Here is a 60,948-nt window from a genome sequence, read left to right as displayed (position 1 = left end):
ATGGGGTTTGATTTCCTACTCTTTAGATTTTGGTTAGTGATCCCTGGTGGTTGATACCCACTATAAGGGGTGATCCTGGACAAATGCCTGCTACTTCCTGTCATGGTTAGGTTACTACAAAGTATACCACTTGGGGTAAACAACTGTACTATCGGTGCTAGGTAATCGGGGCTGTAGTGGCCTTTGAGTGAGACTTAGTACCTAAAATGGTAGTATGAAAGGGTACTAGATGGTTGATGTTACCTGTCGAAAGTCCTCCATGAAAGTAGATGCTCTCTAAAGGTCGTAAAATAAATTGAGTATCAGTATCATGCAATGGGTATAGGATGAGTAGGCGGCGTGTACCTAGCTTCAGATCAGCCTAAAGTGGCCCGATGGGAGATGTCTTCTATAGTGGTGCTGTTACCTGAGGAATTAAGTACTCGATATAATGGTTGCCCATTGAAGATGATAGGACACAGACCCGAGATTAGTCTCAAAAAGAGGCAATGGGTGGTCTGGCCGTAAACATAGTAAAGTAAAAGGATAAAACTACCACCATTCAATTCGTTTCAGTGAGACGATTCTAACAAGCTATGGTACATCTTTGTACGATTATTAGATGCCAAGTTATTTAATATATTCTTTATATAACTGTAATTATAAATGGTTCTTTTTAATATAAGATTTTTGAGGATAGGTGTGATAGTGACTATAGATAAATTGTGACTATATAGGATAGATTTTAATAATAAAGTGTTTTGAACATTTAACTGGTGTGACTATATAGTAGAATGTGACTATAACGGGAGTGACTATAGAATGAGTTGACTGTATTATTAACGATTACTAATAACCATTCTTTTCTTTATTTTTTAGGTTCGGGTGGGCTTCTGAAGAACAAAAACCTAAAGATAAAGATTCGTAAATATAAATCTTTATCAATTTTTTTTTTGTTTTTTAATATTATTAACGGTTACTAATAACCGTTCTTTTCTTTATTTTTTAGGTTCGGGTGGGTTTCCAAGAAACGAAAATCCAAAGATAAAGATTCGTAAGTGTGAATCTTTATCAATTTTTTTTTATTTTTTTTATTACAAATAGTTACTAATAACCGTTCTTTCTTTTTTGTAGGATCAGCACTAGTCAAAAACCAGGCAAACGTGGCATAGTAGCCTTTATCTTTATTAAATTTATTCAAAATTTACAATTTACAAAAAATAAAAGGAAAAATAAAAAATAAAACTAACTAAAAACAAAGCTATATAGTCTCCTAAGAAAAAATAAAGTAAAAAAAATTAATCTAAAAAAAAGAAAAATCGCATTACACTAAATTTCCCCAGATCTTCCCCCTTGATATATTCCAACCAAAGTAAAAGCAACTATGCTAACGAAATAATGAATAGCGCGCCCACTATAAAAATCGACACTCCATCCTGCAAAAGCTGTTATTAAGTAGCACAGGACCCCGAAAAATACATAAAAAGGTCACATTTGAGTTTGCTTAAAAAGAACCTAAATTTTCATGAAAATCTTGCCTTTTTTGGATAGTGCCGGCCTAAATTTTATTGTCCGTTTTGATACTGGCTAGCATTATTATAATTCCGGTCCTGAAAAGTTGCTTATTTTAGGCCAAAATCTTGCCGATCATTTATGACCTCCATATGTATTTTTCGGGGTCCTAGTAGCACCGTTAGACGACCCATAAAACCCGAAAAGTGATTAAACCAAGGCAATCCATATTTCATTGAGTTCTTCAACCAATCAGTTCTGGAGTCACGTGAATCGTGTAGGGTCGGAGGTAGTAAAGATGAGTAAGGTATGTACGTTGACAATGGCAAATTAGATGGCTTCAGAGTAGTTTTCAATTTATAAGTAATATTCATCGCGTTTTCCCATCTACTTTTTTCATAAGAACGCAGATTCCAAATTCGTCTACTGAATTTCTGAACAAAATTATTATGAATAGCAGCGATAACCTTTATCGCAGAAGTTCTTGGAATGGATAGGTCGACAAATAAGTTGATAAAAAGTTTGGGTAAACAATCACGGACAAGAGCGTATGAGGACCAATTTGTAGAAGAAAAGGACTAGCATGAAAGAGAAGTGAGTTTAGCAATAAATGGAGTAGGATCAATATCAGCCAATTTACCGGCTTCCAAAATTTTGGAAATCAAATGTTTTTGATAAGATTGTAAAATTTGTGGCATAGGCAGATGACGATGTTTGCACATAAAAAGGTGCATCAAGTCTTCCATACGGTCGATACAATAACGGCAAGTTAATTCGTCCATGTATAAGTCAGGTCAAGTCCGTTTAAGCTTTTCTAATGTAGGTAAATCATCCAAGAAAAGTTTGAACTTAAAGGTTAGGTACCTTGAAGCATGTTCATGAGTGAAGGATGCGTCGTGAGAAGGCTTGAAATTTAAAGTGAACCAAGTAAGTTCCCAGTCAACAATATAATCTATATTAGATGATAATAGAGAAGTAAAGTGAAATCGCGTTAAATTTAACAAATCACGCATTAACTGCGTTTGATAATATTGTTTGAGAAGGTGTTACGGATTAGATTCACAAACGACATCATTGTCATAAATTAAGACAAGATCATGGGCAGAAGCAAGGTCCATGCCAGAAATCAAAATACTGGATAACGCAGTGTGAGCGGTATTGGCCAAGGAATCGGCAAAATCGTTTAAATAGTTGCCAGAGTGAGCTTTAACTTTGACAGGAAGGACTGTCAAATTCTTGGAAAGGATGGTTCATTCAATAATGGCCCAAAGCTCAAAATTTGTTATTTTGTAGTAAAGACGGCTATTTGAGTATACATAGGAAGAACAACTTCGAAGGCCGTCAATGGCACTTTGCGAGTCAGTATATATAGTAACTTCTGAGTCGTGAGAAGAAACGGTTAAAACTGCGTAAATAGCGGCAGCTTCAGCTCGAGAAGAAGAAGGATTATCTCGAATAAGGCTGTGAGCATAAGTGGCAATAGAGTTAGGAAAACCTGCATCAGGAACAATTTGCATCCAGGACTAGCCCATAGAAACATCAGGAGCGTTTAAATTAATAAGAGACCCATCAGTGAAAAAAATGTAACGTGAGTCTGAAGACATGACCAACGGGGAATTTGCAAAAACAGCAGCAGCTGAGGATTCAATAGTAAAAGGAGCTACATCAGTATCAGCAGGAGGAGAATCAAAATTAAAATCCAATCTACTATAATAAAGACGGACACCATCTTCTATATCAGTCCAAGTAAAAGAGGAAGTCACTTCAGAAGTATTACGTCTAATCCGCTCATTAGTAGTGAGCAGAATAAACGAATGTTGGAGAGAGACCGTAGATGTACAAATGGTTAAATCAGCATTCCGTTTTTTGGAAGGAGGCAAAGGAATGTGAGCAGCGCAGCCAAGGCAGGGAGCAAGTCTGATAAGATCACCAGGCGAAGATTCACAATCAGGAGAAATCCAATGGACAATAGAACAAGTACCACGACTTGCTTGGACCAAAAGTTGTTTGCCAAAAATGGGAGAACCATAATCGTCCAATGTGACAATCCAATTTTTTGTAGTGGGAGGAGAAGATAGGCAAGAAGCCAAATCATAAGATGAAGAGTCATTCATATACGTAACAATAAAACGATCCAGCAGGCGGTTATTGGAGTCAGGAACAGTAGTAACTTGTTGGATATCTTTGTACCAAAAAGGAATACGGCCAGGGCCACGTCGTCCAACCAAATTGTTATAGTAAGCCTTCCAGGAAATTAAATGAGATCCTTGGGGAGTAACGAGCTGAGATAAGTACAACAGTTGTCACTTTCGCAAAATAGGAAAATAGGCTTTAAAGGCCTTAGGTGTCATGCATTAAAATAAAGGAACGTGTTCATCTAACAAGGATAAGTTCAGAAGTTTCGAAAATTGAGTATGAAGCAAACGAAAAGGAGTAGAAGTTAAGAGAGCAATAGTGCAAGCGATATAATCTTTCTTAAAAAGAAGTAAAGAAGACCATATAGACCAATCCTTAATTAAAAGAGGAGAAATAGAAATCAAAAAATTATATTGAATTAAACACAATCGGTAAATAAAAAGGGATTGAATAAAAAAAGAAGAAGAATTAGCCATTAAAAATAAATTAGTAATATGATATTGGCGTTGATGAGCAAACAAATTAATCAAGCCCAAGGCTTGAGACAAAAACAAAATGGGATTGGGTAAAGAACGAGAAAAATTTGCTTTATGCTTCACAACAGATCGTATACTTCTTGTTATTAGGTGGCAGTCAGATTCAGACAAGTGAGTAACTTGCATCCGATATTCAAGTTTTGGTATAAGGACAGTATTATGGAGATACATAACTTGTTTAGAAGAGAGCTTTGCGGGGCGGATGGTTGCAGCAAAAAAGCAGCATTCGCGTTTGAGTTGCTTTTTGACAAAATCCTGGGAGCTCTTAATGTTAAACCAAACACCTAGAAAATGAAAAGAAGTTGTCATGGAAATTGGGGTAATAGTAATGGAAGGAATACTATTTAAAGAGGATAAATCCAAATTAAAAGTAATAGGAGATAAAGTAGAATTCATAGTCAAGGGCAATGAATTAGTAATTAACACATATTTGTTATGATTGGCAGAAGTGTTATTGATCTGATAAAATTCTTCAGTAATGGATAACATAAATTCCATGCCAGCTTTTGACGAGGAAATAAGAGTAGAGTCATCCATAAATACTAAATTATTAATCTTCAAATCAAGAGAAGGATTTGGAGAATCAATTAAAGACGGTGTAGAAAGAACATAAGGGTCTATCATTTCATTCTTCAAAACAGTGAGTAAGGGATCAATATAAATAATCCATAAAAGAGGAGAAATAACTTCGCCTTGGTCAATACCAATGCGAACCCTATAAGCAGGTGTAGATCCATGAGCAGTGAAAATGCGATTAATGCGTTTTGTGAAGAGCGAAAGGATAAACTTGACAGCGGAAGCTGAAAGATGTATACGTTCAAGAGCAAAACGTAACATTGTTAAATCGACCGAGTCAAAAGCTTTAGAAATATCTTGGGAGAGAATCCAGAGTGGGTTTTTATTGATATCAGCATCATGGATAATAGATTCTAGAGTAATAATAGGGTCGCGACAAGAACCACTTGGAAGACCAGCGAAGTTACCACCTTTAAGGACATCATGTGAAGCCATAATAGTAGAAAGGCGATTATAAAAAAGTTTGACAAGAGATTTTCTGATCACTTCAAGTAGAGTAATAGGGCGAGTGTTTTTTAGTTGACATTTCCATTCGTGAGGCTTAGGGATGGGAAAAACCATTGCTTGTCGCCATAAATCAGGAATATCAGCTTTGGAGAGGCATGTTTGAATTAAAATAAGTAGCAGAGCCGAGGTGCGAGTTTCAAGATGTTTGAGCATTTCATAAGTAATCATAGAAGGACCAGAGGCTTTACTATTAGGAGTGGAAGAAACGGTGGATAACCATTCGTCAAGGGTAGGGGGATTCATTAAAGAATCATAGATGGAGGAAGACACATCATCTATAGGTTGGTAGGCAGCAGACCATCTATCAGGTAATGTATCAATAGACACCGGTGGAGTGGACTTGATAGGTACAAAGTTTTGGAAATGGTTAATAACCGCAACATCTATGTCCTTAGGATCAGTTAACAACTGAGGGTGAATGGGATGGTTAATAAAAATACGATCCAGAGTGATATAGCGACGGGTGCGAGAAAGCGCTGAATCAATAAAGGAGGAAAGGTCAGTTTCAAAATTATTATTTCTATCATTCAAATGAGCACGAATGGAGGAATCTTGAAATTCTTTTTCTTGAAGCAACTGAAATCCTCGTAAGGATTTTGAAATAGTAGATAAATCATCAAGGAGTAATTTGAAATTATCTTGTCGACATGATAAAAGGGAGGAGGGCAAAATAGGAGTGAAAGTAAATACTTTCTTATACAATTGTAAAATGTTTTGAAGTCTAATTAAATGAGTAGACCACTTATGTTCATGGGCAGCAGAATAAGTTGAAGGATGTTTGCGCAATATACGTATCGAATGCAGCAGGCAATTTAAAAAACAATAATGTTGAGTTAAAATTTCCAGATCTTTAGGGACCTTAGGAGTATAATTGTTGCCAACAATAGAAGAAAGTAAAGTAGCATTGGCAGCTTTGAGGATTCGTGATTGAAGATATTCGCACATTTGATTGATATGCCAGGAGAAAAAGATTAAAGGTGAAACGTCACATAAAGCATCAGCTTTGTCAGTGAATTCCGTCCATTGAATATCAGTTACAGAATCAAATTTGAAGACGCGACGGGTTTGGCGCTTAAGTTGTCAAGCGCAAGCCAATTTAGTAGAGGCAAAAAGTAAAGACATATCATAGTATGTGATAACAGAGTTATGATCAGATGTGCAAATGTCTTGAGCATCAAAGATGCAAGCAGTAAGAGCAAATCCTTTGAGAAGAGGGCAGGACCATACATAATCAACACGAGTAACTAGGTCATTGCGATGAAAGGTACCTAAGGAATCAGAAAGATTAACAGGAGTACAGTCTTCATATCCATGAGAGAGGAGATGAAAAAAAAGGCGGTGAATATGTTTTGAAGCAATTTGGGGTTGATTAAAATAAATAGAATAATATTTATCTAAATGCATATTAAAATTGCCACAAACAGCATGGTAAAAACCAGCTTGTTTAGTAGAGGAAAGTTGCTGAATTAGCAATTCAATAGTGTCAGAGCACAAAACACTTTCAGCAGGAGGAGGAATATAAATAACAAATATGCGCAATTTAACATTGCCTTTGAAATATAAATTAACGGAAAGTAAACGTGAAGAATGAGATTTAAAATCTTGTATATGTGAAGCATGGGAGTTTTCAATAAAAAGAGAAACACCACCAGAAGAAAGAATTTGTTTAGAAGTATCCAAATCAGAAGAGAATACAGTATAATTAGAATGCGCTTGGATAAAAACTTCATTTGTTTAGGATGAAGATGAGTATCAACGATACCACTAAAAGAAATATGTTTTAAGGAAAAAAAAGTTGAAATTTCTTCTAGTTTAGTTTGACCATACATTTTGAGGCCATTAACATTAAAGGAGGAAATATTAAATGAATTGGGGATAGGAGAGGTGTTACTAAAGGAAGAGAATAACGATTCATGTGAAAAAATTTTAGTAGCTTCGTCAAGGTTGGGAGGGTTTTGTACAAAGGTGTCATAATTAAAATTATTGTCCGACATTAAAACACAATGATAAGAACAGTCAAGGAGTTGAAAGTTGAAGAAGAAAGTTAATTAGAAGAAGCTGAATCAGCTTGTTCCAGGGGAGCACCACCAATGGAGCTAATGAATTGTTTGATATGACCAGTGAGTTGGTCCAATTTACTTTCAATAACGACTCTACTATTTTTGAGATCGTTAATTTCTTCTTGCGTGGAGGAGATAGGGGTAAAAGAAGAAGCATTTGGGAAAAGGTGAGAAGGAGGAAGCGACGTGTTAGAAGCAATAGTGAATGTAGGCGAAGGTCACGTTAAAATACTTTTGGACGGTGAAGAAGATTGAGCAGATGACTGAATATTAAGCAGAACATGAGTTATAGGGGCATCTTCTTGCATGAAATCCAGTTCAGGCTCATTAGGCGAAGGAAGTGGATCAAGGCCAAGGTGTGATTCAATACGAGTCATCCGTTGGTCAGCGAGTTTAAGGGCGGATATGCGTTTGTGAAATTTGGCTACTTCACATTGTAATTCACGCAAAAGGTTTAAAATGTTATCAGCATCATCAGGAAATAATGCGGAGTTAGGAGTTTGTCAGGGCAAGGGACGTGCTGTAGAATGAGAGGACGAAGAAAAGGAGACTGATCGTTCTTTGCTATTATATCGGGCATGTTGGGAGATATTGGGAGCAGATTTGTTATGATTTTTATCATTATTAGTGCGGTCGTGGGAAATGTTATTATCACGTCCAGAATTGGGAGCAGATCGATCTTTAGATTTGGAGCGAGATCGGGAGCAAGAACGTGCATTGGCAGTCTTTGAATTAGAGCGGTGAGGTTGATTGACATTAAAACGTAATTTAAGTTTTGCAACAGGGTCGCGAGTGCGACTTCTACCTCTGGTTTGTTTAAGTGGGCAGAAATTCGGAGCACAGCCTAATTTGCCACATCTGTGACAAAGTTTATTAGTATTATCTGGGGAGGACTAGAAAAGTACATGGCCTTGGAAGCTGATAGTTTGTTCCATAGCAGCATCCATGGTTTCTTGGGAGTTGAAGGTGACGTAAGCCCATCTTTTGGGTTTGTAAGAATTTAGAGAAAGTAACATATTAACAGCTTTAGCGCTAAGGTTACGAGTAAGAGGAGCCAAGTTGATGTCTTTAATATTAGGGGAAGCTGAGTGAGAGTGGTGACGTATTGCCGGCGCGCAGCCTTTTGATCTACAGTGTAAAAGCATGGAGTGATTCTGAGGCAGGTGGAGAAACAGTATACAGCCCATTGATCGGTAAAATGAGCAATTGAATCGGCGTGATCATATACAATACGGGCTTGCTGGACTTTGGCATTAGGGCTGGAGAAGAGGCGACAAGAGGTGATGTTACCAAATTTTCTAAAATAAGCCATCAGGTTGTCTTTTTTGATGAAGAAAGGGATATCAGTAACTTGGATAGCCCGGAGATCTTCATTGGATCAGAGTTGGCGAGGGTCATGGGCATGAAAGATCAAGTCAGGGAACTCAAGATGAGTGGAACCAACGCACAAATCGCATGCTTCAGCGGTATGGAAGTGGATAACGAGGCGTTTGGCCTCGCCAGAACCAGTCATACGAGCCTTTCCAGTGAATGACTCGTATGTTTCTAAAAAAAGGTTATTGACAGCCTCAATAAGGGCTTTATTGGTAGGGAATTTTTTGAGAGATTTAGGGGCTGCATTCGGCGTAGCTGCAGCTTGAAAATCATCTCTAGTTATGGCAAGGGTCACCACTAGATCGGGAGTATAATCGCCATCTGGAGCATTATTGGTATCTAAATTGGGCGACGCGTTAGGGGTTGTTGCAAGTCTTTGTTAGAAGGTGCATGCATGGATGCGTCCACATTTCCAGAAGACGCGACGTGACTGGGCGCAGTTGGCGCAGCAGATTTGTTCAGGAAGGAGGTCAAAGTATTTTCACCAGAGATATTTTGTTGAGGAGAAAAGGAAGGTCCATCTACTCCAACGTCAGCCGTCTGGTTATCGGCAACGTAGTCTTCATCCATAGAATTTTCAGTAATCGTATGATTACGTTTTTGCTGGATAGTGTTTTCACCATCAGAGCTTAAATTATCAGAGTTATTATTATTTTTTCGTTCTTGACGGGAAGCTTTCCTACTGTTAGGGTTATGACTTCTACGGCCTCTCTTGGCATAGTTACCAGACATAATAGAAGGCTTTGAGTTGGGAATATATAAAATATAAAATTTTATTAGTAGCTTGTATTATTTTTTTAAAAATAATAAAAATTATTTCGTCAGAAATTTTCATTTTTGAAAAATTCAGGAGAGAGTTACTACTACTACTACTAGTCAAAAACCAGGCAAACGTGGCATAGTAGCCTTTATCTTTATTAATATTTATTCAAACTTTTACAATTTACAAACATAAAAAGAAAAATATAAAAATAAAACTAACTAAAAACAAAACTATATAGTCTCCTAAGAAAAAATTAAGTAAAAAATTAATCTAAAAAAAGAAAAATCGCATTACACTAAATTTCCCTAGATCTTCCTCCTTGATATATTCCAACCAAAGTAGAAGCAACTATGCTAACAAAATAACGAATAGCGCGCCCACTATAAAAATCGACACTCCATCCTGCAAAAGCTGTTATCAAGTAGCACCGTTAGACGACCCATAAAACCCGAAAAGTGATTAAACCAAGGCAAACCACACAGGTTGAAATGCTAAAAATCGGCAAAAAAAATGGCGCGAAAAGCAGTGGCTATTCTTGGCTATTCTTGGCTGTTTTTGGCTATTTACGAATTAACCTATACTATTTGTAAATAGTTTATACAAATTTGCGAATAGTTTATGCGATTTGCGCCATTTTTTTTGCCTATTTTTGATCATTTGACATGTGCCATATTTCATCGAGTTTTTCAACCAATCTGTATCGGAATCACGTGAATCATGTAGGGTCAGAGGTGGTAAAGATGAGTAGGGTATGTATTTGGACAATGGCAAATTAGAAGGCTTCAGAGTAGTTTTCGACTTATAGGTAATGTTCATCGCGTTTTCCCATCTATATTTTTCATAAGAACGCGGATTCCAAATTCGTCTTCTGAATTTTTGGACAAAATTATTATGAATGGCAGCGATAACCTTTATCGCAGAAATCTTCAGAATGGATAAATCGACAAATAAGTCAAGAAAGATTTTGGGTAAGCAACCATGGACCAGGGCATAGGAGGACCAATTTGTAGAAGAAAAGGACCAGCATGAAAGAGAAGTGAGTTTAGCAATAAATGGAGTAGGATCAATGTCAGCCAATATACCGGCTTCCAAAATTTTGGAAATCAAATGTTTTTGATAAGACTGTAAAATTCGTTGCATAGGCAGTCGACGATTTTTGCACATAAAAAGGTGCATCAAGTCTTCCATGCGGTCAATACAAGAACGGCAAGTCAATTCGTCCATGTATAAATCTGGTCGAGTCCGTTTAAGCTTTTCTAACGTAGGTAAGTCATCCAAAAAAAGTTTGAATTTAAAGGTTTGGTGCCTTGAAGCATGTTCATAAGTGAAGGATGCATCGTGAGAAGGCTTGAAATTTAAAGCGAACCAAGTAAGTTTCCAGTCAACCACATAATCTATATTAGGTGATAGTAAAGAAATAAAATGAAACCGCGTTAAACTTAATAAATCACACATTAACTGCGTTTAATAATATTGTTTGAGGAGATGTCGTGGATTGAATTCACAAACAACATCATTGTCATAAATTAAAACAAAATCAGGCAAGGTTCATTCCAGAAATCAAAATACTGGATGACGCGGTATGAGCAGTATTGGCCAAGAAGTCAGCAAAATCGTTTAAATAATTGCCAGAGTGAGCTTTAACTTTAATAGGAGAGACCGTCAAATTTTTGGAGAGGATGGTTTGCTCGATGATAGCCCAAAGCTCAAAATTTGTAGTTTTGTAGTACAAACGACTATTTGAGTAAACAGAGGAAGAGCAGCTTTGAAGACCATTAATAGCGGTTTGCGAGTCAGTATAAATAATGACTTCTGAGTCGCGGGGAAAAATAGTTAAAACTGCATAAATAGCAGCAACTTCAGCTCGAGAAGAAGAAGGATTATCTCAAATGAGACCATGAGCATAAGTGGCAATTGAATTAGGAAAGCCTGCATCAGGAACGATTTGCATCCAGGACCAGCCCATAGAAACATCAGGAGTGCCTAAATTAATAAGAGATCCATCAGTGAAGAAGATATAACGCGAGTCTGGAGAAACAACCAACGGGGAGTTTGCAAAAACAGCAGCAGCCGAGGATTCAATAGTGACAGGAGTAGCAGGAGCTACAACGGTATCGACAGAAGTGGAATCAAAATCAAAATCCAAGCTACTGTAATAAAGACGGACACCGTCTTCTATATCAGCCCAAGTAAAAGGGGAAGTTACTTCAGAAGTATTACATCTGATCCGCTTATTGGTAGTGAGCAGAATAAGTGAATGTTGTAATGAGACCGTAAATGTACAAAGGGTTAAATCAGCATTCCGTTTTTTGGAAGGAGGTAAAGGAATATGAGCAGCGCAGCCAGGGCAAGGAGAAAGTCTAATGAGATTACCAGGCAAAGATTCACAATCAGGAGAAACCCAATGGACGATAGAACAAGTACCACGACTTGCTTGGACCAAAAGTTGTTTGCCAAAGATGGGAGAACCAAGATCATCCAATGTGACAATCCAATTTTTAGTAGTGGGCGGAGAGGAAAGACAAGGTTCTAATTCATAAAAGGAAGAATCAAGCATAGGCATAGTAATAAATTTCTCTAGCAAACGATTATTGGAGTCAGGAACAGTGGTAGCTTGTTGGATATCTTTGTACTAATAAGGGGTACGGCCAGGGCCACGTCGTCTAACCAAATTGTCATAGTAAGCCTTCCAGGCAATTAAATGAGTTCCTTGAGGAGTAATAAGCTGAGATAAATAAAACAGCTTTTGTTTACGCAGGATGGGAAAATAGGCTTTGAAGGCTTTAGGCGTCATGCATTTAAATAAAGGAACGCGTCTATCTATCAAGGATAAGTTCGGAAGCTTCAAAAGTTCAGTATGAAGCAAATGAAAGGGAGTATAAGCTAAGAGAGCAATAGTGCATGCAATATAATCTTTCTTAAAAGAAAAAAGAGAAGACCATATAGACCAATCCTTAATTAAAAGAGGAGAAATAGGAATCAAAAAATTATATTGAATCGAACATAATCTATAAATAAAAAGAGATTGAATAAATGTAGAAGAAGAATTAGCCATTAAAAATAAATTAGTAATATGACATTGTCGTTGATGAGCAAACAAATTAATTAAGCCCAAGGCTTGAGACAAAAATAAAATGGAATTGGGTAAAGAACGAGAAAAATTTGCTTTATGCTTCACGACAGATCAAATACTTCTCGTTATTAGGTGGCAGTCAGATTCAGACAAGTGAGTAACTTCATCAGGAATTTAAACACGGCATAATGTTCCGTAAGTTTACGGATTTTCGTAAAATTACGTACATTTACGGCATAATGTTTCGTAGATTTACGGATTTCCGTAAATCTACGTAATTTTACAATCGAAATATTCCAAAATAATACGGGATCGTAAATGTTTCGAAGCATTACGGTCAAAATATTCTGTAATAATATGATATCGTAAATGTTCCGAAACATTACGATTGAAATATTCCGAAATAATACATAATCGTAAATGTTCCGAAACATTACGATCGAAATATTCCGTAATAATACGTGATCGTAAATGTTTCGAAACATTACGGTCAAAATATTCTGTAGAATTATGATATCGCAATTGTTCCGAAGCATTACGATCGAAATATTCCGTAATAATACGTGATCGTAAATGTTCCGAAGCATTACGATCAAAATATTCCGAAATAATACGGGATCGTAAATGTTTTAAAGCATTACGGTCAAAATATTCTGTAATAATATGATATCGTAAATGTTCCGAAGCATTATGATCGAAATATTCCAAAATAATACATGATCGTAAATGTTCCGAAACATTACGATCGAAATATTCCGTAATAATACGTGATCGCAAATGTTTCAAAACATTACGGTCAAAATATTCCGTAATAATACGTGATCGTAAATATTCCGAAGCATTATGATCGAAATATTCTGAAATAATACGTGATCGTAAATGTTCCGAAATATTACGATCGAAATATTCTGTAATAATACGTGATCGCAAATATTTCGAAACATTACGGTCAAAATATTCTGTAATAATACGTGATCGAAAATGTTCTGAAGCATTACGGTCGAAATATTCCATAATAATACGTGATCGTAAATGTTTTGAAGCATTACGGTCAAAATATTCCGTAATAATACGTGATCGTAAATGTTTCGAAGCATTACGGTCAAAATATTCCGTAATAATACGTGATCGCAAATGTTTTGAAACATTACGGTCAAAATATTCCATAATAATACGTGATCGTAAATGTTTCGAAACATTACGGTCAAAATATTCCGTAGAATTATGATATCGCAATTGTTCCGAAGCATTATGATTGAAATATTCCGTAATAATACGTGATCGTAAATGTTCCAAAGTATTACGATCAAAATATTCCAAAATAATACGTGATCGTAAATGTTCCGAAACATTACGATCGAAATATTCCGTAATAATACGTGATCGTAAATGTTTCGAAGCATTACGGTCAAAATATTCCGTAATAATACGTGATCGCAAATGTTTCGAAATATTACAGTCAAAATATTCCGTAATAATACGTGATCGCAAATGTTTTGAAACATTATGGTCAAAATATTCCGTAATAATACGTGATCGTAAATGTTTCGAAACATTACGATCGAAATATTCCGTAGAATTACGATATCGTAAATATTCCGAAGTATTACGATCAAAATATTCTGTAGAATTATGATATCGTAAATGTTCTGAAGCATTATGATCGAAATATTCCGTAATAATATGATATCGCAATTGTTCTGAAGCATTACGATCGAAATATTCCGTAGAATTACGATATTGTAAATATTCTGAAGCATTACGATCAAAATATTCGTGATCGTAAATGTTTCGAAATATTACGATCGAAATATTCCGTAGAATTATGATATCGCAATTGTTCCAAAGCATTACGATCGAAATATTCCGTAATAATACGTGATCGTAAATGTTTCGAAATATTACGATCGAAATATTCCGTAATAATACGTGATCGAAAATGTTTTGAAGCATTATGATCGAAATATTCCGTAATAATACGTGATTGAAAATGTTCCGAAGCATTATGATCAAAATATTCCGTAATAATACGTGATCAAAAATGTTCTGAAGCATTACGGTCGAAATATTCCATAATAATACGATATCGTAAATGTTCCGAAGTATTACGGTCAAAATATTCCGTAATAATACGTGATCGTAAATATTAGCCCTGTTCATTTCCGGTCGGGTACATTTTTCGGTCGGATTTTGTTGTACAAAAATTATCCAATAAAATTTTTTTATTTTCGAATTTCCTGTAACTGATTTTGTTAGGATTAAAAAGGAAATTATAACTTATGTCTTTTTCTTAAATATCACGTAAACAGAAATTATCTAATTTTGGTTGGTTGTTTTTGGTATTCAAAACGGGCTAAAAGTTCAGAAAATGGTTGCGTTCAGTTGTGTAATAAATTCAATAACTTATATTACGCTACGTAACTTATCTCATCTGGTAATTCAAGTTTCTAAAATAATCATTCTTATTTAATATTTCACATTTACACAAAATAAAGTGGCCAACTATATAATGATCAAATATATTTTACCCGAACATGTATTTATTTATTGACTTGAAAATTATCTCCTTTATTAAAATAAATGGGATATTAAAATATATGGGGGGATATTAAAATATAAAAAATATATGCGTAGTCAATTATTATTTTATTTTTTATATTGTTTTTTTAATCGCTTCATTCTTTCTTTTGTCTCTTCATCTGTACTACTTATATAAATTCTTCCACCTTCCTCCTCATCTTCTTCTCTTATCTCGTTTTCTTCCTCTTCTTGTACTTCTTCTGCTTCGTCAGCTACTTCTTCTGCTTCATCAACTTCTGCTGCTTCATCAACTCCTGTTTGTCTCTTCAGCTTCTTGGGAAGCTTCTATTTCGTCATTATCGGAATATGAATAATTATCCTTACTTGTAATTTTTTTCTAAGAAGTAAAACAAAATTAGTTTTTAAATATTACTATTTATTCAAATTTCTAATGCTTACCAAATTCTTCGTTAAAACGGGTTTTATGACAGATTCTGTAACCTGAATATGTAAATTTTTCAGATTTAAAATAATTTCACAAATACTTATTGCATATGCAATTTGCATATTAGATAATTGATTTTTGCCTTTAAGTATTTGGAGGATTCTCGACATATATGTCTCTGGATCCAGATTCTTGATTTTTTTAAATAAATTACCGTAACAATTTTTTACGGCTGGGGTCCCTTTCCATTTTCTTATTTCACTTTCTTTTAATGCCGTGTTTACGGCAGGGATTGTGGGAAGGTTAAATTCTTTAAAAACGACATACATTATGTCTTTCACTTTAGAAGCTAAAGAACCCCAGGCACTACGATGTTTAGCTAGAAGCTAAAGAAAAGATCTTAAATTTAAATTTCAATAAATTAATGTAAAATCGTAATTTCTCAAAACTTACGGAAGAAGCAATGTTTTTTTCATAAAATATAATCCATTTATCATATCTTTTAAACCGTTTAATAAAATCGTCGTAGTTTTCATTCATATAATTATTAGTGAACTCTTGAAGTTCATCGGGGTAGGATATATTGAAACTTCAAGTAACTTTTTGGCAACTTCTTTGATTATTTTCTATAATCAAGAATATAATGATTTAATGAGGAATTACTACTAAATGTTCAACCATGATTTACGTAAATATTTGTATTTTTGGGTCTTACCTTTATATATTCTTCATCCCCTTGATTATTATCATTATTTTTGTCGACCGATTCTTCTACTTTCGATACTCTGTTTTCTAAAGCCTTTTGGTTGGAAATAATTATATCCAGTTTGGATAAAATTTTTGTATTCTGGCGCAATATTTTTGTTAAAGCTTCTTTATAACAGTAGAATATAAATAATATAAATAATAATATATTAGTAATAATTATTTTTATTTTTCAAAAATATATAATTTAACCAACCATTAATTGATTCATCGGAAGATTCGTCGGTTTTTCTCCGTTTGTCTACATGCTCGACTGTTTCAGTGTTTTTTTTTTTTATTATTATTATTTTTGTCCATGATTGAAAAAATGAAAGAGAAATTTAACGGATAGAAGAGAAGAAAGGAGTTTAACGGATGAATTGAGAGAGAAAAGAAAGGGGTTGGTTAATGGATAAAGGAGAGTTTGAAGGATCCCTGTGAAACAATAGCATGAGTTTTTTTTCTGTTAGTGGACTTGCATTGCGTTGCAAAATTTTTTTTTTTTTTTTTGAAAGGATTTGTTAAGGGGTGTGAAAAAGAAATAGAAAAGACATGAACTTGCATATATTTCTAAAAAAAAAAAAAATCTGGGAACATTTGCAAATCCAGTAGAAGAAAAAAGGCATGAAATGAAAAATGAGCAAGACGCTCGAGAGACTAAATCTGCAGACAAAAAAGATGAGGACCAAGCCTAAACGGATAGATTGAAAGGGGTTGGTTAATGGATAAAGGAGAGTTTAAAGGATGCCTGTGAAACAATAGCATAAGTTTTTTTCTGTTAGTGGACTTGCATTGCGTTGCAAATTTTTTTTTTTGAAAAGGATTTTGTTAAGGGGTGTGAAAAAGAAAATAGAAAAGACATGAACTTGCATATATTTCTAAAAAAAAAAAAAAAAAAAAATCTGGGAACATTTGCAAATCCAGTAGAAGAAAAAAGGCATGAAATGAAAAATGAGCAAGACGCTCGAGAGACTAAATCTGCAGACAAAAAAGATGAGGACCAAGCCTACAGAAGATGAACAGAAACAATGCATATTTATATATTTTATTGTTTGTAAATCTTTCTATATACTGTTGTTTGTTAAAAAAAATTATTTGATCATTATGCGTAATGATCGATTACACAACAAGTTTAATTTCATGCAAAGCCTATATATTTCTAGATCGAAATATTTTGCAATAAATATAAGGTTTTCATTATATTTACAACAAAGTTAATAGATAAATGACAATCTTTCATGCAAAGCCCTACAATATTTCTAGATCCGAATAAACATTCAAATTTTATAAGGTTTTCGTTTACATTAAAGTTAATAGATAAATAACAATCTTTCGTGTAAAGCCCTACAATATTTCTAGATCCGAAATATTTCGCAATAAATATTCAAATTTTATAAGGTTTTTGTTTACATTAAAGTTAATAGATAAATGACAATCTTTCATGCAAAGCCTACAATATTTCTAGATCTGAAATATTTCGCAATAAATATTCAAATTTTATAAGGTTTTCGTTTACATTTACAACAAAGTAATAGATAAATGATAATCTTTCATGCAAAGCCCTACTATATTTCTAGATCCGAAATATTTCGCAATAAATATTCAAATTTTATAAGGTTTCGTTTACATTTACAACAAAGTTAATAAATAAATGACAATCTTTTATGCAAAGCCCTACTATATTTCTAGATCCGAAATATCTCGCAATAAATATTCAGATTTTATAAGGTTTCGTTTACATTTACAACAAAGTTAATAAATAAATGACAATCTTTTATGCAAAGCCCTACTATATTTCTAGATCCGAAATATCTCGCAATAAATATTCAGATTTTATAAAATAATAAGCTGTGCATGATTATAACGAAATTGTTCTAAGCTTATTAATTGATAAATATATAGAAAAATGCTTGTGGTCTTTTAATGCACAACTATTGACCGAAAAAATGTATAACCAACCAGATCACAGTTACAATTGAGCACAATTTTTGATTGATCGGGTTGGTTATATATCCATAATAGCTTATGTTTATTATATTTATTATAAAATTAAAATCGATCAGGGGAAAAACCAATTTTTGTAGATCTGATTAACCGGCTTATGTTTCCATTAACATGATCTGATCTATAGAGTTTCAAAAATAGGATTTTAGAGATTTTAGCTTATATTAGGCGAGGCTTGTTTCAAATTTGAAATATAGCTTCGCCCAAAACTCACTTTATGATTATCGAAATACGCCACTTTTCGTAGAAAAATTTAAAAAAAGGTAAACTTTTCACAATGATCTACGCCTGAGCCGGATCATGTTGTGGCTAATTATTTTTCGGCTAACTACACCATTATGCAAACGTTTATAAATTGACATAAATGAGCAAATAATTTTTTAATTAATTTGTAAAGTTTAAATTCAAGTAAATAAAATACTCTTAAAAATGTCATATAAATGCCCTTTTTGTCCAAGGTACTTCAGACAAGGTCTGCATACACTCAACATAAGAATTTTTGTACTCCGCCTAATAACGATAGTAGCGATAGTGAAGAATTAGAAGAATTTGAACATAAAACTAATAATCATGATATTGAGGTAAAGAAAATAGGAAATTATAAAATTTTTTGAATTTCTTTTTTAACATAATTAATTTTATAGATGGTCCGTGAAGATTCATGCGAAGATCTTTCTGATAATAAAAGTACAGACTCGGAAATAAATAATCAGAGTTTTCAAAGTATGATGTCAATTTCAGAGGTTGGTGAAATTGATCAAAATATAGAAGAAATAGACCACGATGAAAATGAAAATGTCTTTGAAAATATCTTGGAAGATTCTGATTCAGAATTGAATGAAGAAAAATCCAAACCAGAAATTAATGTTAATTACCCAAGTGAAGCATATGGTGATTTAATGGCATTAGTTACGAAACATAAACTTAACAATGCAACAGGAAATGCTATAATTAAATTCTTTAATAAACATGCAAATTTAGATAAATCACCTCTTCCAAGATCTATCGAACAAGGCCGCAAATATATGGATAATATGAAACTACCAAATTTAAATTATACTAAAACTAGTATAATGAATTATAATAATAATGAGTATTTTCTTTATCATCAGTCTTTAATAAACTGTATAAAAAATATTTTGTCAATTTCGGACATATCACAAAATTTTGCGTTAACTTTTGAGAAAGTTGAGGTAATTATTTATACTTTCGTATGAAATATACAACTTAATATCATAGGATATTTACTAATCTTCATATAAACTTAAAGCATAACGGTGAAAGGGAGTTTAGCGAACAAAATACTGGGATATGGTGGGAAAATGCGGAAAAATTCCTGCCACCTGGTGCCAGGCTTTTATCTTTAATATTATATTCTGACGCTACAAATGTTGACACACTAGGAAAAAGTCAACTCCATCCCATTTACTTGTCTATTGGTAATATTAAAAATTGGAGGCGTAATAACACAGGTCGAAAAGTGAAAAATCAGGCACCAATCAGTCACCAATCAGGTAGCTGATTGGTGACTGATTGGTGACTGATTGGTGACTGATTGGCATTTTCGCCAAATACCGTCACCAATCAGGCAGTTTACTAACTTTTGATCCAGTGATCAGAAAAAGATGAAATATAGCTCATTGGAATCGTCTCAACAAGACGAATCTAATGGTAGTAAAATCGCATCTCTAGGATTAATAGTTAATAAAAAATTAAATAAAATATAAATAATACATTTTCATTTTTATATTTTACTTAATTTCTCATCAAATATTAATCCTAGAGATGCGATTTTACTACCATTAGATTCGTCTTGTTGAGACGATTCCAATGAGCTATATTTCATCCTTTTCTGATCACTGGATCAAAAGTTAGCAAACTGCCTGATTGGTGACGGTATTTGGCGAAAATGCCAATCAGGCACCAATCAGTCACCAATCAGGTACCTGATTGGTGACCGATTGGTGACTGATTGATGCCTGATTTTTCACTTTTCGACCTGTGTAAGAAAGATGCAAAGCAATTATTAGCGTATCTGCCGATCTTAAAATCTAATAATATTACTGAAAGGAAGTCTGAAACATTTAAGATTGCTGTTCGCGAATGCTTCCATAAATCTTTGGAATTGTTACTAGACCCTTTATTAAAATTAAATAAAAATGGCATTAATCTATTTTTAAATAACGAAATGATTTGGTTTTATCCTAGAGTTTCAGCTATAATATCTGACTGGCCGGAAGCTGCAACGTACTGTCTTACATACAAATCACCAATGTCGAAACATCCTTGTCATTTTTGTCTAGTCACAAGAGACAATCTTGCTGATCTTAATTTACAAATTGATGATATAACACCACGAACTCATGTTAATATGCAGCAGTATTTTAATCAAAACTCAGGAAATTCCGTTTGCATTGAAAATATATCTAATTTTTTTTGGAATTTGCCATAAGTTTACATAATATTTGTTAGGCATCCAGCCATTTCACCAAATCACGTAAGCATTACAAGCATTACACTAACATGAGTTTATTTTTATTAATTTATATTAAGTAATATAAATATCTATCAAGCCACAGTGCCTGATAGAATGCATCATCTCGATTTAGGCCTCTTTCATTATCAAATCGATTATACGAAAAAACTTTTAGGGGCGCAATGTGGCAAAACTTTAGTTGATGAAGTAGATCATCAATTAGCCACAATACCAAGATTTCCCGGTTTGAAGATCTTTACAAATGGCATACAATCAATAGCCAGATTAACAGCTAATGAGTATCGCAATCTGATGAAAGTAATGGTTTTTGTAGTGGACAATTTGTTTGTAAATAATGAGGATGATGAAAATTTTGTAAAGAATGAAGATCTGGCAAAACTTTACGAAGCTTGGAATGAAATGTATGCAATTAGTCGATATGAAAATTTCAAAGAAAGTGATTTGGCCAAATTTAGGGTATGTACTACATAATTATTATAAAACAACGCCTGTCCACTAATACTTAAAATTATAATTTCAGGAATCTATAAACAATTGGTCTCAAATGTTCATCAAAATTCTCCAATGTATGTCCCCCTCAGAGTTAAAATTACCAAAACTGCATTCATGGGCATATCATATAATTGATTCGATTCGATCATTTGGTGCAGTTAATGGATATACTACGGAGACTTACGAAAGTCTTCACAAAGAATACGTTAAGAATCCCTACCGATTAAGTAATAAAAAAAATATTGAAGTTCAAATAATGAAAATAGCAAATATTATTTATATAAAATACACAATACTATGTTAAATTTCTAAAAAAAATTAATTTTTATAGATTCGGCGACAATCAATAACAAATATAACCCATCGATTACCAAATTCAGCTACTATCCCTCGTATATTTAAATTTACAGCAATACTTTTCAAATTTCTATTAAAAGATGCCCATGATTTTTTTGTAGAACAGGCTAATATAGACCACAAAATGAGATCTGGATTTGACAATTTTTTGGAATGTTTAAATCTGTATATGGATCACGAAAGTATTGCAAATGAAAGCCAAGTGACAATATACAGATCAGTTATAATAGAAAATGGTGCAATAATGCGTGCTACTAACAGTTATTATGGCAGACCTTGGTATAGTAATGTGTCTGTTCGTATGAATTCTGATGAATTATTTGATTACGCTTCTGATCAAGGCATTTGTTACGGGCAGGTAATTTTTTAATTGATTTGATACTACATATTTATATAATATTGCTAATTTAAAAATGATTTTTTAAATTAAGGTTTTATTAATAGCGAAAATAGAACTTAAGAATCAAAATATTCCATTAAATCTCGCATTAATTCAGTGGTATGACTTCAAATTTCAAAATCAACCACATCTTTATGGGTGTCCCTTACTAGAAATTACTGAAATCTATAACTTTATTGATATAGAAGCAATACAAGATATCGTACATATAGTACCCCAGTTTAATAAAACAAATGAATATTTTGTAAATAAATACATATTTTAATAAAGTTTATTATATTTAACGACAGCGATACTAATATCTTGTATAACGTTACAAATCTAAAATATGACTATTACTTTTCCTTTTTTGATAAGGTAAGTTTTATGGATTTCCGTAAAGTTACGGTTGAATGCGTAAATTGTTCTATTTTTATTGGTTAGACTGTTCATGTCTGATCGGTTATACCAACTAATAAATTCGTGATCAAAAAATGCTGATCAAACAACCCTGACTAATATATAATGAGTTGGAATTTTATTTCACTCAGAAGTGGTATCATTAGATTTTTTATTTTGTGTATGCATGCTTATGTTTTCGAAATTATACAAATTTTTTATCGTACAAAGAAAAACTTTAATGTTTATTGTTTCCATGCAAGATACGACTGACATAATTATTACTACTAAGTATGCGAAGGTTTCTGCAGTTCCTGCAAATTCTACTTTAATTACTTGTACGAAAAATTGCTTAGTTTAGTATAATGAGTAAGTATTGAAATCATGCGAATTTCTATCCATAATAATAAAACTCATGTTCACGTGTTTATGTTTTATTTCCATATATGATATAACAATGATATAATTATTAAATATTCGAAGGTTCAAGGTTCCTGCGAATTCTACTTTAATGACTTGTACGAAAAATTGCTAAGTTTTTTTAGTACTATAATGAGTAAGTATCGAAATCATGCGAATTTCTATCCATAATAATAAAACTCATGTTCACGTATTTATGTTTTATTTCCATATATGATATAACAATGATATAATTATTAAATATTCGAAGGTTCAAGGTTCCTGCGGATTCTACTTTAATGACTTGTCGAAAAATTGCTTGGTTTAGTATAATGTGTAAGTATCGAAATCATGTGGTTCTATCCATAATAATAAAACTCATGTTCACGTGTTTATGTTTTATTTCCATATATGATATAACAATGATATAATTATTAAATATTCGAAGGTTAAGGTTCCTGCGGATTCTACTTTAATGACTTGTCGAAAAATTGCTTGGTTTAGTATAATGAGTAAGTATCGAAATCATGCGATTCTATCCATAATAATAACAAGGAAAAACTCATGTTCACGCGTAATTATTTATTTCCATATAAAGTGATATAATTATTGAATATTCGAAGGTTTCTGCGGTTACTGCTTTAATGACTGGTACGCCTGGTTTAGAATAATGAGTAAGTAATCGAAATTATCCTTATGTTCACGTGCGTGTTTTTATTTCCTCAACTGACATAATTATTACTAAGAAAGTTTCTGCAGTTCTACTTTAATGACTGGTACGAAAAAATTACCTGGTTTAGAATAATGAGTAAGTAATCGAAATTATGTGAATTTATCCTTATGTTCACGTGCATTTGTTTTTATTTCCTCAACTGACATAATTATTACTAAGAAAGTTTCTTTGCTTGGTTTAGAATAATGAGTAATTATGCGAATTGTACGAAAAAATTTCCTGGTTTAGAATAATGAGTAATTATGCGATTTATCCTTATGTTCACGTGCATTTGTTTTTATTTCCTCGTCTGACATAATTATTACTAAGAAAGTTTCTTTTCCTGGTTTAGAATAATGAGTAATTATGCGAATTTATCCTTATGTTCATGTGTATATGTTTTTATTTCCTCAACTGACATAAATATTACTAAGAGAGTTTCTGCGGTTCTGCTTAATGACTGGTACGAAAATTTGCATGATGTAATTATTGAGTATTCGAAAGTTTCTGTTAATGACTGGTACGAAAAATTGCTTGATTTGGGTTTAAAGAGTTTTTTTTTTCATAAATAATGGTCAATTTTTTTCCTTCAGAAATATTTTTTTTTCTTAAATTGTAAGAAATCCCACTTTTTCAAAAGTATCATTATGGAATCAGGAAATAAATTGAGAGAATCTTCTCGTAAGAAAATTGAGGAATTGCTAATCGAAGGGAATCATAAGTGCAGTGATAGAAGCCAAAGCCGAAGCAGAAACAACAGCAGTAAAACTAACATCAACACCAGCGAAACCATCAATGACGAAATTAACGTTCTTCAAACTAAGAGATGGCTTCCTGCAAATTCAAAAATTGAAGGTATTCGCAAATATTTAAGGAATTAATAAAATTATCTTGTAATTAATATTTATTGTAATTATGGTAGATCGATTAACAAAGATTGAAAATAAAATCGATACTTTAAGTGAAGAAATACAAGAGTTTAAATCCGAGTTAAAAACTTTACTTTCTGATAAAATAAATTTGTCATCAAGTGTTAAAGAATCATTCATAGCGGTAAAAATATCTTTAAAATATTTAATTTTATTATTTATTTACATTCTAATTATTTTGAATTTCGACTAATTTTAGGATGTTGTGAAAAATGTTTCGAAATTATTAATAAAAGTATCGATTTACCCAACAAAAGATGAATGTTGTGGAGCGGTTGAAGGATATTTATCACTGAACCATGCGAGTTTTTTCTCTAATTTTACTGAAGACGATTGGATCTCGTTTTACAACGAGAATATACATAAACAAGTAAGTCCTTATTTGATAACAAAATGTTTAATAAAATAAAATAAAATATTAAGTATTAACTTTCTTCGTAGTTAACAAAACAAGTACGGTCCGTAAGAGGAACATTGTCCTCGAAATCAAGGGAGGCTATTTTTTCTATATTCAGATCCCGTTTACCACCTATAAACACAAATGCCGGGCCATCTGAAATTGCAAAATGGAAAAAAAAACCCGAGGTTAAAAGTTGTTTTGAAGGCTTGTTCAAAAAAATGAATCCCAAAAACAAAAATTCTTCGATTGTTTTAACAAGCGTTATTGACAAAGTCCTCCAAAATGGCCATTCTAATGCAGAACTTGCATATATTCTTGCGATCTGCTCAACAATTTTGAACTCAAATCATAACGAAATAATGTTGAAAAAGAATATCATGAAACAAAAAGTTAAAAAATTTTTAGTAAGTTTGTAATTTTATAGTAGTATTTAATAAAATAAGATTTCATGGCTAATCATATTATCTTTAAAGAAAAAAATCAATAGTCAAACGGTCATAATTTATTCCGATTTTGAAGATAATAACTATGAGGAAGAAGAAAGTGGAAATGAAACTGAAGATGATGAAGAAGATGATGTATAATAAGGTAAATTTTATTATATGCATAAGATAATTATATATATGTTTATTTGTTTTAATAAATTTATTATTTTTTTTTATTGGTTTGGCAGGACTGGTGAATTCATATTAATAATATAATATTACGAATTAGTAATTGATATGTCATTTAAAAGAGCATCTCCTTCAAAAAACAAATCAATAAATTTTACGTTTTTGTGATTAATTTGTATATAAAATTTTATTAATTTGAGTTTTTCTCATTTGGCTGATAACTGTTAAACAATAAAGAATTTTTATATATGAAACACAAAAAATTATTTTGAATTTGATCGCAATTTTGTTAAAATTCATAGTTACAATTGAATGTGTAAAATTGTTCTATTTTTTATTGGTTAGACTGGAGTTCATTGTCTGATCGGTCACACCAACTAATAAATTCGTGATCAAAAAATGCTGATCAAACAACCCTGACTAATATATAATGAGTTGGAATTTTATTTCACTCAGGAGTGTATCATTAGATTTTTTATAATGTGTATGCATGCTTATGTTTTCGAAATTATATAAATTTTTTATCGTACAAAGAAAAACTTTAATGTTTATTGTTTCCATGTAAGATACGACTGACATAATTATTACTACTAAGTATGCGAAGGTTTCTGCAGTTTCTGCGAATTCTACTTTAATGACTTGTACGAAAAATTGCTTGGTTTAGTATAATAAGTAAGTATCGAAATCATGCGAATTTCTATCCATAATAATAAAACTCATGTTCACGTGTTTATGTTTTATTTCCATATATGATATAACAATGATATAATTATTAAATATTCGAAGGTTTAAGGTTCCTGCGGATTCTACTTTAATGACTTGTCGAAAAATTGCTTGGTTTAGTATAATGAGTAAGTATCGAAATCATGCGGTTCTATCCATAATAATAACAAGGAAAAAACTCATGTTCACGCGTAATTATTTATTTCCATATAAAGTGATATAATTATTGAATATTCGAAGGTTTCTGCGGTTACTGCTTTAATGACTGGTACGCCTGGTTTAGAATAATGAGTAAGTAATCGAAATTATCCTTATGTTCACGTGCGTGTTTTTATTTTTTCAACTGACATAATTATTACTAAAAAAGTTTCTGCGGTTCTACTTTAATGACTGGTACGAAAAAATTACCTGGTTTAGAATAATGAGTAAGTAATCGAAATTATGTGAATTTATCCTTATGTTCACGTGCATTTGTTTTTATTTCCTCAACTGACATAATTATTACTAAGAAAGTTTCTTTTCCTGGTTTAGAATAATGAGTAATTATGCGAATTTATCCTTATGTTCATATGTATATGTTTTTATTTCCTCAACTGACATAATTATTACTAAGAGAGTTTCTGCGGTTCTGCTTAATGACTGGTACGAAAATTTGCATGATGTAATTATTGAGTATTCGAAAGTTTCTGTTAATGACTGGTACGAAAAATTGCTTGATTTGGGTTTAAAGAGTTTTTTTTTTCATAAATAATGGTCAATTTTTTTCCTTCAGAAATATTTTTTTTTCTTAAATTGTAAGAAATCCCACTTTTTCAAAAGTATCATTATGGAATCAGGAAATAAATTGAGAGAGTCCTCTCGTAAGAAAATTGAGGAATTGCTAATCGAAGGGAATCATAAGCGCAGTGATAGAAGCCAAAGCCGAAGCAGAAACAAACCAACATCAACACCAACGAAACCATTAATGACGAAGTTAGCATTCTTCAAACTAAGAGATGGCTTCCTGCAAATTCAAAAATTGAAGGTATTCGCAAATATTTAAGAAATTAATAAAATTATCTTATAATTAATATTTATTATAATTATGGTAGATCGATTAACAAAGATTGAAAATAAAATTGATACTTTAAGTAAAAAAATACACGAGTTTAAATCCGAGTTAAAAACTTTACTTTCTGATAAAATAAATTTGTCATCAAGCGTTAAAGAATCATTCATAGTGGTAGGAATATCTTTGAAATATTTAGTTTTATTATTTATTTACATTCTAATTATTTTGAATTTCGACTAATTTTAGGATGTTGTGAAAAATGTTTTGAAATTATTAATAAAAGTATCAATTTACCCAACAAAAGATGAATGTTATGGAGCGGTTGAAGGATATTTAATACTGAACCATGCGAGTTTTTTCTCTAATTTTACTGAAGACGATTGGATCGCGTATTATAACGAGAATATACATAAACAAGTAAGTCCTTATTCGATAACAAAATGTTTAATAAAATAAATAAAATATTAAGTATTAACTTTAACTTTCTTCGTAAAGTTAATAAAACAAGTACGGTCCATAAGAAGAACATTGTCCTTGAAATCAATGGAGGCTATTTTTTCTATATTCGGATCCCGTTTACCACCTATAAACACAAATGCCGGGCCGTCTGAAGTAGCAAAATGGAAAAGAAAATCTGAAGTTAAAGATTGTTTTGAAGGCCTGTTCAAAAAAATGAATCCCAAGGACAAAAATTCTTCAATTGTTTTAGCAAGCGTTATTGACAGAGTTCTCCAAGGTGGCAATTCTAATGCAGAACTCGCATATGTTCTTGCGACCTGCTCAACAATTTTGAACCCACATCATGACGAAATAATGTTGAAAAAGAATATCATGAAACAAAAGGTTAAAAAATTTTTAGCAAGTTTGTAATTTTGTAGTAGTATTTAATAAAATATCATTTCATGGCTAATCAATCATATTATTCTTTAAAGGAAAAAATCAATAATCAAACGGCCATAAAATATTCCGATTTTGAAGATAATAACTATGAGGAAGAAGAAGGTGGAAATGAAACTGAAGATGATGAAGAAGATGATGTATAATAAGGTGAATTTTATATGCATAAGATAATTATATATATGTTTATTTTTTTTAATAAATTTATTATTTTTTTTATTGGTTTGGTAGGACTGGTGAATATATTAATAATATAACAAATATTACGAATTAGTAATTGATATGTATAATTTCAAAAAAAAAAATGCCCCCACTCTTCTAAATTTTATAAATTACATTTATTTGATAATCATTTAAAAGAGCATCTCCTTCAAAAAACAAATCAATAAAATTTTACGTTTTTGCGATTAATTTGTATATAAAATTTTATTAATTTGAGTTTTCTCATTTGGCTGATAACTGTTAAACAAATAAAAGAATTTTTATACATGAAACACAAAAAATTATTTTGAATTTGATCGTAATTTTGTTAAAATTCATAGTTACAATTGATTCGTAAATTGTTCTATTTTTTATTGGTTAGACTGGAGTTCATTGTCTGATCGATCACACCAACTAATATCAAAAATGCTGATCAAACAACCCTGACTAATATATATCGAGTTGGAATTTTATTTCACTCAGGAGTGGTATCATTAGATTTTTTTATTCTGTGTATGCATGCTTATGTTCGAAATTATACAAATTTTTTATCGTGCAAAGAAAAACTTTAATGTTTATTTGTTTCCATGTAAGATACGACTGACATAATTATTACTACAAAGTATGCGAAGGTTTCTGCAGTTCCTGCAAATTCTACTTTAATGACTTGTACGAAAAATTGCTTAGTTTAGTATAATGAGTAAGTATCGAAATCATGCGAATTTCTATCCATAATAATAAAACTCATGTTCACGTGTTTATGTTTTATTTCCATATATGATATAACAATGATATAATTATTAAATATTCGAAGGTTCAAGGTTCCTGCGGATTCTACTTTAATGACTTGTCGAAAAATTGCTTGGTTTAGTATAATGAGTAAGTATCGAAATCATGCGGTTCTATCCATAATAATAACAAGGAAAAAACTCATGTTCACGCGTAATTATTTATTTCCATATAAAGTGATATAATTATTGAATATTCGAAGGTTTCTGCGGTTACTGCTTTAATGACTGGTACGCCTAGTTTAGAATAATGAGTAAGTAATCGAAATTATCCTTATGTTCACGTGCGTGTTTTTATTTCCTCAACTGACATAATTATTACTAAGAAAGTTTCTGCGGTTCTACTTTAATGACTGGTACGAAAAAATTACCTGGTTTAGAATAATGAGTAAGTAATCGAAATTATGTGAATTTATCCTTATGTTCACGTGCATTTGTTTTTATTTCCTCAACTGACATAATTATTACTAAGAAAGTTTCTTTTTCTGGTTTAGAATAATGAGTAATTATGCGAATTTATCCTTATGTTCATGTGTATATGTTTTTATTTCCTCAACTGACATAATTATTACTAAGAGAGTTTCTGCGGTTCTGCTTAATGACTGGTACGAAAATTTGCATGATGTAATTATTGAGTATTCGAAAGTTTCTGTTAATGACTGGTACGAAAAATTGCTTGATTTGGGTTTAAAGAGTTTTTTTTTTTCATAAATAATGGTCAATTTTTTTCCTTCAGAAATATTTCTTTTTTTCTTAAATTGTAAGAAATCCCATTTTTCAAAAGTATCATTATGGAATCAGGAAATAAATTGAGAGAATCCTCTCGTAAGAAAATTGAGGAATTGCTAATCGAAGGGAATCATAAGCGCAGTGATAGAGGCCGAATCAGAAGTAGAAGCAACAGCAGTAAAACCAACATCAACACCAACGAAACCATCAATGACGAAATTTATGTTACTCAGACTAAGAAATGGCTTCCTGTAAATTCAAAAATTGAAGGTATTCGCAAATATTTAAGAAATTAATAAAATTATCTTGTAATTAATTAATATTTATTGTAATTGTGGTAGATCGATTAACAAAGATTGAAAATAAAATCGATACTTTAAGTAAAGAAATACAAGAGTTTAAATCCGAGTTAAAAACTTTACTTTCTGATAAAATAAATTTGACATCAAGCGTTAAAGAATCATTCATAGCGGTAAGAATATCTTTGAAATATTTAGTTTTATTATTTATTTACATTCTAATTATTTTGAATTTCAACTAATTTTAGGATGTTGTGAAAAATGTTTCGAAATTATTAATAAAAGTATCGATTTACCCAACAAAAGATGAATGTTGTGGAGCGGTTGAAGGATATTTATCACTGAACCATGCAAGTTTTTTCTCTAATTTTACTGAAGACGATTGGATCTCGTTTTACAACGAGAATATACATAAACAAGTAAGTCTTTATTCGATAGTAACAAAATGTTTAATAAAATAAAATAAAATATTAAGTATTAACTTTCTTCGTAGTTAACAAAACAAGTACGGTCCGTAAGAGGAACATTGTCCTCAAAATCAAGGGAGGCTATTTTTTCTATATTCGGATCCCGTTTACCACCTATAAACACAAATGCCGGGCCGTCTGAAATTGCAAAATGAAAAAGAAAACCCGAGGTTAAAAGTTGTTATGAAAGCCTGTTTACAAAGATGAATCCCAAGGACAAAAATTCTTCGATTGTTTTAGTGAGCGGAGTCCTCCAAAATGACCATTCTAATGCAGAAATCGCATATGTTCTTGCGATCTGCTCAACAATTTTGAACCCAAATCATGACGAAATAATGTTGAAAAAGAATATCATGAAACAAAAAGTTAAAAAATTTTTAGTAAGTTTGTAATTTTGTAGTAGTATTTAATAAAATATCATTTCATGGCTAATCAATCATATTATTCTTTAAAGAAAAAAATCAATAATCAAACGGGCATAAATTATTCTGATTTTGAAGATAATAGCTATGAGGAAGAAGAAAGTGGAAATGAAACTGAAGATGATGAAGATGATGATGTGATGATGTATAATAAGGTGAATTTTATTATATGCATAAGATAATTATATATATGTTTATTTGTTTTAATAAATTTATTATTTTTTTTATTGGTTTGGCAGGACTGGTGAATATATTAATAATATATATAATATTACGAATTAGTAATTGATATGTACAATTTCAAAAAAAAAATACCCCCACTCCTCTAAATTTTATAAATTAAATTTATTTGATAATCATTTAAAAGAGCATCTCTCTTCAAAAAACAAAAAAAAATCAATAAATTTTACGTTTTTGTGATTAATTTATATATAAAATTTTATTAATTTGAGTTTTTCTCATTTGGCTGATAACTGTTAAACAAATAAAAGAATTTTTATCCATGAAACACAAAATTATTTTGAATTTGATCGCACAAAATTTATCAATTTTGTTAAAATTCATTTTTTTGTTCCTCTTTCGCAATATTTGGAAAGTTAAATTTATTTCTATCAAGTCTGATGCCAAGTGCCGACCATAAGAAATTATAAATTTGTGAAAAGTGTTACAAATTAACCTCTAGTTATTTGTTATATTATTTATATAGTATATATTATCAACACGTCATGCATATTTCTCTTAATTTTATATTTATCATGCAAGAATTTTTTTTTTAATAGATCAAAATCTGATTTCAATTTGATTTAGTCGAGGTCAGAATTCTTTAGGACTCTACCAAAATCATATAATTTGACTCACAGATTACGAATTAATTTTATAAATCTAATAAATTTGATAAATTAACCTATTATGGCATATACATGTGTTCATGTGATCATCTAAAAATAGCTAAACACGAATTAAATAAACAAACTTAATATTCTCTATATGCTCTATTTTGCAAGGACCGCTCATTGTACATTTGCGTAGCAGAAGACTAGCAGAAGTATCATGGAAAGTATTTATATATATTCATAGGCTTTATGAATATTTATAATATTAATAAATTATACATGAAAAAGCTTTGCAACAGCTGCTGGAAAAATGAACGCGTACTTTCAATATAGTAGAAGTATGGAAGTTATTTATATTTCATAATTTCATTAATATTTGTAGGTTTACGACTATTTCATAATATTAATAATTGTTCATGGAAAGTTTTGCGTACAATATAATGGTAAAGGTATGGAAAGTATTTATACTCCATAATTTAACTATTTTATACAATATTAATAATTATAACTGTTGGTCTAACTTTTGAACTTATAAAGTAAAAATAAAATTAACGCATGCTCTCAATGTAGTAGTGTAGAAGGAATGGAAGGTATTTGTACTTTGTAATTTCGTTAATGTGTTTACATCTTTTTTATAAAAAATATTAATAATCACGCATAATGAACTGTTGGTTTAACTTTTTGAACTTGTAGAAATAAAGTTAACGCGTGCTTTCAATGTAGTAGTGTAGAAGGAATGGAAGGTATTTGTACTTTATAATTTCGTTAATGTTCGTATGTTTACGTCTTTTTTATAAAAATATTAATAATCACATAAAATGATAACTGTTGGCCCAACTTATTGAACTTGAATATTCGTTGATGCAGAAATGAATTTAACGCTCTCAACGTAGTAGTGTAAAAGGAATGGAAGGTATGTACTTCACGATTTCGTTAATGTTCGTATGTTTACGTCTTTTTTTATAAAAAATATTAATAATCACGCATATTGAAACTGTTGGTTTAACTTTTTGAACTTGTAGAAATAAAGTTAACGCGTGCTCTCAACGTAATAGTGTAGAAGAGATGGAAGGTATATATTCCTTAATTTCGTTAATGTTCGTAGGTTTACGACTTTTTAATAATAATCACAACTGTTGGTCCAACTTTTTGAACTTGTAATTGTTTGTTTGACGTAGTAGTGTAGAAGGAATGGAAGGTATGTACTTCACGATTTCGTTAATGTTCGTATGTTTACGTCTTTTTTATAAAAAATATTTATAATCACGCATATTGAAACTGTTAGTTTAACTTTTTGAACTTATAGAAATAAAGTTAACGCGTGCTCTTAACGTAATAGTGTAGAAGGGATAGAAGGTATGTATTCCTTAATTTCGTTAATGTTCGTATGTTTACGACTTTTTAATAATAATCACAACTGTTTGGTCCAACTTTTTGAACTTGTAATGTTTGTTTGATGTAGAGATGAATTTAACGCTCTCAACGTAGTAGTGTAGAAGAAATGGAAGGTATATACTTCACGATTTCATTAATGTTTGTATGTTTACGTCTTTTTTATAAAAAATATTAATAATCACGCATATTGAAACTGTTGGTTTAACCTTTTGAACTTGTAGAAATAAAGTTAACGCGTGCTCCCAACGTAATAGTGTAGAAGGGATGGAAGGTATGTATTCCTTAATTTCGTTAATGTTCGTATGTTTACGACTTTTTAATAATAATCACAACTGTTTGGTCCAACTTTTTGAACTTGTAATGTTTGTTTGATGTAGAGATGAATTTAACGCATGTTCTCAACGTAATAGTGTAGAAGGAGTGGAAGGTATGTACACTCCCCGGTAAAAAGTATCCGACCACCCTAAAAATTAAAAAATCTTAAAAAATTCAGTTGGCCCAACAATAAATTTATATTTATTTTAAAAGTTTGAGACATGAGACACTTTTTTAAAAGTGTTTTTTTAGCTTAATTATTAGTAAAAATTGGCGGACATTTTTAATTCTAAAAATGGCAAAATTCTTAACTTTTTAACTAGAGCAGTTACGGCCAAATGAATTCCAGAAATCAATTCTTTGACTAAAAAGTAGCTTATGTTTAAAAAATCAGAAAGATTGGACTGGTAGTTGCCGAAAAATCCACCACTGAAGATCATAATTTTTATACTAAAATTTGGCAAAAATGGTGATTTTACCGTTTTTACATATAAAAATTATGATCTTCAGTGGTGGATTTTTCGGCAACTACCAGTCCAATCTTTCTGATTTTTTAAACATAAGCTATTTTTTAGTCAAAGAATTGATTTCTGGAATTCATTTGGCCGTAACTGCTCTAGTTAAAAAGTTAAGAATTTTGCCATTTTTAGAATTAAAAATGTCCGCCAATTTTTACTAATAATTAAGCTAAAAAAACACTTTTAAAAAAGTGTCTCATGTCTCAAACTTTTAAAATACTTTACTAAAAATGGCCAATTTTTTGAAATGATTTTGTAATAATTTTAAAATACTATAAAAATACATTTAATACATCAAAATGTTTTTATTATATTTTTGCTATTATTTTGTAATTGTATTGTATCTAGGTCTATAAAAATAACTTAAAATAATATCACAATAATTTTTTAATGTTTTTGTTATTATTTTATTATTATAATATAATTAACTTTGATATTATTTTAATATTTTAATCTCAAAAATACCTTAAATATATCTTGATATATTTTAAAAATTTTACAAAATAATTGCACAATTGTTTTGAAAGCCATTGTATCTAGGTCTATAAAAATATTTCAAAAAATTGGTCATTTTTAGTAAAGTAAATATAAATTTATTGTTGGGCCAACTGAATTTTTTAAGATTTTTTAATTTTTAGGGTGGTCGGATACTTTTTACCGGGGAGTGTACCTCACAATTTCGTTAATGTTCGTAAGTTTACTTTTTTTTTATAAAAAATATTAATAATCACGCATAATGATAACTGTTGGTCTAACTTTTGATCTTGTAATATTCGTTGATGCAGAAATGAATTTAACGCATGCTATCAACGTAGCAGTGTAAAAGGACTGAAGGTATGTACTTCATAATTTCGTTAATGTTCGTACGACTTTATTACAATTATGTTTATAGGTTAAGTTTTAATAACAATTTGTTTTTACAACACATCCTTTTGATATTAACAAATAATGTTATCCAAATGACTTTTATTTTATAATATTAGATATAGCAAAATATTAATCACAGATGAAATAGAAGTGAAGTTGAAAAATAAAAAGTTAAAGAACGAAAGTCAAATAAATGAAGATGAGCGACAAATAAGATTAAAAAAATTCTATTGACGAGATTGAACGCAATATTATGATAGTTTTAAATACAAATTATTTATTGTAGCTATATTTTGAATAAAAATACAAAAATTACATAAATTTATAAAATATTACGTGTAAGTTACAGTGAAAAATATTATTTTGTAATTACATATATTAATCACTTGAATTTGTGAAAAAAGTTCGCGAAATAATAATATTTTGGAAAAGTTTCGAAATATTGTACCGTAAACCTGCAAAATTCTGCGATGTAAAATTATGAAATGTTATACTTTCGGAAAAGTTTCGAAATATTATACCGTAAACCTACGAAATTCTGCGATGTAAAATTACGAAATATTATACCTTCAGAAAAGTTTCGAAATATTATACCGTAAACCTACGAAATCCTACGACGTAAAATTACGAAATATTACATTTTCGAAAAGTTTCGAAATATTGCACCCGTAAACCTACGAAAATCCTACGACGTAAAATTATGAAATATTACACTTTCGAAAAGTTTCGAAATATTGCACCCGTAAACCTACGAAAATCCTACAACGTAAAATTACGAAATATTTATTACATTTCGAAAAGTTTCGAAATATTGCACCCGTAAACCTACGAAAATCCCATGACGTAAAATTATGAAATATTACATTTTCGAAAAGTTTCAAAATATTGCACCGTAAATCTAAGAAATTCTACGATGTAAAATTTACATACATGGCAATATTACACTGTAATTCTACGAAATATTACGCGTAAACTTACAAAATATTGCGTTGAAATTACGAAATATTACTGTTGCGTAATTTTTCGAAGGTCATGTAAATTTACGGAGTATTTCGCAGGCGTAAATTTTTGTAATATTACGCCGTATTCAATTTGCAAATGTTGCATCCGGTATTCGAGTTTCAGTATAAGAACAGCATTATGTAAATACACAACTTGTTTGGAGGAAAGCTTTGCGGGTCGAATGGTTGCAGCAAAGGAGCAGCATTCGTGTTTGAGTTGTTTTTTGACAAAATCACGGGAGCTTTTAATGTTGAACCAAACACCTAAAAAACGGAAAGAAGTTGTCATGGGAATTGGGATAATAGTGATAGAAGGAACACTATTTAAAGATGATAAATCTAAATTAAAAGTAATAGGAAATAAAGAAGAATTCGAAGTCAAGGGCAACGAATTTGTAATTAACACATATTTGTTATGATTGGCAGAAGTGTTATTAATCTGATAGAATTCTTCAGTAATGGATAACATAAATTCCATGCCAGCTTTTGACGAGGAAATAAGAGTAGAGTCATCCATAAATACTAAATTATTAATCTTCATATCAGGAGAAGGACTTAAAGAACCAATTAAAGATGGTGTAGAAAGAACATAGGGGTCTATCATTTCGTTCTTCAAAACAGTAAGCAAGGGATCAATATAAATAACCCATAAAAGAGGAGAAATAACTTCGCCTTGGTCAATACCAATGCGAACCCTATAAGCAGGCGTAGATCCATGAGCAGTGAAAACGCGATTAGTGCGCTTCGTGAAAAGTGAAAGGATAAACTTAACAGCAGAAGCAGGAAGACGTATACGTTCTAGAGCAAAACGTAGCATTGTCAGATCGACCGAGTCAAAAGCTTTAGAGATATCTTGGGAAAGAATCCAAAGTGGATTTTTGTTGATATCAGCATCATGGATAATAGATTTTAGAGTAATGATAGGGTCGTGGCAAGAACTACCAGGAAGACCAGCGAAGTTACCACCTTTAAGAACATCATGTGAAGCATAATAGCAGAAAGGCGATTATAAAAAAGTTTGACAAGAGATTTTCTAATCACTTCAAGTAAAGTAATAGGGCGAGTATTTTTTAATTGACACTTCCATTCGTGAGGCTTGGGAATGGGAAAAACCATTGCTTGTCACCATAAGTCGGGAATATCAGCTTTGGAAAGGCAAGCTTGAATTAAAATGAGGAGCAAAGCCGAGGTACGAGTTCCAAGGTGTTTGAGCATTTCATAGGTAATCATGGAAGGACCAGAGGCTTTCCCATTAGGGGTGGAAGAAACGATGGATAACCATTCATCAAGGGTAGGAGGATTCATTAAAGAATCATAGATGGAGGATGACACATCATCTATAGGTCGATAGGCAGAAGACCATCTATCGGGTAGAGTTTCGATAGATACCGGGGGAGTGGACTTTATCGGAACAAAGTTTTGGAAATGGTTAACAACAGCATCATCTATGGTCTTAGGATCAGTTAATAACTGAGGCTGAGTAGGATGGTCAATAAAGACACGGTCTAAAGTAATATGGCGATGAGTACGAGAGAGCGCTGAATCAATAAAGGAGGAAAGGTCAGTCTCGAAATTATTGTTTCTATCGTCCAAGTGAGCTCGAATGGAGGAGTCTTGAAATTCTTTTTCTTGTAATAAATGAAGTCCTCGTAAGGATTTTGAGATATTAGATAAAGTATCAAGAAGTGACTTGAAGTTATCTTGTCGACATGATGAAAGAGAAGAAGGCAAGGTGGGAATAGAAGTGAACACTTTCTTATACAATTGAAGAATGTTTTGAAGTCTATGCAAGTGAATAGACCATTTATAATTGTGAGCAACAGAATAAGTTGAAGGATATTTACGCAATAGGCGTATTCAGTGATGTGCGTTGGAAGATTGGAAGCTATTGGAATCTTCCAATTCTTCCAATTCCAAACCTTCCAACGCCAATAGATTTCTATTGGAAGATTGGAAGCACTTAATTCACGTGACATATTTTTTATCCAATAGAAATATTTATTGACATTTATTAATAAAACTTTAAAAATATACATTTAAAAGTTTGAGCAACTAAATTTTATTTAGTAAATTATGTTATATATAAACTGTTACAAATAATGGGAAAAAACAAACATTATTATTTAAATTGATTCGTTTGATAAGTATTTAGGAATATCAATAACAGAACTAAATAAAGTTTTAAGATCCCATTTTGCCCTAGTATCAATTGCCGGATGTGTATATTCTGTCAAAAGGTCACCTCTCAAACTTCCTGGATTATCTCTTAAGGCTTCTTCTTCTTCCAATCGGGATATCTCTTCTTCTATTAACATTGATTCACATTCAGCAAGTTCATTTTCCCAACGCTCAGAAGTTATAATATTTTCATCTCCAGTAATTTCTTCATCATCTATAGGATTTTGTTGTAAATTTTCTGCAGAATCATCAACCGGTTTAGCATTTAAATCAAAAAACTCTGCTTCATTTTTTTGCAATTCTTTTTTCCTAAGTGAGAAATTAATAGATGCACGAAGTTTACTCATTGATAAAACTTTGTCATTCTAAAAAAATTAATTAAATTAGCAAATTTTAAATAACTATTATTAAAATTTATTAATAGAACTTACATTCAATTGGTTACGACGATTCGTATGCAAAAATCCCATGGAAGACCACATGCGTTCTACTGAAGCAGCATTTACACAGATTCCGAAAATTCTTAGAGCAATACTGGCTAATTCTTTATAATCACCTTCAATATACTTCCAGAACTTGAATACATCACCACCAAATTGTCCAAAAGTTTCATCATCAAATGGTTCATTTTTTTGGCGATAATCCTCAAAATCTAACAATAAACGGGTTGGTCTTTTCTGAAACCACGCCTTATAATAATATGTTAAATAGCGTCCCAATGTAGTAAATGACAAATTTTCAATACTAGGATTGAAATATGTAAGCCGATACTTTGGATGGAGCATAAATGAAAGCAAAAGTAATGGCTGCTCCCATTGATTCCACCATTTTTCTAATCGTTCTATCATTTTTTCACCTAATTCAATATTTGGAAACTGATTCCAAAACTGAATAAAATATCCTAATGCATGAAGTAATTCAAAAAGACGTGCTTTGTCACTTTGAAGCTTATTTAAAACGCCACAATAAGGTAATAAAACTTCTTGTAAAGATTCTATTGTATTCCACCAATCATTATCAAGAAGAATTTTACAAATGTCTTTATTCAAATAAATTTCATTGGTATTATTTGATGTTGAAGTACTTGCTTCTGCTGGTGTAGATTGTGGACGCTCATGCCGAATTGCCAAATTCTAAAGAATATTAATAAGAATAATAAATTAACTAAATGGAATGAATCAAATAATATTAAATTTAAGAAAATTATATTACCCTTAATGCCTGTTTAGATCGAATTAAACTTTTAAAACAATAGAAATGGCTGTTCCACCTAGTTTCGCATGGAACCATAATTGAATAATACTTATTATATAATTCTTTTTGTATATCACGTAATTTACCGATAAAATAGCTATTATTTCCATTTTTAAAATATGCTGATACTGTGATTGCTTTTGCTGATGCACTTTTTAATGTAGGTGATTCTTTAAAGATATCACAGATCGCTAACTGACATTGATGTGCGAAACATGGTAAGAAAATAATATGAGGATATTCTAACCGAAGTCGTCGTCTAAAAGATGAATAAAAAAAAAATATGAGTTATTTTTCAGTAATAATAATATAAAATGCGTTATAGATGGTTTATAAATCAAATTTACTTAATTCTTACCGAGCTCCAGCATAAGCTGCTGCACTATCTGAAATTATAGCAATTATTTTTGCACCTAAGTCAACTCCTGCATCTTTAATTAAATCCTCAATTTTAGGAATTATTTCAATCATACGTTCTTTTTCACTGCTAATATCTGATGCCTTCCATATTAAAATTTCACCCGAAGATGTAATAAATAATGATCCAAATATATGCTGATTTAATACATTCTTCCATCCATCGAACGCTAATGTTACACCAATCTGATCATTACTTAATTTTTCATTTCGTAATTTATCTACACTTTCTGTTTCATTATTCAATATACGATTTGATAGTACTTTTCGTCCTGGTAAAATTAGGTGTGGATTTAAAAACTCAAATAAATCCAATGTTGCTTGATTTTCGATCCATTGAAATGGAAATCCATTTGATACTGTTACTCTTAATAAAAGACGTTCAAAAACAGGTTGCTCTTTTTTTGTAGGCGTCTGAACAAGAATATTTCCCATTACATTATCACCAGTTTTAACTGGATGAAGGTGGCGTTTAGATGACGTTGTTGATGTTGAGGCAAAGGATCGAGCTGAAGAAATTTCTCCTTCTATTGTTTTAAAAAATACAGTATCAAGATTACTTTGCATAGATTCCAAGTATCTTAACACCTTTTCTCTTCCAATCTTACCAGAATCTGAATCTGCTATTAAACATTTTTTCTTTGCGATTTCCTCACTTTCATTGTCTGTTAGATTAATAATAGCATCCACTTCTTCCTGACTACCAATTTTTTTCCGAAAAAATGCACAATTTTTTAAATGATTTTTTACTTGTGGTTTTTTATTTGTAAATGTAAGCTTTGACAGTTCGTTCTCTTCTAAATTTTCAGAACATGCAAGACAAACAGCATAATTATTCCAACTATTTTGTTTGCCAAGCACTTTTATATATTGTGTTAAACGATGATTTTTTGGTTTATATTTTCTTTTAGTACTCATTTTAGAAAGCGTGAGAAAAAGATGATTAAATGACGTGTTGATTAAATTTTTTTATTGTACTATTACCGAAATAGTATTGGAAGCATTGGAAGCGGTATTGATCTTCCAATAGCCAATTCCAATAGTACAAAATTTTGATTGGAAGCTTCCAATGCACATGACCTATTGGAAGATTGAAATCTTCCAATACTTCCAAATCTTCCAACAGGCCTTCCAATTCCAACAAAAAGTCATTGGAAGCCTTCCAAGCACATCACTGGGCGTATTGAATGCATAAGGCGATTTAGAAACCGATAATGTTGAGTTAAAATTTCCAGATCTTTAGGGACCTTAGGAGTATAATTGTTGCCAACGGTAGAAGAAGGTAAAGTAGCGTTGATGGCTTTAAGGATTCGTGATTGGAGATATTCACACATTTGATTGATATGCCAAGAGAAAAAGGTTGAAGGAGAAGCATCACATAAATTATCAGCATAGTCAGTAAAATCCGTCCATTGAGAGTCAGTAACAGAGTCAAATTTGAAGACACGACGGGTCTGGCGCTTAAGTTGTCGAGCGCGAGCCAATTTGGTGGAGGCAATAAGCAAAGACATATCATAATATGTAATGACAGGGTTATGATCAGAAGTGCAAATGTCTTGAGCATCAAAAATGTAAGCAGTGAGAGCGAATCCTTTGAGAAGAGGGCAGGACCATACATAATCAACACGAGTAACTAGGTCATTGCGATGAAAGGTACCTAAGGAGTTAAAAAAATTAATAGGAGTACAATCTTCATATCCATGAGAAAGGAGATGAAAAAATAATCGGTGAATATATTTCGAGGCAATTTGGGGTTGATTAAAATATATATGATACTATTTGTCTAAATGCATATTAAAATCGCTACAAACAGCATGATGAAAACCAGATTGTTTGGTGAGGGTAAGTTGTTGAATAAGCAAATCAATAGTGTCAGAGCGCAAAACACTCTCAGCAGGGAGAGGGATATAAATAACAAATATACGAAATTTAACGTTACCTTTAAAATATAAATCAACGGAAAGCAAACGTGAAGAATGAGATTTAAAATCTTGGACATGTGAAGCAAGGGAATTTTCTATAAAAAGAGAAACACCACCAGAAGAAAGAATTTGTTTAGAAGTATCCAAATCAGAAGAGAATACAGTATAATTAGAAATGCGCTTGGATAAAAACTTCATTTGTTTGGGGTGAAGATGAGTATCAACGATACCACCAAAGGAAATATGTTTTAAAGAAAAAAAGTTGAAAGTTCTTCTAATTTAGTTTGACCATACATTTTAAGGCCATTAACATTAAAAGAAGAAATATTAAATGAATTGGAGATAAAAGAAGTATTACTAGGGAAAGAAAATAACGATTCATGCGAAAAAATTTTAGTAGCTTCGTCAAGGTTGGGAGGGTTTTGTACAAAGGTGTCATAATTAAAATTATTGTCCGACATTAAAACACAATGATAAAAAATAGTCGAGGAGTAAAAATTTAAAGAAGAAAATTAATTGGAAGAAGCTGAATCAGCTTGTTCCAGGGAAGCACCACCAATGGAGCTAATAAATTGTTGGATATGACCAGTCAGTTGGTCCAATTTACTTTCAATAACGACTCTGCTATTTTTGAGATCGTTGATTTCTTCTTGTGTGGAGGAGATGGGGTAAACACTAGTCGAAAAAGGAACATTCGGCCTTAATACAATTCGGCCTATATTCGACTAAAATTAAAAAATTCGACTTCAATTAGTAATGATCTACGATTAGACATATATTCAACCTTGTTGAATAAACGTTACGCGTTACGCGTTACGCGTATTAAAAGTTTAAAAAAGGATCATCTTATTGCATTCTTTTTTAAACTTTTTTTAATTTTCTTTCTTCCCCTTCCCCTTTCCCTTCGTTCCTCTTTCCCTCCTTTTACTTCCCTTCGTCCCTTTACTTTTCTTATCCTTTTCCCCTTTCCCCTTTCCCTTCGTCCCTCAGTTTTTTTTTTCTTTTGTAGGTCCAAGACGCCCATTTAGAAGGCCGGACTCCTATTTCGAAGGTATATATATACCTTCAAATTTTATTTTGTTGTTTTTTAACGAAACGTTTTACTAACGTTTTCGTTTTTTGCTTTTGTAGATCCAAGACGTGACTGAGATTCGTAAGTATTATTACGAATAGTGGATTTTTTTTAATATTATAGAACGGTTTACCAGCCGTTCTTGTTTTTTTATAGGTTTCAAGAGGAAGTGAAAACGAAAGGGAAGAGAAAACGAGAGGGGAAGCGAAAAATGAAAGGGAAGCGAAAAAATGAAAGGGGAAGCTAAAAACGAAAGGGAAGCGAAAAAATGAAAGGGGAAGCTAAAAACGAAAGGGGAAGCTAAAAACGAAAGGGGAAGCTAAAAACGAAAGGGGAAGCTAAAAACGAAAGGGGAAGCTAAAAACGAAAGGAAGCTAAAAACGAAAGGGGAAGCTAAAAACGAAAGGGGAAGCTAAAAACGAAAGGGGAAGCTTAAAAACGGGGAAGGGCTTAAAAACGAAAGGGATAGGGTAAAACGAAAGGAAAAGGAAAATGGAAAAGAAAGGGGAAAACGAAAGGGGAAAAGAAAGGGGAAAACGAAAGGGGAAAACAAAAGGGTAAAACGAAAGGGTAAAACGAAAGGGGAAAACGAAAGGGGAAAACGAAAGGGGAAAACGAAAGGGTGAAACGAAAGGGGAAAATGAAAGGGGAAAACGAAAGGGGAAGGGTAAAATGAAAGGAGATGGATTTCCGAAAGAGTATTTTAAGATTCGTAAGTATTGTATTACGAATCAAATATTTTTTTTTTTTTTTGTTTTTTTTAAATATTATCGTTATGAACGGTTTACTAACCGTTCTTTCTTTTTTTTAGGTTCGGGTGGGCTTCCGAAGAACGGAAAACCCAAAGATTCGTAAGTACAAATCTTTAATTTATTTTTGTTATTTTTTTATTATTACGAACGGTTTACTAACCGTTCTTGTATTTTTTTTTATAGGTTCGGGAGGGCTTCCGAAGAACGAAAACCCAAAGATTCACGTACGAATCTTATTTTTTTTTATTTTTTTTTAATATTATGAACGGTTACTAATAACCGTTCTTTTTCTTTTTTTTAGGATCGGATGGGCTTCCGTGTTCCGAAGAACGGGAAAATTCCAAGATTCGTAAGAATCTTGGATTTTTTTTTATTTTTTTTAAAAAAATATTACGAACGGTTACTAATAACCGTTCTTTTATTTTTTATAGGTTCGGCCGTTCGGGTGGGCTTCCGTGTTCCGAAGAACGGAAATCTCCAAAGATTCGTAAGAATCTTGGATTTTTTTTTTTATTGTTTTTAAAAAAAATATTACGAACGGTTACTAATAACCGTTCTTTCTTTTTTTTAGGATCTGGTGGGCTTCCGAAGAAAGGAAAACCAAGAAACCAAGATTCGTAAGTAAGTACGAATCTTGGTTTAATTTTTTTGTTTTTTTTTTAATATATGAACGGTTTACTAATAACCGTTCTTTTCTTTTTTTTAGGATCGGGTGGGCTTCCGAAGAACGAAAACCCAAAGATTCGTAAGTACGAATCTTTAATTTTTGTTTTTATTTATTATTATTACGAATGGTTTACTAACCATTCTTTCTTTTTTTTTATAGGTTCGGGTGGGCTTCCGAAGAACGAAAACCCAAAGATTCGTAAGTACGAATCTTTAATCTTTTTTATTTATTATTATTACGAATGGTTTACTAACCATTCTTTCTTTTTTTTTTTAGGTTCGGGTGGGCTTCCGAAGAACGAAAACCCAAAGATAAAGATTCGTAAGTACAGTACGAATCTTTATATATTTTTTATTTTTATTTTTATTTTTTTATCATTTTGGAACGGTTTACTAACCGTTCCTTTCTTTTTTATAGGTTCGGGCGGGCTTTTGTGTGGAAAAACCAAGATTCGTAAGTACGAATCTTGGTTTAATTTTTTTTAATTTTTTTTTTAATATTAATGAACGGTTACTAATAACCGTTCTTTCTTTTTTAGGATCGGGTGGAGTGGGCTTCCGACCTTCGGGAAAAGAAGAACCAAGATTCGTAAGTACGAATCTTGGTTTATTTTTTTTAATTTTTTTTTTTAATATTACGAACGGTTACTAATAACCGTTCTTTCTTTTTTTTAGGATCGGGTGGGCTTCTGACCTTTGGGAAAAGAGGAACCAAGATTCGTAAGTACGAATCTTGGTTTATTTTTTTTTGATTTTTTTTTCAATATTAATGAACGGTTACTAATAACCGTTCTTTCTTTTTTTTAGGATCGGGTGGAGTGGGCTTCCGACCTTCGGGAAAAGAAGAACCAAGATTCGTAAGTACGAATCTTGGTTTATTTTTTTGATTTTTTTTTAATATTATTATGAACGGTTACTAATAACCGTTCTTTTCTTTTCTTTTTAGGTCTCAGGTGTCTCAGGTGTCTTCTGAAGAACGGAAAAAACCAAAGATTCGTAAGTAAGTACGAATCTTGGTTTTTTTTCTTATTTTTTTTAATATTATGAACGGTTACTAACCGTTCTTCTCTTTTTTTTATAGGTTCGGGTGGATTGCTAAAGAACAATCAAAGATTCGTATATACGAATACATGAATCATGTAATTGTGGAATTGTATTTGAATTAGCAATATTTTTTGTAAATTAGATAGATGCAATAATAATAATATAATTATAAAGTATTTAAGCATTAATAAATACATTTATTTAATAAATTTGATAAAAAAAATCAAAATAAATTCATAAATAAATGGGTTGTTATTAGACCATAATTCGGCTTAAAGTTTTAAGGTCGAATATTGGTCAATTTAAACCTAAATAATGGTCGAATAATTAGTCCGAATTTGGGACGATTGGCACCCTAAATGCGCCCGAAAATTCGACCTCAATTTGACACAGGTTAGACCATTATTCGACCTATATTCGACCTGGTCAAATTTAGGCCGAATTGTCCTTTTTCGACTAGTGAAAGGAAGGAGCATTTGGGGAAAGATGAGAAGAAGGAGGCGACGTGTTAGAAACAATAGTGGTTAGAGGCAGAGGTCGCGTTAAAATACTTTTGGGGGGCAAGGAAGCTTTAGCAGAGGGTTGAATGTTAAGCGGAACATGGGATATGGGGGCATCATCTTGCATGAGATCCAAATCAGGTTCATTGGATGAAGGAAGCGGATCAAGGCCAAGGTGTGTTTCGATTCGAGCCATCCGTTAGTCAGCAAGTTCAAGAGCGGAGATGCGTTTATGAAAATTTGCAACTTCACATTGCAATTCACGCAAAAGGTTTAAGATGTTGTTGGCATCATCAGAAGATAATGCAAAATTTGGAGTTTGTCGGAGCAAGGTGCGTGTAATAGAATGAGAGGAGGAAGAAAAAGAGACCGATCATTCTTTACTATTATGCCGGGCATGTCGTGAGGTATTGGGATTGGGTATATTATTATTATTAATATTGTTATTGTGGTCTTGAGAATTATTAATATCATGTCTGGAAGCAGAAGCCGATCGATCTCTTGATTTTGAGCGAGATCGGGAGCAAGAACGTGAATTAGCAGCATTGGGAATAGAGCGGCGAGGAGGTTGATTGACATTAAATCGCTCTTTGAGTTTAGCCACGGAGTCGCAAGTACGAGTACGTCCTCTAGTTTGTTTGCGTGGACAGAAATTCGGGGCACAACCTAATTTGCCACATCTGTGACAAAGTTTATTAGTATTATCTGGGGAGGACCAAAAAAACACCTTGCCTTGGAAGCTGACAGTTTGTTCCATAGCAGCATCCATGGTTTCTTGGGAATTGAAAGTAACGTAGGCCCATCTTTTGGGTTTGTACGAATTTAAGGAAAGCGGTACTTTGACAGCTTTAGCACCAAGGTCATGAGTAAGAGGAGCCAAGTTGATATCCTTAACATTGGGGGGAAGTTGAGTGAGGGTGGCGACGTATTGTCGGCGCGCAGCCTTTTGATCCACAGTATAGAAGCATGGAGTGATCCTGAGACAGGTGGAAAAACAGTATACAGCCCATTGATCAGTAAAGCGAACAATTGAATCGGCATGATCATAAACGATACGAGCTTGTTGGACTTTGGCATTGGGCCTAGAAAAAAGGCGGCAAGAGGTGATATTGCCAAATTTTTTGAAGTAAGCCATTAGATTATCCTTTTTAATGAAGAAAGAGATATCGGTAACTTGGATAGCCCAGAGATCTTTATTAGAGCGAAGTTGGCGAGGGTCATAGACATGAAAGATCAAGTCAGAGAACTCAGGATGAGAAGAACCAACGCATAAATCACGTGCTTCAGCGGTATGGAAGTGGATAACGAGGCGTTTAGCCTCGCCAGAACCAAACATACGAGCTTTTCCAGTGAATGACTCGTATGTTTCTAAAAAAAGATTATTAACAGCCTCGATAAGGGCTTTATTGGTAGGGAATTTCTTGAGAGATTCAGGAGCAGCATTTGGCGCAGCTGCAGCCTGAAAATCATCTCTAGTTATGGCAAGGGTCACCACTGGATCGGGAGTATGATCACCTTCTGGAGCACCAGTAATATCTATATCAGGCGACACATTAGGGGGTTGTTGCAAGTCTTTGTTAGAAGGCGCATGCATAGACGCGTCCACATTTCCAGTAGACGCGACGTGACTGGGCGCAGTTGGCGCAGCAGAGTTTTTCGGGGAGGAGGTCAAAGTATTTTCGCCAGAGATATTTTGTTGAGGAGAAGAGGAAGGTCCATCTACTCCAACGTCAGCCGTCTGGGTATCAGCAACGTAGTCTTCTTCCATAGAATTTTTGGTAATCGTACGATTACGTTTCTGCTGGATTAAGGTTGCTTGCCGAAACCTAGGGGTTTAGGCAAGATGGCGTTTCGCCGAAAAGCGAAATTCTGGCGAAACTATATTAAAGTTATATTAAAAAACTGGCGAAACTTTGGAAAAAGGCGAAACTGCCGAAACTTATTATAAATGCCGAAACTGCCGAAACTCTGCCGAAACTATAATAAATCTATAGTAAAATTTTGACGAAACTAATCGTAGGATTTTGAAGAGGTTTAGACAAGCAACCTTATGCTGGATAGTGTTTTCACCATCGGAGCTTGAGTTATCGGAGTTATTATTATTTTTTCGTTCTTGACGGGAAGCTTTCCTACTGTTAGGGTTGTGGCTTTCACAGCCTCTCTTGGCATAGTTACCAGACATAGTAGAGGGCTTTGAGTTGGGAATATATAAAATATAAAATTTTATTAGTAGCTTGTATTATTTTTTAAAAATAATATAAAATTATTTTCATCGAAAATTTTCGTTTTTGAAAAATTCAGGAGAGAGTTACTACTACTAATCAAAAACCAGGCAAACATGGCATAGTAGCCTTTATCTTTATTAATAATTATTCAAACTTTTACAATTTACAAACATAAAAGGAAAAATATAAAAATAAAACTAACTAAAAATAAAACTATATAGTCTTCTAAGAAAATATTAAGTAAAAAATTAATCTAAAAAAGAAAAATCGCATTACACTAAATTTCCCTAGATCTTCCCCCTTGATATATTCCAACCAAAGTAGAAGCAACTATGCTAACAAAATAACGAATAGCGCGCCCACTATAAAAATCGACACTCCATCCTGCAAAAGCTGTTATCAAGTAGCACCGTTAGACGACCCATAAAACCCGAAAAGTGATTAAACCAAGGCAAACCACACAGGTCGAAATGCTAAAAATCGGCAAAAAAAATGGCGCGAAAAGCAGTGGCTATTCTTGGCTATTCTTGGCTATTCTTGGCTGTTTTTGGCTATTTACGAATTAACCTATACTATTTGTAAATAGTTTATACAAATTTGCGAATAGTTTATGCGATTTGCGCCATTTTTTTTGCCTATTTTTGATCATTTGACGTGTGCCATATTTCATCGAGTTTTTCAACCAATCTGTATCGGAATCACGTGAATCATGTAGGGTCGGAGGTGGTAAAGATGAGTAGGGTATGTACTTGGACAATGGCAAATTAGAAGGCTTCGGAATAGTTTTCAACTTAAAGGTAATGTTTATCGCGTTTTTCCATCTACATTTTTCATAAAAACGCAGATTCCAAATTCGTCTTCTGAATTTTTGGACAAAATTATTATGAATAGCAGTGATAACCTTTATCGCAGAAATTCTCAGAATGGATAAATCGACAAATAAGTCAATAAAGAGTTTGGGTAAGTAACCACGGACCAGGGCATAAGAGGACCAATTTGTAAAAGAAAAGGACCAGCATGAAAGAGAAGTGAGTTTAGCAATAAATGGAGTAGGATCAATGTCAGCCAATATACCGGCTTCTAAAATTTTGGAAATCAAATGTGTTTGATAAGATTGTAAAATTCGTTGCATAAGCAAATGACGATTTTTGCACATAAAAAGATGCATCAAATCTTCCATGTGGTCAATACAAGAACGGCAAGTTAATTCGTCTATGTATAAATCTGGTCGAGTCTGTTTAAGCTTTTCCAATGTAAGTAAGTCATCCAAAAAAAGTTTGAACTTAAAGGTTTGGTGCTTTGAAGCATGTTCATAAGTAAAGGATGCATCGTGAGAAGGCATGAAATTTAAAGTGAACCAAGTAAGTTCCCAGTCAACCACATAATCTATATTAGATGATAGTAAAGAAATAAAATGAAACCGCGTTAAATTTAATAAATCACGCATTAACTGCATTTGATAATATTGTTTGAAGAGATATCGTGGATTAAATTCACAAACAACATCATTGTCATAAATTAAGACAAAATCATAAGCAGAGGCAAGGTCCATTCCAGAAATCAAAATACTGGATGACGCAGTATGAGCAGTATTGGCCAAGGAGTCAGCAAAATCGTTTAAATAGTTGCCAGAGTGAGCTTTAACTTTAATAGGGGAGACCGACAAGTTTTTGGAAAGGATGGTTCGCTCAATGATAGCCCAAAGTTCAAAATTTGTAGTTTTGTAATACAAACGACTATTTGAGTAAACAGAGGAAGAGCAGTTTCGAAGACCATCAATGGCTGTTTGCGAGTCAGTATAAATAATATCTTCTGAGTCGCGGGGAGAAATAGTTAAAACTGCATAAATAACAGCAGCTTCAGCTCGAGAAGAAGAAGGATTATCTCGAATGAGACTATGAGTATAAGTGGCGATTGAATTAGGAAAGCCTGCATCAGGAACGATTTGCATCCAGGACCAGCCCATAGAAACTTCAGGAGTGCCTAAATTAATAAGAGACCCATCAGTGAAAAAAATATAATGCGAGTCTGGAGAAACAACCAATGAGGAGTTTGCAAAAACAGCAGCAGCCGAGGATTCAATAGTGACAGGAGTAACAGGAGCTACAAAGGTATCAACAGAAGCGGAATCAAAATCAAAGTCCAATCTACTGTAATAAAGACGGACACCATCTTCTATATCAGCCCAAGTAAAAGGGGAAGTCACTTCAGAAGTATTACGTCTAATCCGCTCATTGGTAGTGGGCGGAATAAGTGAATGTTGTAATGAGACCGTAGGTGTACAAAGGGTTAAATTAGCATTCCGTTTTTTGGAAGGAGGTAAAGGAATATGAGCAGCGCAGCCAGGGCAAGGAGAAAGTCTAATGAGATCACCAGGCGAAGATTCACAATCAGGAGAAACCCAATGGACAATAGAACAAGTACCACAACTTGCTTGGACCAAAAGTTGTTTGCCAAAGATGGGAGAACCAAGATCATCCAATGTGACAATCCAATTTTTAGTAGTGGGCGGAGAGGAAAGACAAGGTTCCAATTCATAAAAGGAAAAATCAATCGTAGACATAGTAATAAATTTCTCTAGCAAACGATTATTGGAGTCAGGAACAGTGGTAGCTTGTTGGATATCTTTGTACCAATAAGGGATATGGCCAGGGCCACGTCGTTCAACCAAATTGTCATAGTAAGCCTTCCAGGCAATTAAATGAGTACCTTGAGGAGTAATAAGCTGAAATAAATAAAACAGCTTTCGTTTACGCAGGATGGGAAACTAGTCAAAAACCAGGCAAACGTGGCATAGTAGCCTTTATCTTTATTAAATTTATTCGAACTTTACAATTTACAAAAAAAAATAAAAAGAAAAATATAGAAATAAAACTAATTAAAAAACAAAGCTATATAGTCTTCTAAGAAAAAATAAAGTAAAAAAATTAATCTAAAAAAAAGAAAAATCGCATTACACTAAATTTCCCCAGATCTTCCCCCTTGATATATTCCAACCAAAGTAGAAGCAACTATGCTAACAAAATAACGAACAGCGCGCCCACTATAAAAATCGACACTCCATCCTGCAAAGGCTGTTATTAAGTAGCACCGTTAGACGACTCATAAAACCCGAAAAGTGATTAAACCAAGGCAAACCATATTTCATCGAGTTTTTCAACCAATCGGTTCCGGAGTCACGTGAATCGTGTAGGGTCGGAGGTGGTAAAGATGAGTAAGGTGCGTATATTGACAAAGGCAAATTAGATGGCTTCGGAGTAGTTTTCAACTTATAGGTGATATTCATCGCGTTTTCCCATCTACATTTTTCATAAGAACGCGGATTCCAAATTCGTCTTCTGAATTTTTGAACAAAATTATTGTGAATAGCAGCGATAACCTTAATCGCAGAAATTCTTGGAATGGATAAGTCAACAAGTAAGTCGATAAAAAGTTTGGGTAAACAACCACGGACAAGGGCAAAGGAGGACCAATTTGTAGAAGAAAAGGACCAGCATGAAAGAGAAGTGAGTTTAGCAATAAATGGAGTAGGATCAACGTTAGCCAATTTACCGGCTTCCAGAATTTTGGAAATCAAATGATTTTGGTAAGATTGTAAAATTTGTTGCATAGGCAAGCGCTGATTTTTGCACATAAAAAGGTGCATCAAATCTTCCATGCGGTCGATACAAGAACGGCAAGTTAATTCGTCCATGTATAAGTCTGGTCGGGTCCGTTTAAGCTTTTCCAATGTAGGCAAATCATCCAAGAAGAGTTTGAATTTAAAGGTTGAATGTCTTGAAGCGTGCTCGAGAGTAAAAGATGCGTCATGAGAAGGTTTGAAATTCAAAGTGAACCAAGTAAGTTCCCAGTCAACAATATAATCTGTATTAGATGATAATAAAGAAATAAAGTAAAATCGCGTTAAATTTAACAAGTCACGCATTAATTGCGTTTGATAATATTGTTTGAGGAGGTGTCGTGGATTAGATTCACAGACTATATCATTGTCATAAGTTAAAACAAAATCATGGGCAGAGGCTAGGTCCATTCCAGAAATCAAAATACTGGATGACGCAATATGAGCAGTGTTGGCCAAGGAATCAGCGAAATCATTTAAATAGTTGCCAGAGTGAGCTTTAACTTTGACAGGAAGAACTGTCAAATTCTTGGAAAGGATGGTCCGTTCAATAATAGCCCAAAGCTCAAAATTGGAAGTTTTATAGTACAAACGACTATTCAAGTAGACGGAGGAAGAGCAACTTCGAAGACCATCAATGGCAGTTTGCGAGTCAGTATAAATAGTAACTTCTGAGTCGCGAGGGGAAATGGTTAAAACTGCGTAAATAGCGGCAGCTTCAGCTCGAGAAGAAGAAGGATTATCTCGAATAAGGCCATGAGCATAAGTGGCAATGGAGTTGGGAAAACCAGCATCTGGAACAATTTGCATCCAGGACCAGCCCATAGAAACATCAGGAGTGCCTAGATTAATAAGGGACCCATCAGTGAAAAAGATATAACGTGAGTCCGAGGACACAACCAACGGGGAATTTGCAAAAACAGCAGCAGCTGAGGATTCAATAGTGATAGGAGGAGTAAAAGCTTCAACAATATCTTCAGAAGGAGAGTCAAAATCAAAATCCAATCGACTATAATAAAGACGGACACCATCTTCTATATCAGCCCAAGTAAAAGAAGAAGTCACTTCAGAAGTGTTACGTCTAATTCGCTCATTGGTGGTGGGCAAAATAAGCGAATGTTGTAAAGAAACCGTAGGCGTGCAAAGGGTTAAATCAGCATTCCGTTTTTTGGAAGGAGGCAAAGGAGTATGAGCAGCGCAACCAGGGCAAGGAGAAAGTCTAATGAGATCACCAGGTGAAGATTCACAATCAGGAGAAATCCAATGGACAATAGAACAAGTACCACGACTTGCTTGGACCAAAAGCTGTTTGCCAAAAGAGGGAGAGCCGTAGTCGTCTAACGTGACAATCCAATTTTTAGTAGTGGGAGGAGAGGATGTGCAAGGAGCCAATTCATAAAATGAAGAGTCAATCGTAGGCGTAGCAATAAACTGAGCCAGCAAACGATTGTTGGTGTCAGGAATAGTGGTAGCTTGCTGGATGTCTTTATACCAATAGGGGATACGGCCAGGGCCACGTCGTCCAACCAAATTATCATAATAGGCTTTCCAGGAAATTAAATGAGTTCCTTGGGGAGTGACAAGCTGAGATAGATAAAACAATTGACGTTTTCGCAAAATAGGAAAATACGCTTTGAAGGCCTTAGGTGTCATGCATTCGAATAAAGGAACGCGTCCATTCAACAAAGTTAGGTTCGGAAGCTTCGAAAGTTGAGTATGAAGCAAACGAAAAGGAGTAGAAGATAAGAGAGCAATAGTGCATGCGATATAATCTTTCTTAAAAGAAAAAAGAGAAGACCATATAGACCAGTCCTTAATTAAAAGAGGAGAAATAGGAATTAAAAAATTATATTGTATCAAACTCAATCTATAAATAAAAAGAGATTGAATAAAAGAAAAAGAAGAATTAGCCATTAAAAATAAATTAGCAATATGACATTGTCGTTGATGAGCAAACAAATTAGTCAAGCCTAAAGCTTGAGATAAAAATAAAATGGGATTGGGTAAAGAACGAGAAAAATTTGCTTTGTGTTTTACAACAGATCGTATACTTCGCGTAATTAGGTGGCAGTCAGATTCAGACAAGTGCGTGACTTGCATCCGGTATTCAAGTTTCGGTATAAAAAAGCATTATGTAAGTATACAACTTGTTTGGGAGAGAGCTTTGCAGGGCGGATGGTCGCAGCGAACGAGCAACATTCGCGTTTGAGTTGTTTTTTGACAAAATCCCGGGAGCTTTTAATATTAAACCAAACACCTAAAAAACGAAAAGAAGTTGTCATAGAAATTGGGGTAATAGTAATGGAGGGAATATTATTTAAAGAGGATAAACCCAAATTAAAAGTGATAGGAGATAAAGTGGAATTCGAAGTCAAAGGCAACGAATTAGTAATTAACACATATTTGCTATAATTAGCAGAAGTGTTATTAATCTGATAAAATTCTTCTGTAATGGATAACATAAATTCCATGCCAACTTTCGACGAGGAAATAAGAGTAGAGTCATCCATAAATACTAAATTATTAATCTTCAAATCGAAAGAAGGATTTGGAGAATCAATTAAGGAAGGTGTAGATAGAACATAAGGATCCATCATTTCATTCTTCAAGACAGTCAGTAAAGGATCAATATAAATAACCCATAAAAGAGGAGAAATAACTTCGCCTTGGTCAATACCAATGCGAACCCTATAAGCAGGCGTGGATCCATAAGCAGTAAAAACGCTATTAATGCGTTTTGTGAAGAGGGAAAGAATAAACTTAACAGCAGAAGCTGGAAGGCGTATTCGTTCTAGAGCAAAATGTAACATCGTCAAATCGACCGAGTCGAAAGCTTTAGAGATGTCTTGGGAAAGAATCCAAAGTGGATTTTTGTTGATATCAGCATCATGGATAATAGATTCTAGAGTAATAATAGGGTCTCGACAAGAACCACCAGGAAGACCAGCGAAGTTACCACCTTTAAGAACATCATGTGAAGCCATAATAGTAGAAAGGCGATTATAAAAAAGTTTGACAAGAGACTTTCTAATCACTTCAAGTAAAGTAATAGGACGAGTATTTTTCAATTGACATTTCCATTCATGAGGTTTGGGAATGGGAAAAACCATTGCTTGGCGCCATAAATCAGGAATATCAGCTTTGGAAAGGCATGCTTGAATTAAAATGAGGAGTAGAGCCGAGGTACGGGATCCAAGATGCTTGAGCATTTCATAGGTAATCATGGAAGGTCCAGAGGCTTTACCGTTAGGAGTAGAAGAAACAGTGGTTAACTATTCGTCAAGGGTAGGAGGATTCATTAAAGAATCATAGATGGAGGAGGACACATCATCCATGGGTTGGTAGGCAGAAGACCATCTATCAGGCAATGTATCTACAGATACAGGAGGAGTGGACTTTATAGGTACAAAGTTTTGGAAATGGTTAACAACAGCATCATCAATGTCCTTAGGATCAGTTAACAACTGAGGGTGAGTAGAATGATCAATAAAGACACAATCCAAGGTGATACGGCGGCGAGTACGAGAAAGCGCTGACTCAATGAAAGAAGAAAGGTCCGTTTCAAAATTATTATTTCTATCGTCCAAGTGAGCACGGATGGATGAATCTTGAAAATCTTTCTCTTGAAGCAAATGAAATCCCCGTAAGGATTTTGAAATATTGGATAAATCATCGAGAAGTGACTTAAAATTATCTTGTCGACATGATGAAAGAGAAAAGGGCAAAGTAGGAACGAAAGTAAAAACTTTCTTATATAATTGCAAAATGTTTTGAAGTCTAATTAAATGAGTAGACCACTTATGTTCATGAGCAGCAGAATAAGAAGAAGGATATTTGCGCAGTAAACGTATCGAATGCATTAGGCGATTTAAGAACCGATAGTGTTGAGTTAAGATTTCCAGATCTTTAGGGACCTTAGGAGTATAATTGTTGCCAACAGTAGAAGAAGGTAAAGTAGCGTTGGCGGCTTTAAGGATGCGCGATTGGAGATATTCGCACATTTGATTGATATGCCAGAAGGAAAAAGTTGAAGGTAAGACATCACATAAAGCATCAGCTTTGTCAGCGAATTCTGTCCATTGAATATCAATTACAGTATCAAATTTGAAAATGCGACAGGTTTGGCGCTTGAGTTGACGAGCGCGAGCCAATTTAGTAGAGGCAAAAAGTAAAGACATATCATAGTATGTGATGACAGGGTTATGGTCAGATGTGCAGATGTCTTGAGCATCAAAAATGCAAGCAGTAAGGGCAAATCTTTTAAGAAGAGGACAGGACCATACATAATCAACACGAGTAATTTGGTCATTGCGATGAAAGGTGCCTAAAGAGTAGGAAAGATTAACAGGAGTATAGTCTTCATATCCATGAGAAAGGAGATGAAAAAATAATCGGTGAATATGTTTTGAAGCAATTTGGGGTTGATTAAAATAAATAGGGTAATATTTATCTAAATGCATATTAAAATCGCCACAAACAGCATGGTGAAAACCAGCTTGTTTAGTAAGGATAAGTTGTTGAATAAGCAAATCAATAGTATCAGTGCGCAAAACACTTTCAGCAGGGGGAGGGATATAGATAACAAATATACGCAATTTAACATTGCCTTTGAAATATAAATCAACAGAGAGTAATCGTGAAGAATGGGATTTAAAATCTTGAACATGTGAGGCAAGAGAATTTTCTATAAAAAGAGAAACACCGCCAGAAGAAAGAATTTGTTTAGAAGTATCCAAATTGGAAGAGAACACAGTATAATTAGAAAGACGTTTGGATAAAAACTTCATTTGTTTAGGGTGAAGATGGGTATCAACAATACCACCAAAAGAAATATGTTTTAACAAAAGAAAGTAGAAATTTCTTCTAATTTAGTCTGACCATACATTTTAAGGCCATTAACATTAAAAGAAGAAATATTGAATGAATTGGGGATAGGGGAAGTGTTACTGGGGGAAAAAAACAACGATTCATGTGAAAAAATATCAGTAACATTATCAGGATTGGGAGGGTTTCGTACAAAGGTATCATATTTAAAATTATTGTCCGACATTAAAACACAATGATAAAAACAGTCGGGAAGTAAAAGTTAAAGAAGAAAATTAAACAGAAGAAGCTGAATCAGCTTGTTTCGGGGGAGCACCACCAAGGGAGCCAATGAATTGTTTGATATGACCAGTAAGTTGGTCTAATTTGCTTTCAATGGCGACTCTACTATTTTTGAGATCATTAATTTCTTCTTGCGTGGAGGCGATAGGAGTAAAGGGAGGAGCATTTGGAGAAAAGTGAGAAGAAGGAAGAGAAGTGTCAGGGATAATAGTGAAGGTAGGCGAGGGTCGCGCTAAAATGCTTTTAGGAGCCAGTGGAGATTTAGCGGAAGATTGGATATTAAGCGGAACGTGAGTTATAGGGGCATCTTCTTGCATGAGGTCCGGTTCAGGTTCATTGGGCAGAGGGAGTGGATCAAGGCCAAGGTGTGATTCAATACGAGTCATCCGTTGGTCAGCAAGTTCAAGAGCGGAGATGCGTTTGTGAAAGTTAGCAACTTCACATTGTAATTCTCGCAAAAGGTTTAAAATGTTATTAGCATCATCAGGAGATAATGCAGAGTTAGGAGTCTGTCGGGGTAAGGGACGTGCTGTAGAACGAGAGGAGGAAGAAAAGGAGACCGATCGTTCTTTGCTATTATGGCGGGCACGTTGGGAGGTATTGGGAGGGGGTTTGTTATGATTATTATCATTATTAGTGCGGTCGTGGGAAATGCTATAGGCACGTCCAGAATTAGAAGCAGATCGATCTCTAGATTTGGAACGAGATCGAGAGCGAGAACTTGCATTGACAGTATTAGAATTGGAACGACGAGGTTGATTAACGTTAAATCGTTCTTTGAGTTTTGCAACAGGGTCGCGAGTGCGACTTCTACCTCTGGTTTGTTTGAGTGGGCAAAAATTGGGAGCACAACCTAATTTGCCACATCTGTGACAAAGTTTATTAGTATTATCGGGGGAGGACCAGAAAAGCACTTTGCCTTGGAAGCTGACAGTCTGTTCCATAGCAGCATCCATGGTCTCTTGGGAGTTGAAGGTGACATAGGCCCATCTTTTGGGTTTGTAGGAATTTAAAGAAAGCGGGACATTGACAGCCTTTGCGCCAAGGTTACGTGTAAGAGGAGCCAAGTTGATATCCTTAACATTGGGGGGAAGTTGAGTGAGGGTAGCAACGTATTGACGGTGCGCAGCCTTTTGATCCACAGTATAGAAACATGGAGTAATTCTAAGACAGGTGGAGAAACAGTATACAGCCCATTGATCGGTAAAACGAGCAATTGAATCGGCGTGATCATAAACAATACGGGCTTGTTGGACTTTGGCATTAGAACTGGAGAAAAGGCGGCAAGAGGTAATATTACCAAATTTTTTGAAATAGACCATGAGGTTATCCTTTTTGATAAAAAAAGGGATATCTGTAATTTAGATAGCCCGGAGATCTTCATTGGATCGGAGTTGGCGAGGGTCATGAGCATGAAAGATCAAGTCAGGGAACTCGGGATGAGTGGAACTAACGCACAAGTCGCGTGCTTCAGCGGTATGGAAGTGGATAACGAGGCGTTTAGCCTCACCAGAACCAGTCATACGAGCTTTTCCAGTGAATGACTCGTATGTTTCTAAAAAAAGGTTATTCACAGCCTCAATAAGGGCTTTATTGGTAGGGAATTTCTTGAGAGATTCAGGGGCAGCATTCGGCGCAGCCGCAGCCTGAAAATTATCTCTGGTTATGGCGAGAGTCACCACTGGATTTGGAGTATGATCGCCATCTGGAGCACCATTGGTATCTGAATTAGGCGACGCGTTAGGGGGTTGTTGCAAGTCTTTGTTTGAAGGTGCATGCATGGACGCGTCCACATTTCCAGAAGACGCGACGTGACTGGGCGCAGTTGGCGCAGCAGATTTTTTCAGGGAGGAGGTCAAAGTATTTTCGCCAGAGATATTTTGTTGAGGAGAAGAGGAAGGTCCATCTACTCTAACGTCAGCCGTCTGGGCATCGGCAACGTAGTCTTCTTCCATAGAATTTTCAGTAATCGTACGATTACGTTTCTGCTGGATAGTGTTTTCACCATCGGAGCTTGAATTATCGGAGTTATTATTATTTTTTTGTTCTTGACGGGAAGCTTTCCTACTGTTAGGGTTATGACTTCCACGGCCTCTCTTGGCATAGTTACCAGACATAGTAGAGGGCTTTGAGTTGGGAATATATAAAATATAAAATTTTATTAGTAGCTTGTATTATTTTTTAAAAATAATAAAAAATTATTTTCGTCAGAAATTTTCGTTTTTGAAAAATTCAGGAGAGAGTTACTAATCAAAAACCACTGCTAGTTAAAAACCAGGCAAACATGGCATAGTAGCCTTTATCTTTATTAAATTTATTCGAACATTACAATTTACAAAAAATAAAAAGAAAAATATAAAAATAAAACTAACTAAAAACAAAGCTATATAGTCTCCTAAGAAAAAATAAAGTAAAAAAATTAATCTAAAAAAGAAAAATCGCATTACACTAAATTTCCCCAGATCTTCCCCCTTGATATATTCCAATCAAAGTAGAAGCAACTATGCTAACAAAATAACGAACAGCGCGCCCACTATAAAAATCGACACTCCATCCTGCAAAAGCTGTTATTAAGTAGCACCGTTAGACGACCCATAAAACCCGAAAAGTGATTAAACCAAGGCAAACCAAATTTCATCGAGTTTTTTAACCAATCGGTTCCGGAGTCACATGAATCGTGTAGGGTCAGAGGTGGTAAAGATGAGTAAGGTATGTACATCGACAATGGCAAATTAGACGGCTTCGGAGTAGTTTTCAATTTATAGGTAATATTCATCGCGTTTTCCCATCTACTTTTCTCATAAGAACGCGGATTCCAAATTCGTTTTCTGAATTTTTGAACAAAATTGTTATGAATAGCAGCGATAACCTTAATCGCAGAGATTCTTGGAATAGATAAATCGACAAATAAGTCAATAAAAAGTTTAGGTAAACAACCACGGACTAGGGCGTAAGAGGACCAATTTGTAGAAGAAAAGGACCAGCATGAAAGAGAAGTGAGTTTAGCTATAAATGGAGTAGGATCAATATCAGCCAATTTTCCAGCTTCTTGAATTTTAGAAATCAAATGGTTTTGATAAGATTGGAGAATTTGTTGCATAGGTAAACGACGTCTTTTACACATAAAAAGGTGCATTAGGTCTTCCATGCGGTCGATACAAGAACGGCAAGTTAATTCGTCCATGTATAAGTCTGGCCGAGTCCGCTTAAGCTTTTCCAATGTGGGTAAATCATCCAAGAAAAGTTTAAATTTAAAGGTTAGGTGTCTTGAAGCATGCTCTAAAGTAAAGGATGCATCATGAGAAGGCTTGAAATTCAAAGTAAACCAAGTAAGTTCCCAATCGACAATATAATCTATATTAGATGTTAATAGAGAAATAAAATGGAATCGCGTTAAATTTAACACATCGCGCATTAACTGCGTTTGATAATATTGTTTGAGGAGGTGTCGGGGATTAGATTCACAAACTATATCATTGTCATAAGTTAAAACAAAATCATGGGCAGAGGCTAGGTCCATTCCAGAAATCAAAATACTGGATGGTGCGGTATGAGCAGTGTTGGCCAAGAAATCAGCGAAATCATTTAAATAGTTGCCAGAGTGAGCTTTAACTTTGATAGGAAAAACTGTCAAATTCTTGGAAAGGATGGTTCGTTCAATAATAGCCCAAAGCTCGAAATTAGAAGTTTTATAGTACAAACAACTGTTCAAGTAGACAGAGGAAGAGCAACTTCGAAGGCCATCAATGGCAGTTTGCGAGTCAGTATAAATAGTAACTTCTGAGTCACGAGGGGAAATGGTTAAAACTGCGTAGATAGCGGCAGCTTCAGCTCGAGAAGAAGAAGGATTATCTCGAATAAGGCCATGAGCATAAGTGGCAATGGAGTTGGGAAAACCAGCATCTGGAACAATTTGCATCCAGGACCAGCCCATAGAAACATCAGGAGTGCCTAGATTAATAAGGGACCCATCAGTGAAAAAGATATAACGTGAGTCCGAGGACACAACTAACGGGGAATTTGCAAAAACAGCAGCAGCTGAGGATTCAATAGTGATAGGAGGAGTAAAAGCTTCAACAATATCTTCAGAAGGAGAGTCAAAATCAAAATCCAATCGACTATAATAAAGACGGACACCATCTTCTATATCAGCCCAAGTAAAAGAAGAAGTCACTTCAGAAGTGTTACGTCTAATTCGCTCATTGGTGGTGGGCAAAATAAGCGAATGTTGTAGAGAAACCGTAGGCGTGCAAAGGGTTAAATCAGCATTCCGTTTTTTG

The 60,948-nt window shown here is 33.4% G+C and overlaps 9 protein-coding genes across 9 annotated transcripts; 7 read left to right on the top strand and 2 right to left on the bottom strand.

Moving 5' to 3' along the window:
* Positions 1-15,162: 15,162 nt before the first annotated feature.
* On the bottom strand, positions 15,163-16,021 carry OCT59_024939 (uncharacterized protein; the record flags this gene model as incomplete). The annotated part of the gene is made up of 3 exons (XM_066135098.1): positions 15,163-15,381; positions 15,496-15,867; positions 15,935-16,021. 3 exons carry the CDS (start codon positions 16,019-16,021, stop codon positions 15,163-15,165), a joined length of 678 nt encoding a protein of 225 aa, XP_065991762.1.
* Positions 16,022-20,417: 4,396 nt separating this feature from the next.
* On the top strand, positions 20,418-20,681 carry OCT59_024938 (uncharacterized protein; the record flags this gene model as incomplete). The annotated part of the gene is made up of 1 exon (XM_066135090.1): positions 20,418-20,681. The coding sequence occupies one exon, from the start codon at positions 20,418-20,420 to the stop codon at positions 20,679-20,681; it is 264 nt and encodes an 87-aa protein (XP_065991761.1).
* Positions 20,682-20,819: 138 nt separating this feature from the next.
* OCT59_024937 (uncharacterized protein) lies at positions 20,820-22,240 on the top strand (the record flags this gene model as incomplete). Its single annotated transcript, XM_066135079.1, has 4 exons — positions 20,820-21,182; positions 21,247-21,423; positions 21,550-21,933; positions 22,007-22,240. The coding sequence occupies 4 exons, from the start codon at positions 20,820-20,822 to the stop codon at positions 22,238-22,240; spliced, it is 1,158 nt and encodes a 385-aa protein (XP_065991760.1).
* Positions 22,241-24,111: 1,871 nt separating this feature from the next.
* OCT59_024936 (uncharacterized protein) lies at positions 24,112-25,377 on the top strand (the record flags this gene model as incomplete). The annotated part of the gene is made up of 5 exons (XM_066135073.1): positions 24,112-24,319; positions 24,387-24,517; positions 24,593-24,763; positions 24,835-25,197; positions 25,267-25,377. The coding sequence occupies 5 exons, from the start codon at positions 24,112-24,114 to the stop codon at positions 25,375-25,377; spliced, it is 984 nt and encodes a 327-aa protein (XP_065991759.1).
* A 1,579-nt stretch (positions 25,378-26,956) lies between these two features.
* OCT59_024935 (uncharacterized protein) lies at positions 26,957-28,224 on the top strand (the record flags this gene model as incomplete). The annotated part of the gene is made up of 5 exons (XM_066135069.1): positions 26,957-27,154; positions 27,236-27,352; positions 27,428-27,598; positions 27,677-28,024; positions 28,114-28,224. The coding sequence occupies 5 exons, from the start codon at positions 26,957-26,959 to the stop codon at positions 28,222-28,224; spliced, it is 945 nt and encodes a 314-aa protein (XP_065991758.1).
* Positions 28,225-29,858: 1,634 nt separating this feature from the next.
* On the top strand, positions 29,859-30,717 carry OCT59_024934 (uncharacterized protein; the record flags this gene model as incomplete). Its single annotated transcript, XM_066135064.1, has 4 exons — positions 29,859-30,066; positions 30,138-30,268; positions 30,344-30,514; positions 30,589-30,717. The coding sequence occupies 4 exons, from the start codon at positions 29,859-29,861 to the stop codon at positions 30,715-30,717; spliced, it is 639 nt and encodes a 212-aa protein (XP_065991757.1).
* Positions 30,718-30,765: 48 nt separating this feature from the next.
* Positions 30,766-31,232, top strand: OCT59_024933 (uncharacterized protein; the record flags this gene model as incomplete). Its single annotated transcript, XM_066135059.1, has 3 exons — positions 30,766-30,942; positions 31,017-31,139; positions 31,224-31,232. 3 exons carry the CDS (start codon positions 30,766-30,768, stop codon positions 31,230-31,232), a joined length of 309 nt encoding a protein of 102 aa, XP_065991756.1.
* A 6,804-nt stretch (positions 31,233-38,036) lies between these two features.
* OCT59_024932 (uncharacterized protein) lies at positions 38,037-40,680 on the bottom strand (the record flags this gene model as incomplete). Its single annotated transcript, XM_066135052.1, has 5 exons — positions 38,037-38,456; positions 38,523-38,581; positions 38,948-39,224; positions 39,304-39,331; positions 39,704-40,680. 5 exons carry the CDS (start codon positions 40,678-40,680, stop codon positions 38,037-38,039), a joined length of 1,761 nt encoding a protein of 586 aa, XP_065991755.1.
* Positions 40,681-43,438: 2,758 nt separating this feature from the next.
* On the top strand, positions 43,439-45,410 carry OCT59_024931 (uncharacterized protein; the record flags this gene model as incomplete). Its single annotated transcript, XM_066135044.1, has 15 exons — positions 43,439-43,468; positions 43,568-43,607; positions 43,692-43,732; positions 43,810-43,857; positions 43,940-43,995; positions 44,080-44,129; positions 44,215-44,257; positions 44,335-44,373; positions 44,452-44,496; positions 44,593-44,628; positions 44,714-44,763; positions 44,850-44,894; positions 44,982-45,031; positions 45,121-45,174; positions 45,256-45,410. 14 exons carry the CDS (start codon positions 43,439-43,441, stop codon positions 45,145-45,147), a joined length of 600 nt encoding a protein of 199 aa, XP_065991754.1. The 3' UTR covers positions 45,148-45,174; positions 45,256-45,410.
* Between the last annotated feature and the right edge of the window lie 15,538 nt (positions 45,411-60,948).

Source organism: Rhizophagus irregularis, chromosome 5 (assembly GCF_026210795.1).
Source record: "Rhizophagus irregularis chromosome 5, complete sequence".
NCBI lineage: Eukaryota > Fungi > Glomeromycota > Glomeromycetes > Glomerales > Glomeraceae > Rhizophagus > Rhizophagus irregularis.
Note: the sequence above shows the minus strand (reverse complement) of the source record. Positions and strands in the feature narration are given on the sequence as shown.